The sequence below is a fragment of the Hippoglossus stenolepis genome, chromosome 17, assembly GCF_022539355.2.
Source record: "Hippoglossus stenolepis isolate QCI-W04-F060 chromosome 17, HSTE1.2, whole genome shotgun sequence".
NCBI classification, from domain to species: Eukaryota; Metazoa; Chordata; class Actinopteri; order Pleuronectiformes; family Pleuronectidae; genus Hippoglossus; species Hippoglossus stenolepis.
In genome coordinates, this window is record NC_061499.1 from 21,013,456 (window position 1) to 21,085,544 (window position 72,089).

The 72,089-nt window shown below is 40.7% G+C and overlaps 1 protein-coding gene across 1 annotated transcript; it reads left to right on the forward strand.

Moving 5' to 3' along the window:
• The first annotated feature begins 6,069 nt into the window (after window positions 1–6,069).
• On the forward strand, window positions 6,070–54,760 carry nxph1 (neurexophilin 1). The gene is made up of 2 exons (XM_035183090.2): window positions 6,070–6,577; window positions 52,824–54,760. Exons 1-2 carry the CDS (start codon window positions 6,524–6,526, stop codon window positions 53,559–53,561), a joined length of 792 nt encoding a protein of 263 aa, XP_035038981.1. The 5' UTR covers window positions 6,070–6,523; the 3' UTR covers window positions 53,562–54,760.
• The last annotated feature ends 17,329 nt before the right edge of the window (window positions 54,761–72,089 follow it).

The following is a 72,089-nucleotide window of genomic DNA, read 5'->3' on the forward strand; positions in this document are numbered from 1 at the left end:
TTGTCTAAAACCAGACATTCTTGCTGAACTGGTGCAGTCATGTGTCTTTGTGCTTTCAGCCCATCACAGTGTTCCCAGGTTATATGAGCGTCCTCTGTCTTCTTTAGAACTATAGCATGATTGTAAATATTCACACTCTACACATTGGGGGTTTAAAACATTATTTAATTATGTTTGATCCAATGCTGTTCAATGTTGCAAAGCTCATTGATTCCATTTAGCAAAAATAGCATGTTAATACCCAGATGATAATGAAATAGTCTCGTTCAATGAAGACCTTTGAATAATTGCTCAAGTTCCCAGTTTGGTCTATGATCACAATTTTGATGTTGTTTTGCTCCCTGACTTCTGTTTTCTGACCGAAAAACAAACAATCTGAGCTTCGTTGTCAAATGAAAACTTGTGATATCATCTTATTAGCGAGCTCTGTACCCAGTTACATCAGTGAAACACAGGAGGAGATGGACACAGCTGTAGAAGTGACTGGAAGCTGACAGACACAGATAACTGCACTTTCAAAATATTTCTTCAACTTTCATGAAGGACGTTAACTGCTCCCAGCAACTGCTCCTCACTTCCATGTTGACGGAAAATGAAATTACTGGGATGGACCCTACACATCAATCACTACAGATTGGATAGAACAAAACAAGGCAGAACTGTACCAGAGAGAAGTGGACTAAACACTGTCAGGCTGAGAAATGAAGGAAAAGGGTAAAGCATGAGTGAAAAAGTTCTGGTAAACTTAATACATTTCTGTCACCTCATCTGCTTCCTGCGTGAACCTCGCTGACTAATAAAATAAAAAATAAAAAAAGCTTTTAGCTATTTTGGTCATATTAATATTTTACATTGTTTTGATGCGAAAGCTTTTTAATTCTCTGTGGCTATTGGAGTTTGTTACTGCACATCATTGTTGGCCTCTGCCTGGGTAACCATAGGAGACACTTTGCTTTTAACATAGTGCTGGTTAAATAACAGTAAAAAGTATTAATATTAAATGGTGTGCCCTCCACTTCCATCAGTCCCATTCTGACCAGAAGTCAAGGATGAAGTATTCTTTGAGTAGTCTTTAAAGGTCCCATATTATTCTTAGGTTTTTCGTGATTTTGTTTTAGCACAGGAGATGAGATGTTGGATGTTGGACATACATTGTTTGCATGTGAATAAATTGAATAGAATATTTGTATTTTTAAAAAAAATTACAGGGCTGTATTTATATTGCACTTTTCTCATCTTGATGGCAACGTTTACATTACTTTTTTGCCATTCACCCATTCACTCATATTCATAGTGCATTTATGTGCAGCACATCTATTCTACTATACTTCTATTATCAAATACCATGGACAATTGGAATTTGGAAAGACAAATGGAATTGGAAAGACTGTGATCGAACTGCTGACCTCCTGTACCTCCTGAGCCACATAAACCAAACTGGTCATAAGTGACTGGATAATTGTTTTGAAAAGTCTTTCCTTGTAAAACATGTGGTCATAGTAACCGATGCCAGGCTTAGGTTAGGTTTCATGCTTGGTTCGGTGTAGTTATGGTACCAGGTTTAATGTGGCCACCATGTCAACAGATCAGCAAAGTTCCAGCTTACTCTCACTGACGATGGTCTGGTGAATGGTCTGTATTTTATATAACGCTTCTCTAGTCTTGATGACCACTCAAAGTGATTTACAGTGCAGATTTTTGCCATTCACCTTTTCACACACACATTCATACAGTGCATCTATAGGCAGCACTTCTTTTTTTTTCTTTGAAGCAATTTGGAGTCAAGTATCTTGCCCAGGCATGTGAAATGGGGAAGACTGGGATCGAACTGACAACCTTCTGGTTAGAGGACGACCTGCCACAGCCTACCCCTGAACTTTTGAACTTTTACATCTGATATCAATGTTTAATTCTGTGAAGGTTTAGCTGAATATCTTCAGCATGTGAAGACATGCAAAGATTGTGGCTACAGTCAAAAAGAAAGTAACCACTGACTAGAAGGTCTGTGACAAAACATGAACTTTGTCTCCTACATGAAAGTTCAATGTGCTTTACTCAAGTAATCACCCCAACCTTCCATACTCCTTCTCTACATAAAGGCATCTCTACTTCCTCCTCTGACACTGAACATCTGCACTGGACATAAATCAAGAGATATTAATTGTCAGACATAAACATAACCACTGTGAATACTGACCTGGGTCGCCCCAAGCACTGACCTTGCTGGTCTCTGCAGCACTTCCTGACTCCCAGTTCAACTTCTGCAAACTGGCCCTCCTGGAATCTCTAAAAAAAAAAAGGAAGAATGCTGAGCTAATCGTGAATTATTGGCCCTTTAGCTTACCGTAGAAGAGACTGTGTTTTATTGCAGCCACAATGCAAGCCGGCCGACCCCCTGTGATTTATCTCCACCTGCTCTGGTGCTGCATGCCATGCTGGGCCCGTGAAGGCTATCTGGGCCATTCAGAGCAGGATCCCATCAGCCCTGCTGGCTGAGTTATGGCGACAATGCCAGAACACTGCAATGTTGTAGCAATGAGACTGCTGGGGATTTATTAAAGCATGGCCCCTCTCGTCTTTTCTTTTCTGCTCACCTCCCTGCCCCTTCTGTTCCCTGACAAAAAGAGCCCTATCTATCTCCAGCCCAGAAACACGCACTCAGCATCTGAGCGGGCCTTGGTCACCCTATCCTACCTCTGCTGGCATGGAGAGCAGACACGCACACACACACACACACACACGCATATTTGTACTTCTATCTTAGTGAGTACACTCACTGACATAATACAACCCCTAGCCCCTTACTCTAACCTTAACCATCCAAACAAAAGGCCTAACCCTAACCCTAACCTAAACCTAATTCTAACTCTAAGCCTAAAACCAAGTCTTAACCCTCAAACAGCCCATTCAAAAAGTGAGGACCGGTCAAAATGTCCTCACTTTCCAAAAATGCCCACACTCGGTAGGATCCTCACAAAGATATAAGTACAGGACCACACACATACACACACACACACACACACACACACACACACACACACACACACACACACACACACACACACACACACACACATACACATACTTTTCTTAAGACCCTGGAGTTGGAATGTTACTCTGAGACACGTATCCCTCTTACGGTATGTCTCAACTCAAAGGTCCCCTCACTAGCATTTTCAGACTTTTGAACCAAAGCTTATAAGCTCAGGTTACATCACAACATCATATAAACTGATGAAGATATTTTTTATAACCATGTTTGTTGTTTTGAGTTTCAATCAATCAATCAAATTTACACATATTCACAAATACCATGGGCTAGAAACCTCAGAGAGAGCCACATGTGAGGTGTCCCTCTACCAGGACGGACAGAAGTGCAATAGATGTAGCAGAGCACATCATCGAAATTACAATATTTATACAACATTGATTATAATGTTGTATTAGAAGAAAAAAGTTTTGAGCATAATGGAAAAGTGTGTCAATGCTTATTTATACATTAGAAAATGTCTGATGGAGATGAAGGTAGCAGTGATGACAGTTGAAATAGGGGAGTTACTGCCAGTAATGGTAGAATATGTGAGTAGACATATTATATATCAAGCAGTGTTTGTCGTAATCATAATCCATGATCAGCCGCCAGTACGATCACAATCCACCATCACGATCACGATCCACAAGTTTATCAGGAACGGGACGACAGTTCAACACAGAGTATGAGAAGATATCCAGACCGTGGCCACCCGCTGGTCTGACAGCGGGTACAGCTGGACAGACTCGCTTTTGGGCCAGTTTATGTGTTCAAACTAAATACATGAATGTACAACAATATTAAAGGTGAGAAAATATTTGGCCAGGAGCCGGCTACTGGATGACACTCCAAAAACTGTATGTGAACAAGTCCCCATCGCCTGAATGGGACAAAGGGTAAAGCCGAGTCAGTGGGTACTTTTTTGAAATCAAGCAAGCATCACTAATCAAGCAAAGGGGGCAACTGTCCAGGGGCCCCAAACTCTCAGGGGACTGTGTTGCAATTACTTTGTGGTCATTTGATTAATTAAACAAATAAAGACCTTAAGGTGGCAAATCCATAATGCAGAGCCAATCATGAGGCCCTGTTTTATAAAGGTCACTATCAAGCTTTAAAACCTCAACATTATGCTGACACTGCACATGAAGGAGAAACAAATATTTAATTTAAAAATAACAAGAATAAATCATAATAAATGGATGGATCTAGATGCACTTGGTGGCCAACATCCACGGCCCCATCTGGTTCAGGTAACACATGCTGCTTGGTTAAGGTTTGGGAAACATGGTGGGGTAATATAAATAAACACAGAGTATCTTAAGTCATTGTGGACATTGTCTGCATTGAACCAGACCAGGATCGAACCAAGTGCTGTGAGCGTCTAAACTCAACCATAAAACACTTAAAATAATGCTGCAGTCACAACAATAATACTTATTTCTGTGTCATAATGCATTTGGACAATCCATTTTATGAGATTACAAGACAGACGTAATTCACATTTATGGGTAGACACACATAAAAGAGAAAAAAAGTCCAAATAAATCCAAATGAAGTCAGGCTATAGCATTCTGAAAATATTACACATCCATAAACTGACCTGATACAGTGCATTTTCTCACTTCTCCTGTCTAATGAATGTGTCTCATACGTAAACTGCCAACTAGTGGAGTCTGTGCTGCAAGATCAAACAACAAACACACCGACCAATACGATTTCACTGATGTAACTTGTCAAATACGTACATTAACAACACATTCTCATTACATTTGAGGGAAACGTAATGCAGTCGCACATGGGAAGAATCAGCAGGGGATTACTTTTGCCCCCGACATCCCTGAAAGGTTAAAACAGCCCTGTCCATCAAGCCCTCTGTCTGATTAGGTTCAGTCTGATTCTCTCAAAACACACGAATAATCGAGCAGTTCAGCTGCAAAGTAACACAATTGCAATCCTCGAGATTTCAGTTCTGGATGAGTTAACAGAACCAGTGGTCGTGCGTTCCAAGCTTCTCATGAAGAGTTCAGTTTGAAACGTGTCAAACTGTCAGAGATCCAGCCGAGGAAGATGAGCAACTTCTGTATCTGTTTATTCTGACTGATGAACTTCTGAAGTCTTCTGTCTAAACGGCTGTTACACCAAGAAACAGCATAAATCCACTGCTCTTCCAAATAACCTGATTACATGACACGGCCTGTAACTGTACTCGTACATGTTGGACTCTACATGCATGTGTCCAGTCATGTGAGCCCCGTTTGGGGAAGGGAGGACATTTGATAACTAAACATATATAACCGTTAGTATACTTTGAATGGATAAAGCGGCATGCAGCCACCAGCTGTAATAAACTGGGTTTGATACGATGCCCTTTTTATGGATTATGAGCTAAAGACCCTCAGTGCAAATAAATTTAGTTCAAGATTTGTTTTCTTTTAAATTTAAAATGTAAAATGTCAGTGCAGAAGTCTTTCTTGTTCGTTCTTGTATCATCCTACTGACAGTTTTACAAAATTCAGACAAACCTCATCTCTATTGACCAGGGTTTTACTATATGAATTGACTTTTCACTTGTTCCATGGAAATGGGGGGTTTGTCAATATAGAGAAGTGACTGGATAAGATGCGTGTGGTTTGCAGTGTTAGGCACACAGACGTACAGTGTTTGTATATATTCATGTGGCGCATTGTTGGATGCACAAGTTACGTGTGTTCTTAACATTATAGATCGTGACAGTGGTGACGAGTAGTCACATATTGGAATGGCCCCAGTGAACAGCAGCCGCTGTTTGTTCAGGTTTAGTTGGGGCTTGTTTGAATAGAGGAGCTCATTCATTCTCCACCAGCAGCCTCTTTTTTTTTTCTCCACCAGAAGAGAAAAGGGGGGGAGAAAGAGAGCGAGAGTGTGCGCGCTCTGCATCCTGCACCGATCTCCACGCGTTTTATTCGTCTTTTCCGAAACACCCCCCCTCCCCAGCCTCCCCTCTCATCCACCCCCTCCTCCCTGGAGCGACACTCTCCCAGGTTGTGTTGCAGGCGCTCGTTATAAAGAGGAAAGCTCCGCCGTTCCCTTCAGATCGGAGCGCTCAGACCGCTGCATGCGCCGGCCGCCAGACAATCAGGACTCGAACCCTGCGCACAGCGATGACCCCGCTGCTCCTGCTACCTGGATTAACTCCCAAGTAACCGCTGTTTGCTGCCCCCTCCCCCGAACCCTCTGACACCACCCCCACCCCTACATCCTCACCCGGAGCAGCAGAACCACCAGCAGCAGCAGCAGCATCAGCATCAACTGATCCTCCGTCCCCTGTGCGCCGCCCCCTCGTCTCCAACTCTCAGTCTGTGTTCCGCGGTCATGGGGTGCGCCGTGTTCTTCTCGCCTGGGCTGCTGAGGAGCTTGGCCGCGCTGTGAGACGGACACCGGGTGGATTTATGGTCGGCAAAGCTGCAACTACCAGCCGAGTGGGAAATTAGTGGAAGTTTGAGTGCCGGGAGGATGCGGGTGACGTGCTGGTGCGCCGTGTTCCTCCTGACGCCCGCGCTTTGCCTGGTGAGTTTGATTCTCCCGCTCAGTCTGTGTTTCTGCTTTTACTTCGCCTCACGCTCAAAGTCTGGAGGACACGACTGTGATTATTCACTCACAGTGGCGCACTTCACTCCGCTCACACGCACAACTGTCCGCGCCTGTTAACTGGCACTTTGGATGAACTGTCCAGCGTGTGTAGCAAGAATCCAAACTTTTAACTTTATTTAGACTTTTTTGTTTTTGTTGTTGTAACTACACTTCGACAAAAATGTAAAGTTTGACAGTGAAAGTTGCACCGCGTGTGCTTTGTCCGGTGTCTATGTGCAGGAATATGCAGCGACTTAATATTGCTGAGGATGTTCAGCTTTTACACAGAGAGGACGGGTCAAAATTAGTGATTTGACGGAGACAGTATGTCTTTTTATGGGATATTTGTGGTTTTTGTTTAGAAATAATTAGGAAATGAGGCGCCTAGAACAGACATCTTTAACCGGCACATGCAGCAAAATGGTCTCACGGGGGCGCCCTAACAAACCAAACCTCCACTGACTGCCTGGACTGTCAGAGTACACACTCTCCGAGCGGGTTAGGCAGGGACCCGGTGACTTGTCCGGCTGGTTATCTAACCGGGCGCGTCGTGGAAAACAAACTGACGCTGTGGGAAATGTACTTTTAACATTATAGTTAAGCTCGCTTCAAATTAATCAACAAGAAAAAACAACAAGGCAGCAATCGGTCATTGAGTTAACCTTTGATTCCTGGATGAACTTAATTTGTGTGGTTATAAACCTGAAACTATGTTCTAATGCATGATCCAGGTTTGTGAGTGTATAACAAATATATTCTTTTAAACTGAAGTAGATAATGGTTTTATTTTGACACAAGGAAAATGCAGCATTACTTCACGTTTTAAGTGTCCTAAATAAACAGGTAGAATCCCCCCAAAAATTGAAATAGATCCTCTTTAGCCTTTTCAATTTTCACACAATTTTTTTTAGATTTTCAGATCATGTGAGAAAAGAGAAAACAGAGAACTTCTAAATCCTAATTTCCTCTAATCAAACATACACCTCAAAGATCCATGAAGGAATTCTTTATTTTATCTAAATATATTTGTTCTAATAAGTTAAAGATGTGGGACCACTACCAACAGGTGTAATCACTGTGAATTCAATGAATTACATATAGAAATTAATATGAAAGTTGGTGGAGTATAAAGTGCATCAATTAGTCAAATGTATCACACACACACACACACACACACATTGTTTAATGTAATCCTGCAAACTGTAAATATGTGTGTTTTACTTTTGTTTGGCAGTATTGTAACTTGTATTTGCAGTTGTTCAAGCGTGTTCGTGCGTGTGTGTGATTTTTGCGTGTCCGTGCGTCTGTGTGCGTGTCCTCTTCATTTGTCTAAAAGCCACCACGTAGCGGGTGGACGTGGAGCTCTCCAAGGTGCTGAAAGCGTTTAAACACACTCCGCGCCTCACACTTTAAATATGTGGGTAACAGGGATTTAACCAGGCCAGACCATTAACATATATTTCATAATATATACATTTATTTACTAAACCTGAGAGTTTTTAAATTGAAAACTAATAATACTTTAGGTCGAAGTTGTATTGTCTTCGCTTTTTTTTTTTTACTTTTCCATTCTCTCAGTCTTTTTTATTGCCTTTACAAATTGTTCGGCCTCTTCTTCTTCTTCTTCTTCTTCTTCTTCTTCTTCTTCTTCTTCTTCTTCTTCTTGTAAAATATAACCCTCTTTTCTGAATTCTGAAACTAGATTTAATTTGTCGACATCAAATATCAGCATGACTTTATTGTAACAAAAAAATTATACTGTCGAGGAAAAGATGTGTGTATGTGTGTGTGTGTGTGTGTTTTAATACAGTGCAGCGGTGATTAAAAATACGTCTTTCCAACTAAATCCTGTTCGCCGTGTTGTCTGAGTTGAATTATAGCTGGTAAACACACACACACACACACACACACACACACACACACACACACACACACACACACACACACACACACACACACACACGTACACGCGCGCGCACACACTATTATCCCGGCTAGAGTAAACCGAGCTTATTGTGCAGCGCGTTAACCATCAGCCTTATCCGCGGCAGCGGAGGATTAGAGCTGAACTTTGATGGTTTTATTTCGTGTTTAAGGCTCCAGTCTCCGTTTAAGCCTCTTGTCTGCGAGCCGCGCCTTGACCCCGATAACAGCGCGGCAGGTAGACTGTTACCGTACAGAGGCAGAGCGGGACCACCACCTATGGCTCCACTTATTTAATTAACACACCTCTCATTATTCCCGGACAAAAGAATCCCATTTGGGATTATCATGATTTCTATTCATACATCATTTTAATGGGAATTCCGCACGTCTAAACCGCAGCAGTTTAAATGGATAAATGATAGTGGTGTTGTGTCTTCTTCGGCATCTATATAACACTCTAATCTGTTATCAAATTGTACTTAATGTTTAAGTTTTCTTTCCATTTTATAATACCCTGCAATTTGGCTGCTACAAATGATTTTCCTAATTCAACAATTTAAATAAGTTGATAGATATGAATGAGAGAATAATTGTGTTGACGTTAATAGCTGTCTGTCTATTTGAGAACAATATGGGTTCAGGAATCTCAGTGAAAGATATTTTGAAAACTGAGATTTCACCTCTTGAATTTCGTAGCTGCTCGATCTGGCCTTTGACTCAATATCTGACTCTTTTTATGGTTATCACTGTTGTTTAAAATTATGTTTTTCATATTTCATTCATATTTGAGCACTGTTGATTCTGCTTATGCTCTAACAACATTTTTCTAATATATCTCCATTGATTTATGATTATTCTTATTTTCAAAAGATTATTGCCAAAGGATTTTTCATTTTCTGGAGGAATCATTGGATTTCATGTCATCAGTTTGGCTTCTTCTCATATTCAGAGACATAAACTCATACTACTGGAGGGATTGTAGGATTTGAGCCATGTTGACATTGTTTTAATAAAAACTGGCAGACGTTCTTCTCGCCCAGGCCGTGGTGCAGCATGATGTGAGGTCTCTGTGGTTGCTGGCTCTCTCCTCCGCTGCTGCTGCTGCCACCCCCCACCCACCCAAACCGCCTCTCCCTCCTGTCTCCCCTGGGAATAACAGATGCAGCGGTCCCACTGGCAACAGCCACCACAGTCACATTAAAGTGTTATTATCAAACAGCGCAAATGGGGCCTGGAGTGTCAAGCAGTCTGCACGGTGGGGAGGGAAGGAAAGTCCCACTGAGATCACTACAGCACAGTTCACACAGTGTGAACACCCACCACCAGCAGCAGCAGCACCCTGCGACCCCCATCTCACCACACCCCCTCTTCAGTCCACAGGCTTGGAAATGAGCACATCATAATGAAAAAGCAATATGTTTTCAATGAGCTGTTTGAAGCTGAAATCAAGAGTGGGCCAGTATTAATTCAATTATATAGCAAAGGCATTTGTGCAAATGCCCACATGCTGTGCGACACACACACACACACACACACACACACACACACACACACACACACACACACACACACACACACACACACACACACACACACACACAGCCAACAAGTAAGAACAAGTGCATGGTGTGGCCATCAAGTGGGAGCAGTGGAGTGTGCAAATGGTAAATGGTCTGTATTTATATAGCGCTTCTAGTCTTGATGACGACTCAAAGCGCTTTACAGTTCAGTGCAGTGGTGTGTGTTTTTTTCTCTGCCCAGATGTCAACAAAGTGAACATTTCTCTCAGTTCCTTGTTCAACCTTTGTGCTACTTAGCTTTTAAAGCAGCATGGAGGTGTCACCTCAGAGCTATTCAAGCCCCGGCTGCTGAGAGAGCCGAGTACAAAGGGGCTGAGAGTTCAGTCTTGGAGAACAACATGGCAATTCCCCCCGCTGCCGTCTCCCTGGCCTCAGCTCAGCCCGGTTACCCGGCTCTGTTACATTCAGCAGCTTTCGCACACAACGCTTACGCAAACCGCCACTGCCTCTCAAGGCGTTGACAAGTGGGGTGGGAGGTCCTGAAGTGGAGATCTAGGGAGAGTTGAGGGCCTCCAGGGGGCCTCAGCGGGTCTTTAAACATCCCTGAGGTTCCAATGATGCTCGAAGGCATTTGTGTTGTTCTTAATGAGCGTGTTTGAGGAGGCTCCAGAGGTGTTTGCAGGTATCATGGGACGTAAGAAAGTGTTTTAGAGGTCATTCATGCAGGTGGTGCTGTGAGATCTAGAGGACTTTCTGAGAAGAAGTTTGGGGATTGTTGATTCCTTTGGTTGTTTTTTTGCCAGGTCAACTTCAGCAAAATAAAGATCAGACTAGTGATCTTTAGTAACAGAAATAATCAGTACAGACAGAGTCTGTCCACCAGAGAGCACTGACAAGTTTACCTTTACACTGTAAAATGTCCTATAGTCACTTTTTGTATTTTGGTTTACATTATTTTATAAACCAATTTATGTAGAAACATAAACACACACACACACACACACACACACACACACACACATATGTTTATATAATAATATTCAGATAAATTGTGGCCGAATTATAATCATGTGATTTTTTTACTCTCAAATGTAAATATTGGTATTGACCTCGTAATGTAACATCATGGTTGAATGTTTGGATTTAGATTTTGGAGTAATTCGATTTTGGAAGAAAAAAAGGTGAAACCTGAGCCAAGACTGAGGTTTTGGTCTGACCAAGGAGAATTTGAATTTTTTGCTTATAAAAAGACTGAAAGCTTCAATAGAATAAGAAAGTAGCTGCATTTTTTCAGCAGAAATATCTAATTGATTAATTAACATATTGTATCAGCTCTGAGTGAACAAATAGCTTAATTGTCCAAATGTTTGTATGTTTACTTGTGTTAAAACCTCTGGGACTAAATTTATGATAAGTTATTTTAAAGTCACTGAGAGGACATTTAAAAATTTTTAGAACATGACTCAAATGAAACTATAATTGAAAACGAGGTTGCTTCTGGGGAACTGACCTTTGACCTACAATCCCAGTGCATCTCGGCAGGCGGATTGAAAATGCACAGTTTTGGAAATGACATGTCAAGGTGACCTCGTCTTGTTGCAGCACATTACACTGTGTGAACTGGCACCTCTGTGAACCTGCCTGTGAGTCCTGGGCTCCTCTGATCTGAGCTCAGCCTCCCCAGGCGGCTGCAAACACACACACAAACAGCCAAAACAACACTTGACCTTGGTGTTTGGCCATAAAGTCAATGATAATAGCACACACTGTGGTGTCTGGAGTCCAGAGGGGGGCTGAATGAGGGGAATCAGCCCTGGATTTGGATCTTTGAAGGTGTTAAATTGGAGAGCAAGATCCCTTAAATATTCCCAGAATAACCAGCCAGTTTGACTCTGCAGCCTGTATTTCGCTTGTGTGTGTGTGTCTGCGTGTGTGTGTGTGTGCGCACGCGAGGTGGTAGGTGTGATTAATGACCACAGCCTCTTTTCTCTACGCAATGCACTGCTCCAGATTTTCAATCGCGTTCCACAGTTCAGAGGTCAAACCTGGAGCTGATCACTGAAGGGTGTTGTTCTCTGGGAATCGAGCGCCTGTTCACGACCCGGGTTTGATCCTGAGGGAAGCTTCACACCCCTCGATTCTCTCTCTCCTCGTAGTGCAATCCTTTTATGGCGAAGCAGCACCTCGATAGAGGCGCTTTGAAGTAGCCCGGGGAGAGGAATGTCTCTGAAGGTAGGGAGCGACTGGATAACCTGGTCCACCCTGCTTTGCATCTCCAGGTGCTCCTGTGGCTCCAGAGTCTGCGGTGTGCACGGTTCAGTCTCAGCTGAAAGCGACAGAGCAGACCTCTCCAAAACTCACATCTGCACATGAGAGGATTCAAAAGCCCTGTTTGAAGGCACTAGGCCATTCTGAAACATATTTTTCAGAACTTATCCTGTGCGGTGAGCAATTAGCATTTAAAATGAAGACAAAAAAAATCATAGAGTTGTATATGGGTGTCTGTGAGTGTAGTAGCTCCACTGCTGTTTAAAGCCGCACTTATTGTTTTGGTTTGATGGCCTGCAGCCTGACTGTCTGGTTCAGTCCCAGCACTCGAATTAATCTCATTTTCAGCCGCATCAGTGAAAACTCAAAAAAACTCAATGTTCACTTTCTGCCCAGCAGCAAACAGCATAGTTATCAACTGGCTGTGAAGCTAAAGAGAACAATGAGGAGAATGAATACGGTACCTTTGACTCCAAATGAGCGTTAATGTGACCTTGATTTTTATTTTTGTGTAACATTCAATTTTTGTGATTTTCCTTTGTGCGTTAACGCTGAACTGTTCAGTCCAAATGATCAGCAGTAGGTGCAATGTGCAGTGAGTGTGTATAATGACAACAGCTTCTCTGGTGACATATTTGGTGTGATCAGAATCTGGCTGGTCCATAAAATCTTTACCAGATTTACCAGAAGGCCAATTAACACCCGTGCTTCCCCTCTGATGCAAGGGATATGTATTATGTGGCCTTTTCTTTTGCCCTGAATCCGATCAAGGTGCTCAACCAGATGGAAGTGGAGGGTGGTGCAACTGAATGTTCATGGTCTTAAACAGGCCACCACAACATCTGACTTCCAGATAAGACTGAGGTTATGAGTCTTGCGCCCAATTCATGCCTCTGCATCAAATCTACGCCCTAGCTCTGGCATAGCCTACATGTAGACGTGTACCCTACGCCGTACCCTACCCTTTGCCCTACCCCATACCCTGATGTGCACCTTCCATAAAATGTAACTATGCATCGAGGCAACGCAGACTGCCAGAGCTGTGATTGGTCCGCTTGGTATCATCGCCTCACTCAGTTTAATGGTCGTACAGACCATCTCCTCCCACATCGTTCTTTTTTTCTTTGTAGTCTAAGAAAAGTAGTTCTTCAACATCTATCAGCTCCAACATGATAACACTCCCCATTGTGCTGGAGTAAACAGAGACTCCAGAGAATTTGTAAATAAGCGGACCGGAAACCGGAAGACACGTCTTTTAATTTAAAAAAAATATACCATATTAGCGGTTGTCAGTGTGTAGTTAGTAAAAGAGAAAACAAACAGTGGTTTGTGTGTTTGATGAGTCGGAGCTGCAGCTGGGGGCGAGTGGGTTGGTGGAGATAGAGGTGGAGCACATTTACAGATTCAAATGTGTGTGAATACGAAATGAAACAAAGGAAAGATGCATCCAAGACATTTTAAGAACACAATGGGATTTCTTTGGGGTTTGATCAATACCAGGAGAGGAATCCCCCCCCACTCAAACATAATCCTTTGCTCTCATCTCACCCACAAAAGCAAAATGGGTAATTTAAATTTTTTACAAAGTCACAAATCTGTTAATATTGTTGCTAAAAATAGTGTTGAAAAAAAATAATGGGGATGGAACCATTGTGAATTTAGGACGTGATACGTGACACCACTAGAACTTAGATTTAGAGAGTGAAGCGAGTGCTGTGCCCTGTGCAGTTGCTTTGTCATGTGGCCTTCCTACTTCAGCGGGAGAGCAGTTTTTGGCACTTCTTACACGATTTTTAAGTAAACCAAATAATTTCTCTTCAGAGTCTTTAGCCGATGATTTAAAACATTTCTTCTCATCCCCAGAGAGACTTTATCAAGAGCTTTCCCCACAGATCTGTCAACATTTTCTAAAAATACTCACACACTTGAGCTTTAATACAATTTGTTACTCATCACTTCATGTGAATGTGATTACAGTTCTCTAGTTGTGCAGATTATTAGCTGCCGTAATGGATACACTGAGAAAACACATCACATTAAATATGAAGTGCAGTTGATAGAATACCCTGATGGGGACTGTACATCTTAATTTCTGTATCTGTACATTCACCCCATCTGTTGTACACAGTAAACTGTGTGGCAGTGTCATGACTGATGTACAAATATAGATTGATCTTCTCCACAGAACACAGTTTGAAATATTATAGTGCAATACTGGAATCATTTAATTATGCTATATATTAAGCTATATGAAGCTGGTTAAAGTATTTATTGCCTTTTTAAATTTGAATTCCTTTATTACTTTTGGTTTGATTCATCATCAATTCTGCTAACAATGACACATTGATTTGTATAAAGTTTTATAAGAAGAAAAATCCTAAAATATGTCTTAAATATGTCCCTCACATGTGGCTCTCTCTGAGGTTTCTACGTTCTTTTGACCCTGTTAAAATGTTTTTTTTGTAGTTTTTCCTTCCTCTTGTTGAGGGTTAAGGGCAGAGGATGTCACACCCTGTTAAAGCCCTATGAGACAAATTGTGATTTGTAAATATGGGCTATACAAATAAAATTTGATTGATTGATTGATTGATTTAATTGTTTCTAGAGCATCTATTTATGTTATTTGGTTTTATTTCAAGATTCCATACAGTGAATTCTGGGAAATCTGACAAATCCTAATATTGAGGATATAAGTGATTTAGTTGAAATGGCTCAGGCTGAATTTAGTCATGAACCATGGTACACCACCATCTGTACTATGATACTGGATACAATACTGATGCAGGCACTGGATTTAGAGTTGTATAGTGATGGATTGCCTTGCTTTCTAACCTTATGATGGGCTTGACTGACTAGTGAAACAGAACAGGCTGAGAGCCTGCACTCCTCAAGGAGGCAGCAGGAGGAAGAGGAGGAGGTGAAAATAGTGGAAATGGAGAGGAAGAAGGGGTGGGGGGTGATGCTTCCCTCTGCCGCGTCGGCAGTGATGGATCTCCCATCGGAGCTTCACAGTCCAGCAGTCATGGCACTCAGTGACGGGAGTTACCAGCCATGTCCGTTATCTTCTCCTTTAGATCTTTCCATCCTGTTATGTTACAGTGACTGACCATGCGGACATTGTCGCCCTGCTCCAGAGACATGGATGACTTATAAAAAAATCAATGAGTGATGAATACTCATGTGAGCTCTCAAAACCAGACTTTAAGCCCACATATTGGTTGGAAAGATTGCACTATTTCTGAAGCAGAGAAATCAGTTCAATGCAATAAGAAAGGATTTTACTCAACAGTGTAAATCCTGCAATGAACCCAACTTCGCCCTGTACAAAGAACTGTTAAAGAATTCTCTTAGTCTCACTGGAGATTCACTGGAGACCATTAATGTTAAATGCTCTGAGCACTGAGTGCTTCTGTAGGTTTTCTGCCCAAGAACTGATCTAATTTCCAAGTAAAACTCTAATAACTTGTAACATTTTAAGCAGAAAAATACTGAATCTGCGACACAGGCTTTTTTTCCTTTCCTGGTAGTATAGGCTTCTCTCTGCACCATGATGACAGTCCGTCATTTCAGGTCTTACCTGTGTGATTAAGATTTATCTAGGTTCAGGCACAAAAATGACTTGGTCATGGTTAGGGAAAGATTGTGGTATAGGCACAGGATACAAGCAGTAGGCCAAGTCATTTCTTCAGTTTTTCCAAACCTCACATTCCCAGTGACCTTCTCCCTAACAGATTTATAAGGCTCCTTAACATCACACTCTTCCCACATTTGCTCCTGATAGAGGAATCAAAATCAGCATGGCCACTCAAGGTTCTAATCATAGGTAGTTTTATTTAATCAACTGACTGATTCTATTCCACATGCCATGTCAAACCATTTTATTGTGAATAAGTTAATCCAATAAAGGTTTTATACCAAATTCACCTCCTTAAACATATTTAAACATAACCTAGAGCAATAGACAAGGATGGTGAGTATTTTTATCGAAAAAAATGCTATTGATCACAAAATGTAATTCCATAAAATGTACACTCACTGGTAAAAGTTGTGTAAGTCAGGCATTGCTGGCATTACGTCTCAAAAGATAACACTGTTTCTGAATGTTGGTGTTCCACAGGGATCACTTCTAGGTCCAATATTGTTTACTTTATATTTAAAAGATCTCTGTAAAGTATCCAAATGATTATTCCATCTTTAAAATTTTTAAGAATTAAAATAGCTGTTTGAGAGAAGAGTGAACTTAAATTATTTTCTTAAATGCATGCAAAACAAGCTACAGATTTTTGGGAAACATGCCATACATACATAGGCTACATCAAGGATAATGATTGAAAAATTAATTGTAAGAAATAATTTTTTGGTGTATAAATCTTCATAATTCTGCATTTTAATAACACAAATCAATTGCACAAAAAGCCAATTATTGAAATTTACAGTTTTATTTGATTATAGATTTGAACAAATAATGTATGATATATAAAACAAATTGTTACCATACAGTGTTCTTAACATGTCTGAGATGACATGAAATAGATGTCTGAGAAGTTAGAGGCAAAATAAATGCATGTGAGTGACAGTTATTAAGAGTGTCAGATGGAAATCCAGTCACTTTGGTGCTGCTGATATGCAAGATGAAGATCTGCAATCTCAAGGAGCTGGTCACTGTGAAGTGGGTTGTTTGTTAAAGACAGGAGTTATGTGCTATATCCCTTCTCCTTCACTGTAGAGTGCAGCAAAGTCCTGACATTAATTCTCCAAAGCATCAACTCTCTGCTCCATTTTCTGACTTTTTACAGCAAAGCCAGAGGAAGTGAGAGAAACGTGAGATGTAGAACAGAGCGGGAAAGAGGGAAGGGAGGTGAGCGAGAGTGACTTTTATGCTCGGGCTGCTTTATGACTACAGTATTCCAATTTGTCGTCAACACCCACATGTCTGTCAGGCAGGGCTGTTTGTGCTGTCGCTGTCACTCCAAGCAAACAAGCTGATATATAACACAGGCGCGGAGAAGCAGGCTGCGAATTGTCAACACAGATGTTCTTTTTTTTGAAGAGGAACAAATGATAAAGTCAGTTAGGTTTAACAGCAAAATGACAACTGCAGTGGTATCTCTGCCTCATTCTCTCTCTCCCTGCTCATAGGACAGGTAGAGAGAGCAGTGAACTTCAGCAGCTGCCAGCATGAAGAAAACCGTTGCTGAGCAGGAATAAAGTTCTAATTCATTAGAAATTAATAAAGGATTCTTTAGTGGTGAAATAGACTGTATCTATATAGAGCTTCTCAAGTCTTATTGGCCACTTAGAGCACTTTTATGAAACAAGTCATACGTACCCATTCATGCACACATCTTATATGCAGTGTTTTTCAACAAACCATTCATTCACTGTTGGCGCAGCTGTCAGGGGCAATTTGGGGTTAGGTGTCTTGCCCAATGAGAATTTGGAATGCAGAGTGGAGGTGCCAGAGATCAAACCGCTGACCTTCTGGTTAGAGGACGTCCCTCTCCACTCCCTTAGCCACAGGCACCTATAGTGACTGTTCTCACTATAGGATAACAGCATTGGTTGGTCACATTTTCTGAAACGACCACCTTTTTCCAGACTAATTTCTTGGGGGATATAACTGGCAACTTAATTTCTCAGAAGGGAAGGCAGGAGTAAGTTCAACAAAGGATGTGACTGTGATAGGAAAGATCTCCTAATGTATAACTCTCAGCCTAACCATGGTCAAGCCTTCCCTAAACTTATACATCAAATGGATAATGATTGCAATGATCCTATGTGCTTTGGATGGGATTAACAAACAGTCAGACAAAACACCTATTTTATCATTTAGTTTGGTGTCATTGTTCTCAATTACTTCATTCATCCTGTAGAATAGCCATTACTTGCATTATAGAAAGTAAAAGTAAACAAAACGACAGTGGTAAAGGTCATGGTTGATTATCAAATCCACTTATCAGAATCATTTAAAATCTTTTAAAAAATAATTTACCAAAACTTACACATCGGTACAGTTCAAAGATTTAGTTTCGATTTGTTATATGTTGTTGGACAAGAAGCTTAGAATGTTGCAGTTTTTGTCCTGGTAGTTATTGAAATAAACACCAACATTAATTCATTTTCACAACCTGCAGCCATACCTGAAAATGAGATGAACAGCAGACCATATAAAATATGGAATGATTGATATTAAATGATATGCTGACTTTAACACCTTTTCATGACATGATCCAAATAACACTGGTCCTTATTCACAACTATGAGATTAATGAGCTACAATAACAGATCTGATATGACATAAACAGTTTATCTGGGGCTCTCTTGTATTTAACGTACAGCTGATGATTTCTCAGGAGTCACCACTTTTTTTCAAGTACAAAATCCCTGAACACTGCAGGTGCATAGTTTCTTTTCAATCACAATTTTGCAGAGTAAAGTCAGCAGGTTGGAGAAAGCACATTAACCGAGAGACTTAATTTTTAATCTCACACAATTAACATCAAGTAGCAAGAACCGATATAATCTACTGCCTGTGAAATCTAAATCAACCAAAGCAGTGGTTAGTAAGTGGTGGATCTAGAACATGGTATTAGCTAAGCTTGTAAAAATCTGGATGGGCTTGTGTTTTTTAAACTTAGATCCAGTTTTTTTCCCCGCTGGTAGTGAAGTTAGTATTCTCATTACTCACGTCTCAGTACAATGCAGGCATATTTCTGCTGTCACACTGCTTGGACTGTGCACAGCATCCAAAGGTAAACTGTAAATGAAATACCTTTCTGGAGCTGGACCTGGGCAGCTTCCATCATCAGTCAATGCTAGAGCCAAATGGCACTAATTTGATGCCTGAAAAACTCACATCGGTCACATGTTTTGCCATTGCTAGTTTAAGTGTTGATCAGCAGGCAACTAGTGTTTTAAGCAAATAATGTTAGGCAGCATTAACTCGCTCATTTGTGTGTGGACATAGCCTCTGTAAGCCCCAAGGCCAGCACAGGCGTTAAGTGAGAGGCCGGCTAACGTTACCAGCATGTTGAACTTTGCTCTTTGTATCTGTTGATCGTAGAAGTGAAGCCGGGTATCTAAACCCAAGAATTTCATCCAGACGTTTTTGCGTCTAACTGTCAAAGCTTGCTTCACTTTTACTAGTTTACCTATAATATTCAAAGACCACTGACCATACATCTCTGACCCATTTTCATGAGATGTATTGACCTGTTCCACCTGGTTAACATGTGGATGTCAGAATGACAATTTATATAGTGACAAGATATTTTTAGGATGTACTTGTTCTCAACCCACAACAACATTTGTTAAATAAGCTCTGCACTTGTGAGAATGATGCTCTGGTACGTATCGGTGTGATTGTGATGTAAATGGTTTTTGCGTATTTAACAGCAGAAAGCTTAATAATCGATCTGGGCCATGCAGGGAAGCAACATGAGAACACAATGTGAACATATTATCACCACATTAACTGTAATCTGGGATATGGCCATTAGACAGAGCAGAATTAGCATCAATTTAGAAATGTGGTGTCTTAAAGACTGCAAGCCCAATATATACCCTCTTTTATGCTCTGTTTTGTTCCCTATCAGCTTCTTTCAATAACCATTTGGCTTTAAAGGCACTTTATGGGCCACTATGTTTACAAGGTGTCATTACTAGCGTGGATAGGTGCTGGATAGGTAGACTACAGTGATAAAACCACTGTACTGAGCTTTTTCACTGAAAACAAAGTTGCAGGCTGCGTCTGAAAATTAAGCTGACGAGAGTGGAGTTAGCGAGCCAGAAATCCAATTAGCTCCAGGAAGCTAAGACCCTAAATGCAGAAGGGAGTTAGCTCATAAGGCTTCATCACTACAAGTAGTATATTATGCATAGTAACTTAATTAAAGAAGTAATATCCTTTCGTTTAGGTTTAAAATAATTTCCAACACCAGGAATGGTTAAATTGTATTTGTGCCTGAAGAAAATGGTTGGAGTTGATGTTAAAAATCACTGATAACAAAATTATGGAGTATAACTTGAATGATAAGAAATGTATTTGTGAAACTGAATTTGTTAATTTGACTGCAAACGCACTTTGATGTAGCTCATCCTATTCCACTAATCAATACATTACAACACAGACCTACAGCGCTTGTGAGCGATGAGGGAATAGATGATTCGCAGGCCTTATCAGTCCACCAGTTCGGTAGATGACAGGGCGTCATTGCTTACAGCAGCCCTGGAGATTGTGGCCGTAATGATTTTCAGAATTGCAATTCTATTTGGATTTGCAGTCACAGCAGAGGGCAGAGAAAAACGGCCACAAGGGAGCGTGGGTCTGGATCTGACAGTTGTCAATCAGCGGGATGAGAGCCACCCTTTGGACAGGTGGTGCAGTGGCGACGAGAAGGAGGAGACCTTCCACTCATCCCTTATCTCTCTTTTTTTTTCATTTACAGCCTCTCTCTTTCTCCTTGTCTGATTATCGCACTCTCACTGCCTTTCTATTCTCCACACTCCCTCCTCAGATTCACATGAATAACTTGTCTTATCTAAGCTGACCCTCGACTTCAAACGCTCCCTTCCTTCCTGGGAATCGGATGTAGCCCATTCTCATTGTTTGCCATTTGCTACATTTTTTTACCTCTTATCATTTCAATGGCATCAATTCCTGTTTTTCTCACTCAGTCATAGAAAACGAATTCCATGCAGGGCGTTGTTCAAATATACAGTGTAAACATGATCACATTCATTTCCCTGAATTCAGAGCTGTGCAATACACGAGCAATTTAAAGTGTCGGAGTGATACAGATGATGGAAACACCATAGAAGACCGTGAGGTGAAGGAGGTACTTTTCATAAATCATTTGATATCAAGGCAGTATCACCTTTAAACCAGCACACACTGGTGTTATGTGTCTGTTTGCCTGTTTGGTTTATTTATCAGTGCATCTCACTGCAATTGCCTTCGCTGGACAAAAATGCAGCTGATATTTACATGAAATCCCATTACAACCAGTAAAATAACCAATATTATACATTGTTTTATTCATTACATTCCTTCTAATGTGGGGGAATTGCTCTTCAGTTTGATCACAATCTTTTCCCAGCTCATAGTTTCCACTTGTCTCTGCTGATGAAGACCATGAGCTGTGGAGGAAAGCACCACAACATTGATAATAACTGACCTCCAGTTGGGTTTAATTGGCCAAAAACTATTTCCAAGACAAGAAGTTATTTTTGCACTGTGGAATTGTTGGAACATTTCGAGGCTCAGGTATTAGCATATTGTGGGGTGGAGTGGTGCCCATTTATTCAGGGGACTGAGTTCACAGCAAACAGGATGTGACTTTTATGAGAGGTCTTGAATCAGTCAGATTTTACAGCAGTAGGCAGTAGGAGACACTGGTGTGAGTTTGATTAACAGGGTAATTCTGTTTAACTGTGTTTTCTGCTTTCGTTTCATTAGAAATTATGATTATGCTAATTCAAGTGCTAATATGCTAATTCTCAGTGTGTGTGTGATTAGAGAGTGATCCAGTGACGGGAGGAAAGGAAGTCGGTTCCGTATTTTATGGGATCATCTCTTTTTCTGATTTCTAATCTAACACTCAATTCAATACAGTACAAAGTGCACAGACCTTACCTTACCTATCCATGTTCAGTTTGTGTTCGTTAAAACTGAAACCTGAAATACTGTATGTGTGTGTGTGTGTGTGTGTGTGTGTGTGTGTGTGTGTGTGTGTGTTAAAGTATACATGGTCATTTTTTTCAGAGTGCACCATAGTTGTTGTTATGGATCGTAATATGGAAAGCTGTTTGTGATACAGTTCTACAAACTACAGGGATAACATCATCAAGTATTTGAATTGTGTAAATACAAATAGGACACGTTTCCAGTATTACATGTACATACAGAGAATAGAAAAGACAGAAAATCACAGTCTGTTGGTCTTTTTTTCTTGACCCTGATTTAGTTGCTTTAAGTCACCCCCTCCTGTGAAAACCTGTTTTTGTCCTCCCATGTGAAGGATCCTAACAGAGCGTGGACCTTTCTCTCGCTCTGTGTGGCTCTCTGTCACACAGAGCTCCCCTCTCGAGCATTCATCAAATCAATTACTGCTGATGGGAGTTCCTCCTAACAGGTAGTGAGGTGTTGTGGCACTAATTCATCCTGTCGCTTTGATGGATTCGCTCGGCTCTCTTGAGCACCGGGCCCCGCATCTCGAGAAGATCCGTCAGGCCTCACAAGCCATTACTTAAAACATTAGCTGCTCAGGACGCAAAGAGTGCCACTGCCCCACGATGATGTGCAGCAGATTTCTGTGTAGCAGATTTCTGTGCGACTCCTCTGAGTGTTAGGAGGACAGAGGCTGGACAGTTACAGATGTAGCTGAGATATGTCTGCACTAACTCCCTGAAAGGTGACAGGGAAGATGGTTTCACTTGCAAAAATTAGAAACTACTGTTTTCACAATTAAGACAAAAGAGAAGGAGACTGGCCCTCAGTCCAGCGCATGCCTCCGCTAAGGCTCAACAGCCCACTTCAAAAATCAATCCAGCTGCAACAAATTCCACAGAGTCATCGATATCAGCACCATGAATATATGCACTCCACCAGGTTTTGTGGGAAAGCATTCAGTAGTTTTTGTGTAATCCTGCTGAAAAACAAATAAACAATAAAAAAACAGTCAACGATCAAGCACAAGGACGGGGACGGAAACAGAACGTCCTCGTCATGACATAAAGCTTATGAAACTAATGAGCTTCTCTTTCATTTAATGTATATATTGGCTGATTTACAAGGTAGTTAGAGAAAATGTTTGTCTTCAGAGCAACAAGTTTTACTTCGGACACGAGCAGATCATGTGTTTGTAACAAGCGGAGGGTATATACTCACCTATGTAGATGCATGGTACTTTCTTGATAAAGCTCCTTAAAGTCACAGTGAAAAAATCACTTACTTCACACAATTTTTCTTTTTTGGTTCAATCACTTTTTAATGCCTCATGGTAGTAATGTGCCAGGCTTTGCAGGTTAAACAAAATGGGAACAGGGAGATGATAACTGAAGCGAGTAACAGGAGACTAGAAGCTAACCTGCGATGTGCCAGGGGTGAGATAGGGCCAATAAGGATCAGCAGCATCAAAATACTATAATGACTGCAAAAAAAAAAAAAGGTGATTAAAAATAGTTCAGTGAACAAAGTTTATCTCTAAGCTGTGGGCCAGTAGACAATGTGTAAAACTGTTACTTTAAAAACAAAACAGCTCCGAGATTCTGCAGCCTGGACAAACAAATTCAAAGGAAGAAACTGATTCAACCTGATCTCCAATGATGTGAACAGATGCACTGCTCCTTACTGAGGTGTAACCATAAAGCAGTGTAATGAATTACTGCTCCCAGACTAATAAGTAGTAAAATCTTGAGTAATGAGGCCATCATTAAATAGAGCTGGGTGCAGTACTGCTGCTGTAGAATGTCTCCCGCTGTTACACATTCCCCAATAAAACCACAGTTTGTATCTTCGACTCAGCTAAAATTTAAAAACTATTTGGCTCTAAGTCTCAAGTTAATGGCTCAGGCAGTAAAGCTCAGGCAAAAAAAAAAAAAAAAAAGAGAAAGTTTGGTGGAGTTAATTGAATGCATTTGCTCTTGCAGATTTCTTACAGTCAGCGCAAATACAGACTTTAAGCTGCAGCAGAGCACGACCAGAGGATGGGACAGGAAATGTTGTACTGATAAGTGCTCGTCTGCTCCTTAGCCGCCAGATACCGAGCTCCCCATGTCAACTCGCCATGACTGACAGGCCAAAAGCATCTTTCACAACTCGTCAGAGGGAAGCGGCATCTCGCCGCCGTGCTCGATGCTTCTTACGAGCCCCTTGAGCTCGCCTGCCTGGTGTTACTCACCGACAATAAAAAAGTACACGTCAGTCATAAATCATGCCCTATCATTATGAAGACATTAGCATGGCCTCTTAAACTAATGTGTACCATGGCCCCTGTGGAACGTTTATGTATTTGGCTGAATACTTTACACAAGGAAGTATTTTTTTATCATTAGCCTGAGGGTTGTGTCTAATCACACAGTCTGTTATTGCACCATAAGCCATGCATGCTGCCCACTCTCTCACTGTTTGTTTAGCTTGCTACAACCATCAGCAAAGCATGTCGAACACACACACACACACACACACACACACACACACACACACACACACACACACACACACACACACACACACCAACTGAGCTCCAGCACTGGCTTGCAGTGGGGAATGCAGGGATGGAATTGGCTCTCTAACACCACTGCCCCCTATCATTTTTAAAACGTTGAAGGAAGTTGGACTAAATCCTCAATGGGTGCGAGCGGCTCTCTGTCACCAGGGGAAATAGCCCGTACAGCTAATACTGCAGCTGTTCAAATGACTGTGAAATGCTGTGGAGGATCTCACGGTTTAAACTCTGCAGCATCGCATCAGACGGCTTCCAGCCATATTCAAAATGGAGGAGAGTCAGTCGGACTGCGTGTGTTTGCCGTGGGACAGGATAAGCCGTGAATCAGGCAGGTGATGTGACGTGGTTAAGACCAACCCTGACAAACAGTAGTAGTTGCAAGTAGTTGCCAAATGAAGACAGATTTGGGAATTGCTGACTCATGGATCGAGAGAGCAGCTGTACGTGCATAGTAAAGTTTAGCTTTTCTAAGAAAGCCCATTTTTCTACCAACAAAAGAAACTTTGGATCATTTAATTCTTAAATGTTTGCACGGGCAGAAGAGTTTTTAATTTCAAACTAATTTATATTTTTTCTTCTTTTACTTTTTAATTATAATTTATCAAAAAATCTCTCTAATTTGCTGCTATTTCCGTCTTCCATTTTTTTTGTGTTGATAAATTTATTTCATCAATGCAACAGCATGTTATTATGTTTATCAATCTGTGTTTTTTTAATTGTTTCTACTTTGCTGTTTTTTAATCATTGTTAGGACACCATAAATAATACTGAATGCCTCTACACATGTTTCACACATAAGCATAATTCCTCAAAGGAGATAATTCCTCCAAGCCATTGGAATTCATTCGTGAATTAAAATACTTTTGCTGTTTAGCACTGATTGAATTTAAGTTTGCTTCATTAGATTGGATTTGGCAAGTCAAAGTCAGTCTCGTAATGTTTAACTAGTGTCATTTAAATTTTACGAATTAGTTTTCTTTACCCTTACTTTTTTACAGTCGTCCAAACACCTTTTGAGTTGTTATGACAACTGAAGGCTACCACAGGTTCTCTTTCATGTTTGGACGGGGAGGGTGAGGTGAGGGGTATTCAGCTGCAACATGCAACTTCACCACTAGATGTCACTAAATTCTACACAGTGAACCTTTAAGTTCAACACCAGTGCAGTGGTTCTAGCTTTCGGACAAGCGAGATCCCTTTCGTTTTCCCTTGATGTCACTTGCTGTAAATTTAATGGTAACTCAACAACCCCTAAAACAAATCTGTTGTTGCTTCTCACCTTGTTTCAGTGAAATACAAATGTACTGCAGGGTGTGTCAGTATGCTGTTACATCACTGTTGGGTGTGGTTATACGGGCAAATACGAAGCAATTCAGGTGCAGTCCTAAACTTGTAGTATTAAGCAATGGACATACGCTGGTTTAAGTTGTCATAATTAACATTCACATAACGTAAAAAAAAATAACAATACCACCATTAAGGTAAAGAGCTTGGGGCATACCCATAGAACACACAGTTCAGCAGTCCCACTAGGCTAAATAGAGTTGGTGTCTGTCAGTGCCGGACATGGTTTCTTTCACACTACAAGACAAGAGGTTATCACACTCTCTCTCAGCAGCACTGCTTCTTCAGGGCACTGGACGCTACAGTGACTCGCTTTCAGAAAGTGACAAGGCAGGCTGTTAGCATGCTAAGAGGTCACATTGACAGACATAGGAATTAAGGCCTTGTCTACTTCTTGAGCTTTATAAAAAAATGTCCATCCTCACGACTGTCATTTCACAAAATATCTCCATCCAGATGAGAACACAAAAAGAACTACAGACGCTGCGAGTGCCGGTAATGTGGTGCAGTAGTGTTACATTTAGCTGCAAACTTGTAATTAGACCCTGCTTACTTAATTAGCACTGCTGACCAAGCCTAGAGAAACTGGTATATTGCTGTTGTTGTGAATTCATTATTTCCCAAATGCTTTGTTTTTACATGTACACATGGATACACAGAAAGGTAGCCATTTGTAAAAAATTTCAGAGGAAAAGTCTGTTTTGCAAAATATCCACCTTAGTTCTGACAGGGTGTGTATTTGATGCTGAACGTTTCGACGTTTCATGCAGACTAATAAGTTAACAGCTCTTAATGCAAATGTTTACTTTATGGCAATAGCAAAACTTACATATTATCCCTTTATTACAAACCTCACATGGTTCTTCAGCGAGTATTTGTTTCTGTAAAGCTGAGGGAAATAATTCCACTGTTACTGTATAGAGATGAGCTGCTGTTTGTGGCGTATAAATTGTCTTACTTCTCCTCACAGTGAGAGGAAAAGCTGGATCGACTCAGAGATGTCTCACACACACACACACACACACACTCACACACACACACACACACACACCCGCACACACACACACACACACACACACACACACACACACACACACACACACACACACACACCAACTGAGCTCCAGCACTGGCTTGAACATAATCAAAACACTGAATCAGAGGGGGTTTTAAACAAATTATACTTGACAAGGGACTTTCGAGATAACCAACAAGAGGGAAATGTCTCTCAAATACACTTATATACACTAAATTTGGTTTGTGGGACTGCAGGAGTTATGACTCTAAGCTGAACTTTGGAGTGCATTTATACAAATAGCAAGGGCCATAATTTGGTCCAAGCAAGGTCCATTTAGATTCCTGTATATTATCAAATAAAAGCCAGTATTGAATCAAAATCTCTAATCTCTAATTGACGCACAGAAATACAAACAAACCGGTCACTAATAAGCACAGAGTGAAAAAAGCGAGCTTTGAGAGAATTACCCTCAGACTACACAAACTCACACGGTAGATTTACTGTAATGTTTCTGAGACTAATTCATCAGGACAAGAACAGAGTGGTGTCACAATCAGCGCTCTGCTGCTCAGAGTTTCTCTTTTAATACAATTACAGAGCATAAACATGAACAGTTCGATCATCTGACAGGTAGTAACCACAAATGATGCTCTATTTATTCAATAAACTATTTATTCAATAATAACAAAACTGGGTTTCTGATACCAAACGTGGTTAAGTGGAACAGATCTACAGTCACATACAGAAAATGGATACTTTAGTACACATACATTTAAACCACTTCTACTCATGTACACATGACGTCACCTTCGGGCCTTTTTGAAAAAGGTGAAGGATGTTAGGCGACCTTCTCAATATGGAACCGGCCGATACTGGTACTGGACCACTTGGGTGGATTAGTCCACATTTGGTGCTGTAGTATTTGGGACAGTAGGTTGATGTATGTGGGGCTGAGTCAAAATATACTACAATGTGTGTGTGTGTGTGTGTGTGTGTGTGTGTGTGTGTGTGTGTGTGTGTGTGTGTGTGTGTGTGTGTGTGTGTGTGTGTGTGTGTGTGTGTCTGTGTGTGCTCATGGTAATAGAGGAACATGTCGCTCAGTGTAGCAGTGTGTTTGGACAACAATAGAGCTCTATGGTTAAGAGGAACAAGATAAATCAGGCCTTATTATTTTCAGTTTGCCGTACACATGCTATGGCTCAACCCCTGGATGGTCAACGCTCTTCTTCTCTGGCCTGTACAATTAAACTCTGCCACTGCCGTCAACCCATCAGTCTGAGGCTGTCAGCCAGCTTCTGTCCTCTGTGATTAATGGTGCACAGCGTCAGGCTGAAAGGCACACTGCGAGGACAATAAGCATTTTAAATGGACATTATTCCTACAAAAGCCCCGTCGTGCTGCCGAACAATAGGAAGGGTCCTGACACAGTCAAGGTCAACCTATGCACCTTTTGTTCAAATATCAGTGCTTGTTTTTGGAGCGAGGGCTCTATAAATGGGGATGGAGGGTGCATTCATTTTATTGAATGACTGTTTCAAAATAGGTTTTATTCTGATCCTTGCTGTATATGCTAAGGTGCGCAATGGCAACCAACAACTTGGATGTAGCTGAGGGGATACATCGGTCGGCCTCTAACCAGAAGGTCGGCAGCTCAATCCCAGTCTTTCCTATCTGCATGTGTCCAAAGCGTCCTTGGGCAAGATACTGAACCCCACATTGCCCCTCTAGAAAAATAGATGCCCATAGATGCACTGTATGAATGTGTGTATGAATGGGTGAATGGTAAAAGAAACTGTACTTTAAAGCACTTTGAGTGGTCATCAAGACTAGAAAGGCGCTATATAAAATACAGGCCAATTAACTTGGAGGACGTTTGGATTTATTTTCAAAATATATGGAGGTAATGTACTTGGTCCATGATGAAGCCTCCTGAAAAATTATACCTGCAAATTTTGAGTGTATATTCATGGCCCCAAGTGGATGACCCAGATGAGATTGGTGTGCCACTGAGGGTCATTTCTAGGCCAAAAGAGATATATAAATCTAATGGGTAGAATAACATGGAATATAAAATAATGTTCCCTAGACGGTGAACCCTAATTGAATTCTTGACCTTTTCTCATTCTCCACCATTGGGGAAAAGAGTCAACTTTGTAAGTATCTTGCACCATGGAATTTGCTCAACATGTTAATGCACCCAAAGGACAAACCATTTTAAATACCACATGGTCTTGCGTCTGGTGCAACCCTCTTGACAAACTTCACATTAGCCCCATTAATGCTTATTAGAATACAAAGAAAAGCAATATCATCAGTTGTTTGTTGTTTTGTCCACTCAGCTTTTATCTGCTCATGTTTTGCCATCAAAGTTCTACATATTTGATTTGATGATGTCGTTCACTGGAGGGATGGGAGTGTCAATCTCAAAGATTAATAGGTTTGAAATGTCTCTTTACAATGCGTTTTACAAGCATGTCTACAGGAAGATGTGTTTATTATTTACTAATGTTCCAAATGGCCACTGTAGCCTCTCCCTGGCTGCAGTGTTGTGCATGAACGCGTAAAATCGTTCATTGGATGAACTGTACAAATCAATTTACAAATGATGAACGTGAGCGGCGTTCACCCCAGCGAGAGTGAATCATCATCGTATAGACGTCATCATGTGAAATAGCAGGAGCGAAGATGTGTGTGTGTGTGTGTGTGTGTGCGTGTGTGTGTGTGTGTGTGTGTGTGTGTGTGTGTGTGTGCGTGCGTGTGTGTTTCCCCGGGGCTCCGCCTCCACTCACTCGCTCAGAGCTACACACACACAGTGAGATCAGAGGAGCGTTAACGTGAGGTACAAGCTGGTAAGTGACTTTGTTGAAGAACAGTGGCAACAAACTGTGAAAATACAGAGTTTCTCTCTGGCCCACAGCTGCACAATGATCAGAAGGTTTGTTTGTACCGTGCTGGAGTTTTGTGTCCTCCCTCCACACACTGACCTGCTCTCAGTTTAACTAATAAACACTCATCAGTTATCAGGACCTGATCAGTATATGATCTTAACTTCGTGTTTGTGAGACTGCATTTAAACATCATGAAAAACGAGTATTAAACATTTCTTTGCTCATTACAACACTAGACTGGGTGATCACAGTCAGGACTGTGAGGAGTCAGGAGTGTTAAAGTGGCTGGAGGATATGATCTGCTATGATAGCATTTATAAATAACTAAATACATGATCGTAAATTTGTCATCTAAATCATAACCATCACAATAAAAAAACAGAACAAATAATCGTGAACAAGTTCATATTCATCTGTATGAACTGAACTTTGAACGAGTGCTTTTAAAGTGAGAACTGGCACAACACTGCCTGGCTGCATAGCGCTGCCACCCCAAGTTGACCCTTGTCTTGACAAGATGAATCATAGGAATAGAGATGACACTTTCAGAACATGTTCCCTTATAGGCGTTCATTGTGTTGCACTCCACTGAGCAACATATGTGAAAAGTGATGGAAGCAGTTCGGTAAATAAAAAGAAGTCCAACTTTCCCTATGCCACACACTTGGCCTAAAGCATGTAAAATGTGCTCATGATTGTTGGACTTTTCAGGGATTTTAGCCACAGACACCTCCCCTGAACTATACTGGGATTTTTACATTTAGATGTAGTCTGTTCTTTTGTAGATCTTACGCTCTAGTTCACTGTGTATGTGGTGTAAAATCTCTTACGTTCAAACTTACATTCATAACACAAGTATTAATCTGCTGTTAGATCGTTGAGGGGTTGTTACGGGGGAACAAAATGGATGAATGCCTCTAATAACCATAAGACACTCGCCCTCCAAATACTGTCACACCACATTAGACAACAGAGCTTGTATCTGGTTTTAAATGTCGCTCCTCCCTTAGATCTTTGGTCCGCAGATCATTCCAGTGCTTGCCTCTGTTAGACATCCTGTCACAGTAATAGCCTGTCTGCAATGATGTGACCAGTACATACCCCACTGCCCCGAGATCCTCGAGAACATGTGAACAGAATGGATGACTTTTTAACAGGTCTGCTACGTGCCGCACCTCGACAGAGCGCTTTGATAAAATGACACAGTGTGGCCACTCAGTCGGTTCAGAGCCAATGAAGTGAGCACGGATCTGATATGGAATTAAAGGGCCAATTAGTCCTCAGGTAACGGATAACAGCTCACGTCTCTCTGCTGCTCTGCTTTGATGGGACACAGAGAGGAAGACAGACACGGTATGAAATCCCGAGCATGACGTTCGCTTTGCGGCTCCTACCCTCTGGCTTCAGATGCAACGCAGGCCTTTGATTTTCCCATTAGCAGCTGGAATAGAGGACGTACTGCTTAAACCTACCTGGCTTATGATGTTCAAAAATGGGCGGCAGAGATAGCGTTAGCCTAACCGCACTCCCCCTCCTCCCCCTGCCCTCACACAGGGGCTTCAGTCAGGCTGATAAGGGATAATCTGTTCATTTACAGCCGAGCTTACCCAGATTCCACATTGATGTTGTGTGGCGGGTCTCATATCCACTCGCCCTGCCCTCTCAGGGGCTGCTGCAGCCCTGAGATGCAGGTGAGACTCGGTTGGCTTCACTGGAATGGAAATGAACCTCCGTCGCAGGTGTGTGTTTAAGACGTGCAGCAGGGCAACGTGCTTTGAATGGGGAGCAGCTGGTAAGAATTTAATTGGAATAGAGCGATGAGAGCGGCTATTAGTTGTCCCTTTGATTCTATTATAAAAAAAGGTGCTGGATATTTTTTCTGTTTATGACTTCAGAGAGTTTCCATCACACTCATTTTTTGCATTCATTGTGATACACTACTTTTTTATGCATTATGGCAGCAGTGAGTAGCATGGTGTTTAATTATTCTCAATAATATTCAAATATAGATTATTATTATTATTATTATTATTATTTTGCATATTATTATTATTATTATCTCCAATAGAACTCGAGACACTTATTTGGCCTTTTGGTATCAATAATATTAAAGTTTCTGAAACTGAAACAGCGAAATGTAATTCAGCCATCCTTCACTTTATTATTGCACCTGAGCTTGGACACAAAATTTAGAAGAAAGAAAGAAAAAAGTGCAAACGTTTTGTAATTTGTTTAAAAAAAGAAACTTGATTCTGAACTGGCTGTTTCAGACCATGAAACAGTTACTAGTTTCATAGTGAAATTCCAAACAGTTAGCATTACTTTTTCTATTTCTTTTTTATTCATTAATTAAAATTGTGTTAAAAATATAGATAGAAATAGAAATCCTGATTCAGTGAATGTACATTAATGCACAGCCTCCCCCTGCCCTCCCCTTCCTCCTCCTCTTTAATGTCCCCTCATGACCTGAAAATCAATGATGGACAGTAGCAAACTAAGGAGCATTTATAGAATGCAATTACAGGCAGCCAATACAACGAGCTGGAGTGAGCCTGTAACTCCATCTTTTTGTCTCAGCTGACTTCAGCTCTTATATCATATTGATTACAGCTTGTCATAGGTTTGAGATGAGGTCCTCCGGGGTCAGTGGAAGCAAAAATGGTAGTTTATTGGATTATGGCTTTAATTTAATTTCAGGCAACAACTCAGCATAGTAATGATCTCTGGCCGCTCTCCTATGGCTCTGTCTTTACCTGCCTGCTGTTTCTGCCCGTCCTAATACAGACCCAGGTCAGCACCAGCGCACTCCTAATTCATCTCCCTGCATCCCTGCTCTTGAGAGAAGAACAAATTCCATTGTGTGTGCGAGAGCAAATCAAATAAAGCAGCAGACCAGTCGCTGTCATGCGGCTAAAAAAATAAATATATATATAGATATAGATATATTTTATCCCACATGAGAGTCTAAAGGACGTCAGGGGTTTCACACAGAGGACTGTGGAATGCATAAACCATAAATCTTTCCCTGCCAACTTTTGGATTGTGAGGAATATACATTTTGACATATTACACTGTGCAGTTGAAGTACTATGTCAAAAAAAGTTTGAGGGACAAAAAAATGACATCAGTAGAAATAAATAAATGCAGCAATAAATAGTTAAATACCTAAATAAATGAAAAGTAAATACATTTTGGTAATGAAAAGGCTATTTATGTATTTTTACATGTATCTATTTATTTATTTAATATCTGTTTGAAGCGGGATTGGTCAGCTGGGGAAAACTAGACAAACCCGTGTACTAGTAAAGTCAAGTCAGTAGTGGTAGATCCAATCACACCGCTATAACCAATCCGGCTTTAGACTGAGGTGAACTGCCTACCTTATTAGCATACAGACATAGAAATACAGAAATAAAAATATTTAGTAATACAGAATCAAAAAAAGGTAGAAATGCATAAATAAATAAATCAATTCATAGAAAAATACATAGCATTTTTCATTACCAAAATGTTTTTATTTTTCATTTATTTATGTATTTAATGATTTATTCCTGCATTCATTTATTTATTTCTACTTGTTTAATTTGTTGTTAAAAAAATTTAACATTTTCTAAAACATAGGCCTACATTCTCCATGGTGTTCATTTTAAACAGCTTTAATTTGACTTCAATAATGTAAACTAGCCATACACTACATTGTTAAGGCTAATGTTTAAAGTATAGCCATTCAGACAAAAGAGAATATGTGAAAAATGTAACTTTTATCCTGTAGCAGTGCTTCATGTTATGATTTCCTGGTTTTTGTTGTCCACACCATGTCTGTCCTCAGTTAGATGAAAAAAGAGGCTTTAATCAGTGGTTGAATCTCTACAATTCCATGTTAGCAGATATAACAAAACATTGACTATAGCATAAATGATTAAATAGTGGCTTGACTTTTATTTGCCTCAGCTTCAGAGAGATCCAGGCAGTTTGAAGTCATTTAGCATGATATCATGCTTCCTGGTTTATGGTCAGTGTGGTACAGTGGTAATTATTGAAAACAAGGAAAATGCAAAACCCATGAAAATCAGGAGATATTCAAAACAAAGCGAAAATGAAATGTGTTGAGTTCTTCTTCCTGAGGTAGGGCTCCACTCACTTTACATATTGGGAGATTATCTTCATTTTATTATCTCCATCTTCTGTCAGGCATTCAGTCTTCCAGCAGCAAGGAAGGAGAAAAGGAGGGCTGTCTTCTTTAGATTGTGTAAGGCCAGGAGAGTTCTTCAGTTGGCAGTTTAATAAAGATCGAAAAAGCACTGGGGCGGGAACAATTTCAATGAGCTATTAGTACTCACCTTTTCTTTGAATCTTGAAGCTGACACAGCAGAGTGGCAGTTGTCATCAAAATCCATAGTAACTGTAGTAACAGTAACTTCAGAAATCATAATAAATGGAAGTAGAATGTATATTTGATGTGTCTGAGCTGTGACCTTTGACCCACTCAAACATGCTCCATGCTGTTCAGTCGCTCGCCCAGTCGGGGGAGCCGGTCCCAGGTGAGCAGAGCAGAGTAGCAGGTCAGGCCACTGCACGCCACCAGGGTCCCTCTGTGGGTCGGGCTTGGACAGCTGAGGCACCGGGGCCCCAGGCTGCTGTCTCGCCTTCAGCTTAACAGTCACTCAGGGCTTTTACAAGGAGAAACTGTTGTGTTGGCTAATGCAAAGAGCTAGATACAACTCAAGTTAAAATCATCATCTTGTTCTATAACATTCTCCTTTAGAATCCATCTTACTGCCAGTTCCTCCTACTCACATACATCAGAGTTGTTTAATTATCATAGGACCGATATCATGTCTATATGGTATTCTGGTTGCTGATGGGTTGAGGACATCCTCTATTCCACGAGTTTTGACCATTGACTGATTGGCTTGGAGATTAAATGGAAATAGGGGACCCCACCCAAAAGAAGATAACGGGGGTCCATCCTCTACTGCACCCCCACCACCTCACACAGACTTCCCTGCAGGTGTCGCTGTTGAAGCATTTTAATCAGAATATCACTAATATCTGTAAATGATACTGAGATGTTTATTTCAACCATTGACTTCAACCTCTTCATTATATTTTCCCTCTTCTCTGATGTCAGATTTCTATCGAAAAAGATCGAATTGACAGCGTAGTAAAATATACAGTTATCCAATTTGTGATGTGTGTTCAAACATAAAGTAAGGTTTAATGTAGATCTCACTGCAACTGTTCATTTTGGCAGAGCTGTTGCAAAACTGTCCAAATAAAACTTGTATTCAGCTTTTGGCAGCAGCAAATATGATATTTCAACTCCAACAGTTTTCTTCTATCAGGAATAATAAGACATTTCAGAACACAGCCAATTGAAGCGCTTGCCAAGATAAGAGACCGACCACCTGGACATCTCCCAACTTTACTGGTCTCACCCTGCAGACATGACCTGTTATATTAGTAGATTCCCATGTCGGGTGAAATTTCAAGCACTGGCTATATCACATATATGTGTGTGTGTGTGTGTGTGTGTGTGTGTGTGTGTATTACAGTTTTACCTGAAATAGAAAGAACATGAAGCCTGGAATGCACACAAAGTTACTTGTAACATTGCTGCTGATTCCCTATTTGTATGTGTGTTTAAAAATCAGAGCCGTTACATTTTGGAAACTGATTAAAACAAATGGGCGGATACCCTTTTTTTATTGTCCTTACAACAGCTCCCACAGAATTATGCAATCTATGCATGGCGGAAGCAGGGGTGCATGTTCACACGCACAGAGGTTGCTCTCACACACAACAGATTCCGGTATAGGTATAAGACTTGAGTGTGTGAGAGAGAAGTTTTTCCCTGACAGAGAGAATTGCATTGCATTCCACTTGTGAGTGAATGCACAACTGCATCTGAAACTATCAGGTCTGCCTGTTTGCGTGGAAAGCATACATTTTGCGGACAATAGCGTGAGCATGCTGCAAATAACGCTTCAAATAGCACTGCACACAGCAATGGAATGCAGCAATGGAGCAAGACACCAAGTTAGAGATCTCTTATGTTATTATGAGAGGTGTACAACATGTTTTTAGTTCATTGTTAAACTATGGCAGGATAATTTAGAATATGGTGGGTTGCCACAGTCAAGATAATTAATAGGAAACACTGGTTTGACATGGTGAGATGGCCCTTAGCCTTCGTAGAGGTGTGAGCTCTCAGAGGGACCTTCTAGTTTTGTGCTGTTAAGAAATATCTCTACATGCATCAGACAAATTTAATTTCATGAAAATGAAATTTATACCAGAAAGACAATGTAAATGTAATTCATTCCTTTTGTTGACTGTCCTGACAAATTTAATTGGCATCGACTTTGTTAATCATATATCTAGCTGAGAGTCGCATCAATGTGTGTATGTGGTTGGTGATGTGTAACTGGCAAGGACCTACAATATAAGGGCTTCTGGTTCATCCTAAGTGATAAATTGTGTCTCTATTCCAATGTCGTATTCAGTGCACAGCCTGCGCCGAGTGAGGAACAAGCACCACATCCCCGCTGTAATAAAGTGACTTGTGAATTAGCCTACTGCTAAATTAGTAATCAAAATAATTACACTAATCCCAGAGCAACATGTTCAAACAACATGGTGTGTTTGTGTGCGCAGGCAGCCGCAGACTAACAGGGAACAAACTCTGCATCCGGCACCTCAGACGTCAGGGGAATTCAATGAAAACACTACTAACAGCTTCCTGAAGCACACATTAGTTTAACTGCGCTCAAGTCTGAACCTGCATTGTTGGAAATGTTCTTCAGATTCAGGCTCATTTGTATTGGTTGAGAGATTCAAACTAAAGTTAATCTTTCAGTCAAGTGCAATATGATAGAATTTACATGAAACATTGAAAAAGCTTCAGAGAATGATATGTTCTGTGTTATTATGTGATGTAGGAGATTCTAAGGTTATCTTAAGACAGTCCATGCTGTAGGATTTATTGATGTACTTTATACTGAAGGAGCAGCTCACAAATGTTCTGGAAAAAACATCTGGAAAAACATCAAGCGTCCTCCTCCTGTTTAAATAGTGCAGCTGTACATGCTGCTATCAGGCTGACCCAGCGACTGTTTATAAAGATGGTTGACGCGTCTCCACTTCCTTCCATTTACGAAAACGAAGCTCACATATAGAGGGCCTGACCAATCAGGAGTCAGTCCCAACAGCCCATCATGATGTCTCACCTCATTGTGACGCCATCCATCTTTATATGCAGCAATGCGACTGATGGCAATGAATTAGTATTTCACATTTAAAAAAAAAGAATTCTTCACTGGTCTATCTGTCTGTGCTGTACTAACACTATCGCACTCTGGGCCATCCGAGCCTAAAAACAACTTAAATTGTGTGTCTTTACTTTCATCAATCCTTTGCTTCATTCTCACATAGAAATTAAAAACAATCATAAATTCTAGCCATAGCCTACGTTTTATGAAATATATATTTTTTAATAATTTTATAATAAAACCATACAAATTTTAAAAAGCTGCAGCATCAGTTGCAGCAGGTCAGTTTACAGCAGGACAGGAAACATTGGTCTAAAATGTGTGAGAACACTTGAATTAAAGGATCAACTCACAATTTCCAAGTCTGCTCAAAGTCTGTGTGAAACAGGTGTAACTATTCCTCCTGTTAAATGACTTGAAGCAGTGAGAGTGTCACACATTAGGTGAGCATCTTCCAAACTTCTGCTCCTATCCCTCCACTGCAGCGCAGCATGGAAACACTCTCCATGGAGGAGACCCATTTGATCCATTCAGACATCTCTCACACAGAATGAGGCCAGTGGTTTCTGCCTCCCGTCACACACTGTTCATTCAAAGTGCCTTAAGAAGGGATTTCTTAATGGCTGAAATGAACAAGGGGAATTATTTCAGCAGGCAGAGACTGTCTTGATATCCAAACGGCTCCCGGCTATTGTTTCAAGGCTGTTCAAAAATGATTTTTTTTCTCTAAGTTGTAGGAAAAAAACTTATTTTTGTTTGTTGTAACTGCAAATAATTATACTAGTCTATACCAATTGTATTAGCTGTTACAAAATATGAATGATGAGCAGTATAATGATACCCTTTTACAAGTTTATTTTAATTTTTTTGCCTAAGTTTAGCATCTCCAGAATAAAGTTAAAATGTTGAGAATAACCTTGAAATTTCAACATTAGCAAATAAGATTGCCTCTACAGAATGCCTTGTATCAATACATTGGTGAAAGTGTTATTTAGTTTTAGTCACAAGTTAAAGCATTATTTTAAGGATTCACTTCAAAGGCACAAGGTGTGAGAGTCAAAAATGGCAAAAGCCCGACAAACGTCTGACTAACCAGAGATTAAAAATAAAATACATATGGAGACGGAGTACTGCAGTCGTGCATTTAAGTATGTGAGGTTAATGAACACACTCTGATGACAGCAAGCAGGGAACAGCAGGATCTAGTAAAAGATAACAGCTTCAATGTGCTGCTCTTTATGAGATCCTCTCAGTAGCCTGACACATCACATTTAACTTCGCACTCATCAAAACACTAATCACATGAAATAAAACAGCCTCTGCAGAGGGCAAAAAGAATGAACAGATATTCTATTTAACTACACTAATGTCGACATGCATGTTTGTGCAATTTTCATGATGATTTATGACTCATTGTTTGTTATTCCCCGGGACTGGAGAAGTGCAAAAAAGTGCTAATTATGAATAATAACGCCACACATTACATGCCTACTGTACTTTCAGCTGTGTGTTTGCAGGCTGAATAATTTAATGTGATTTGTATAAGTAATAATCCTTCATAATGCATCGTTCACTGAGGGGAGGAACAGACAGAAGGTGCAGAAGCGGTTGCTTAAAAGCATTTGGAGGCGATGGTGGGAACGGCAATGGCGGCGTGTGCTGGGGGAGTTATTGCTCCACTTACTTTACAAACTGAAAATCTCATTAAGTGTGACACTGAAGATTAGTTGAGAGGGACCAAAGTGGAGAGAGAATGAACTCACAAAAGGGGCCGTGAGGAGGCTTTGGCTTTGTTTGCCATCATTAATTCAGCGCTGAAACAACTCGGAGGGGAGGGGTGGATGGGGGGCTCCGAGCCGCTGATCAGAGGAGCTGCAGATATGACAGGCGAACAGGTGCCCTTTTTCCTCTCCAAACACTTTTCCCTTTTAGCTCCCCTCCTCGCTTCTTAATTGAGGTGAGTTGTGTATTTGGGCCATCTGCGTGCTGACAAAATAAAGCCGGCTTTGATTTATGGTACCTCGGGACATATTAGCCTCTGAATTCCACCAGCACGAATCCCGGCTCTGCTCGTGAACCCCGACACAATGAGAGTGGGAACGGTTTTCACTGCATGTTTTTACTCGAATTCACAGCATTTATCTGATGCAAAACAAGTAGGGCTCTCATGGTGCTTGTTCGCTAAATGTGACACCGTTCTATCGCTTGTGGAAAGTTTAAGGATGGAATTTCTTACACAAAAATAGAACAACAATTATCATGTACCTATCATCTATCCTTTGAGGGTCACTGGGGGCTGGAGGTGATCAGAGCTGACCATGTACTTTCACTTTCGAACCTGCACACAATTTAGATTCTCCAACAAACCTGCATGTCTCTGAATTGTGGGAGGAAGAAGGGGTGCCCTGAGAAAACCCAGAGACACAAAGAGAACTAACTAACTCCATACAGAAACACTGTTTTATCAACAAGTTACAATCAATCTACTGTTGGCATGACGACTCGAACAAAACAATAAAGTTGCTTCTTACAAGATGAAGGTTTAAAAATATCAAAAAACAGTGGGGCTGACGTCCGGCCGGCCGGCCGTACCATTTACTGCATTTCATTCACATCCTCTCTCACCCTGTTCCCTTTCACTCCTTTACTGTCTCTAGTTTTTTTGACCGCATTTCCTTTATTTGTTAAATTAAACTAAATAAAAAATAGAAAACAATCCTGTGAAAAGAGAAGAGAATGAACTGAAGCCAGTTCTTTTCTTGATTTGTGGGAATTTCTGTATAAAAGTAATGTCATAAATATTCTTTTTGATTTATTAGTTGACTTCAGATAAAATGCAAGAAAGAAAAAACCTGAATCAGATCATTGAAAAGGAGACATATCATGCACATTTTCAGGGTTTGTGATTTATTATTCGACAAAGGTTAAATGTTCAGTAAAAACACTTTACTTCCCTGTTACTGTCTATTGCTGCAGCTCCTCTTTTCAGCCTCAGTCTGAAACACTTGGTTTGAGCTCCTGTCCCTTTAAGGGGCACTGCACCACTCTGTTGTGATTGTTTAGCCACTTCCACCACATGCAGAAAAAACTAATTGTTTGCCTCTGAACTTGCTTTACCTGGCTGTGTTGTGGGGCATGCTAGACTTCCTGCTCAGCGTGTACTGAGCAAATGTGAACATCCCACTGGTGACAAGGTGTTACAGCAGATTCAGGAGCAGGAGAGGAGCTAACTACCAACCTCTGTCTTTTGAACGTTGCAAACCTTTAACACAATAGAGAAAAGAAAGACTGAAATAGTATAATGTGATCTATATCTTGACATAGAAAGGTTGTAAATGACATTAAATAAAATGACCACTTATATACAGTATATATATATATATATATATATATATATATGTATATATATATACATATATATACACACACTATAGATTCATCTTTACACAAATTGCAACAATATCAGTCATACACTCAAACATAAATATACACTGCAATTAGGGCCCACCTGTATATTAAGTGGTGCTCCACACACAGAGGTACTCAGTCAATCAGAGATAGACAGACGACTGGGTACTTATCTGCACAACTCAGGCGCTTCATCAGACATCAGTCAGGATATGTTTTTGGTTTTTTTTCCTGATAAAAGACTTGATTATATAAAAGCGTCCTGCCTTTTTCTTTGAGGATGAATGCAAATAATTTATGAAATAGGCTTGCAATAGTATCAGGCCAAAATGTACTCTTTTAAATCTCTCGGGCAGAATGAGATGGAGCACATTCATGGTGTCCAGAGGATCCCATGGTCCGTACCACCCACAGGGAAAACTAAACACTTAGAGTGCAGATATTTACCACGCTCTTAGAGAATCATCAGTGTGTGTCGTTTGTTCAGTCCAGCACTGTTGAAAGACTTGATCAACACTACATCTTTCAGAGGAATTCCACAACTTCAGAAATACTAAAAATGGTATGAGTTGATTTCGAGGTCAGCTTTCTTATTAGCGAAATCATTGCAACTGCTTAAATCTGTGGCGACGTTTAAATGTAGACATGCTCAAATGCACCAAGACAGAGATATAAGGGCAAGACCTTACAAGGCTGGAACACACACACACACACACAGACACACACTCTGTCTGAATTTGCACTCCTACAGAGCAGAAGAAAGTCTGCTCTAATGATGTGTCTAACAGTCTGCTTACATGACCATCAGCAGCTCCAGTACACGGGCAAACTGTGACGTTCAAGCACCACTTAGCAGCCGCCTGGTGCCAGCCACTAATAGTTTAACTCATATTGTGTGGTGTGGGTGTAGATAACTTTTAGCGACTGCGTTTCATCACTTATTCTCTCCAAGGAACACTTCAGGGGATGTGGGCACTGGGACTGAGAGCATCCTTGGAATGCTTTGGCCACGTGTGGATGTGCTGCTCAATGTCGCAGAGCAGAAAGCACATCAGAGGAGAGATGGTAATCTGTATTAACCATAAAAGTCTCTCCCACATGGTCAGCTCACGGAAAAAGACCTTTTTATTTTTGCTGTTATCATTTCCAGTGCTGTTTGCAGCCACACATCAAACAGATTACACGGCCACGGTCTCGACACCTGGAAATGGCTGCAATCGCACTTACATTTAATTTACTTTACAGTGGTCAATAGTACTTTACTGAGCCACACTGAAGGACAGGTCTTGCTGTGCACCACTACACACAATATACCATAGTGATATGTTGTTCAAAAATGATCAGCAGCTCTCTGGTAAGTCTAAGGGAACCGTGTCATAGGTTACTTACTAACAACCAAATTATGTTGCTCCAAAGCCACACTTTTCATTTTATGTGAACAGTGAGAACAAGGGGTAGGGGGACTTGTCCAGCAATACAAGTAATTGAGGGCTGTTAAACCAAGTTCACACATGCAAAAGTTGCTGGTAGGGTATCAAAGTTAGATTCTGATTCAAATCTGATCTAATCCTTATCCTGGTGATTGTTGCAAACCTAAAACTAACGACCCCCACACCCTTAAAAAGGAACGATGAGGAATAGAACAATGAGATGGGGCTCTGTTCAAAGAGACAACATTCCCATTACTAATTTATAAGAGTACATGTACTGATAAGCACTAGAAAACCAATAAAAGAGTCAGGGGCTTACAGTGCTGGAACAAATTTGGTTTAAAACTTGACACACATGAAAAAAACGATTAAAACGTTTAAAAAAATCATAATAATTTGAAGTTGACTATTATAAAAATGGTGATGGCCCCACCAACCCCAGTAGTAAATTATAGGACTCTATAAAATGTTTGAAATGTGATAAATAGTTGACAGTTTTCATTGTATCAGTAGTTGTTTGCCCTTTCCACTGCAAAGCTGCATCTGCTGACGTCTCTCCTAGCTTCGGGACAGGACTCTGTTTCAATGTCGGTCCGATTAAAAGACGCAGTGCAAGGTAAATGTGAACTGTTAGACGGCCAGTGCCCACAAGAACATTTGTAGATGCAAAACACACGGAGGACACAAGCACAGCACAGTTCTGTTTTAACACTTTCAACTTGTTATGCTTCCCCCCAATTTTTGCTCAAGCATATTTTCCAATTCAGGCCTGAAAAACCTGCGCGGTGTTGAAAATTTGAAAATGTTTGGAAATTAGCTCCAAAAGTTTTTTCGTTTGCGAGAGTGAAGAAGATGAATGCGACTAAGTGCAATGGAGACTGATTATGCTACATAGCCAAGATGGCGACCGTGAAGGGTTGATTGTTTCCATAGTTTGACACTCAAGTATTCGATCCTTTTCGAGCAGTACACTGTCAGGTATACCGTGCATGTGAATAACGCACTCACAATAGCGGGTATGGAAGCAGGCAGATTAAGACACAGCAATGGTTTCCCTTTGTGAGTTTGGATTGGTGCTCTGTTAATTACATCACCTCTTTGAACCTAGCGCCACCTACTGTGATTTAGATGGAAACCAGACCAAAGTTCCATCGCTCCCTTGTGACGATATTCACACTTAGCATAATTAACACATGATCCAAGATAAATATGAATAATTATACATACTGACGAGTATTTGACGCCAGTTGATCAGTCTGCAACACGGTATCATTGACAGATGTCACAGCACCTTAATTCAAATGAACCGAACAATCATTAGAACCCCACCACACATCCAGGTGTTGACCTACACTGAGGTTTTCTCCATGTATCTAAGGTCGTAGCCTATGGATTTTTATTTTGAAGACCTGGTTGTTGTAATTATTTTAAGCTTGGAGACTGCATGTGTGCATAGCATCACACCAAAGACAATTCCGTCTATTCTTTATAAAAACTACAAATAGGCAGACAACCACTCGGGGCCATTGAAAAGTCCTTAATTCGCTCTTGGGTGTTGCTTACCTTGAAATCTTATTGCCCCCAGTTAAAATGTATGAATGAACTGTTGCACAGTGTAATTCCCTGTGTTATTCCCTCAGTAGGGAATTCTGATACCTTAGAAAAGATATTAGTTGCTTGTGTCCGTGTCTCAACCTGTAAAATGAACACCCTTGCAGGCCTTTCAAGTATATTCATCTATCAGTGTACAGCTGTACACTCTGCTGAACTGAAGGTTAATAGTCCATATGTTCAGGGTCAATACTTTTCAGTCCTCCTCATCCTATATTGTAACACTCTTTTTTTCTTTCTCATCGTTGTTTTCATTCTCTGGAGCTTTCATGGGGCTTCTTTCATGCACCACGTTGTGCTCAGGACGTGATCCTTCGCCCAGCATTTCATTCCGGCGTTGCTTCGCAGCTCCCTCTGCTTCACTACCATGATTGGGAATTTTCTAAAGAGCAGAAGATTTTGGAGCTCATCTCATCTATGATCGTTTTTTTTTTCTTCTTTTGTCTTATTGGACTGTAAAAACAGAGCAAATGGGATGGTGCCAATGCTGCTCCTTCTTTAAAAAGGGAAAGTCTGGGACTGGATATTGTTTGACTTTTATGCTCGTCATTAAACTGACATTAACAGTATTTGCTTCGCAGGGTATATGTTCCATAGGTATCTGTTGTTGCTAACCACTACAACATGTACAGTATGAATTCATACAGTCTGAGCTCGCGGGCCATTTCCCTTTCAAGTCACCGAGGAGCAAATTACCATAGTGCTCACAATACAACATGGATCCCAATGCAAGTGTAGTCATTTGATTTATTGTCCCTTTCTCCAGCTGTTGGCAGTAACATGGCCACATCAATAATACCTGTGTGTTCAGCAAAAAAGCGACAAGTTAATTACAAGAACAAATGAAAGAACTCCCTGGATTTCTCCCAAAAAGAGCTCAGTTTAGGGCACTGCAGTAAATCTGTACGCATGATTTTTATTATCAGGGTATTTTCCTGAATCCAAGTGTCAAGTGTTGGCCCAAAATCTACAAACTAATGTCTTCTACTGATACATTTTTGGTGCTGTGGCTCAGGAGAGGGTCATCCACTATCATGAAGGTCAGAGGGTCAGTCGCTCCTCGAGTCCTTGTGCGGAAGTGTCCACAGGCAACATACTGAACTCAAATTGTATGTGAGAATGTGGTGTGCAGTTGTAAAAGACATTGATTGGTTTATAAAGTTCTAAATAAATTTAGTACAATCAGTTTGTCACAGAACTGTGTATACTGGTATGAATTGCCTCCAAAAAGTAGACGTATGCGCTCTGTCCCACTCACTCCGTTTTTTAAATGTTACCAACTGACTTCCAGCTGCAGAATGGAAATATGTAACCTCAAATCAGGTTCAAATCTCACATGACATCTTTGTGATAACGTAACCTAAAGCAGTGACGTTTTCCTGCACTGCTGTAAATGTTCCCCATAAACCAGTAGATCGTTGGCTTTCTCTATATTATAGTAAGGTCACAGTCTTACTGTGTTAAGTGCCTTGAGACGAGAAGTGTTTTGTGATTAAGTGCTATGCAAATAAATTTGAAACGTGACTGCTGCTGATAACAGCTCTCCTACATGCTCTGCGCCTGCAACTCAGCCAAACCGCAGCCAAAAGAATGTGGAAGAGGCCATTTGGGAGCTTTGGTGTGCGTCAGACCGGCTCATGTACCAGACAGCGGGCAGACTCAGAATTTGTTCACCTGTGAGGATGTAAGCTTGTTCCTGCAACCTTACGACTGTCGGCTACAGACATGATAGACGTAGATATAGTTGTTGTTTTTTTATTGTGAAAACCAGGTGTGATTGATTTAAACATTCATCATAAAGGGGCTAATATTTCTGCCTTTTTGCAGTTTGAGGTTTTGTAAATCTTTTTTGGCCCCATGGCAGGAATGTTCATGTTCAATTCCTCACTTTATTTTGATTTTATAGCTGTAGTAGTTACAACTGTTGTGTTGTTCAGTTGCTCTGTCTTAGCTCACACTGCTCCACCCTGTGATTGGTTGTTCAATTCCACAATTACATTTACACCAATCTGCCAGTTTAAAAACCGAGTCATGGTTGCTCCACACAATGTGTTCTATTGTTCTGTTGTGTCGGAACCAGAGAGCCCCTTCTTCAATCATTAATCAGTCAGTCCTGATCAAATCCAGGTCAGTGCTACACTTGGGTTGTTTTATGACAATATGAACTTCCATTCAAATTTTTTTCCAAATACATACAATACAAAATCCACAATTCACAGGATCCATATTTGACAGAGGTCCCACAACTCCAATCTTATAGACCACATGCTCAGTACTTCCTGTGAGAATACACAGGAAATCAGGCAGATTTCATGCTGCACATGTTGCCACTGCATGTTCAGTGATCGGCACATTTGTCAGATTTAATGGTTTCCCGATGAAGCTGCTCCACAGTTTTACACGCTTTCCAGGTCAAAACATGTAAAACAATATCAGAGCAGACATGCAAACAATATCTTTCTATCTAGCAAACACTTCTCATTCGGGAACTATTGTTTATAGCGTTGTTTATGCTCAGTAACCACTGGGAGAAACAATATCGTCTTGTTGACAGTGAGTGAAAGGACACTGCCAGAGGTTAATAACAGGAACGTGTTTGACAAGACGATGGATCAACAAGCAGTTTAGGATTCAAAACTAGTGAAATGCTGAAGCCCATGCTATTTGTTCTCCTACATCCCTTGCCACAGCATTGAGACAAAATCCACTCTGATTTAATTTTCTTTTTTTTAAGCAAAGGAAATCCTTTGAACGAGATTTATGTTCTAATTAAAATCAAATAATGCACATATATACACCTGACTTACACACGCCGATGGGATCTCCTTCTCCATCTTATACATGGTGTATAGCAAATTCAACTACCTACTTGTATTCAAGAACACACATACACGCACAGATTACAAGAGGTTTATTTAAACATGAACATATGAACACATATCAAGTTACATATTAAGCAAATTGCTCATCAAGTGCACAACCAGGTAACAAACCTCTGCAGACAAATTATAGCCTGATAATTGATATTTAGTGTGAACGTGGGCAATTTAAAATAAGTTCAAGCAGGCAACAGCAAACAATTGCAAACTTCAGTTTTTCTGACTATAACGCAGCACAAACATTCACATTCACACAAACAATGCACATTTTAATGAATCAATTACAATGAATACGTTCACACACACTGTAAGCACTGAGAAAGAGGAGGGGTTGGAGTGTTCTATAATAAACATTACTCACTGGACTTCACGTCCTTCACTACACCACTTCCTCCTGTTCCCGGGTGGCCGTTCTCTTTCTCCTCCTCGGCTCAGGTCCCTAGTTGGCTTTTCAACAGACTATTTCCTCAATCATTTTTCACCTCAATTCCAGAAAACCTCAGTTGAAATAGTCAGAAATGCAAAGTGGATTTCATTAATCAATGCCGAAACATATGTTTCCACAGTGGCAGGAGGGTATCATGAACCCCAGTTCCCTACTCAAGGGATTATGAACTTTACCTGACTAGTCTTCTGCTAACTCCATATACAGCAGCATAACACCACAGCACCTCACTAATGTACATTGCAATCCAGAGGGGAGCTGTGGAATCTTCCCATTCCTCCAGCCAGAGCATCAGGATTACCAGTCCACCCCTGTGCTGAATATTAAACTGACTGTGAGAGCAGCCATGCTGAAGTGATGTCATGCTGTGAACTCTGATTTAAAAACTGTTTTACTTCTTGAAAATTGTTCCTACAAGTGGGACATCTTAAAGTTCCTGTATAGTTGTGCTGTAACATTTTGGGCAGCATTAAGTGCATCTGAGAAGCAAAATACAGGGTTATAATCACCCCACATGTCTGACATTGTACACATGTTATAACATTGTTGTCATGATAATGTAATCATCATGAATGTGTCTCAAAGCAACCATACGTCAGCTGTTCACTACAACATTATGCAAATGTTTTAACTGACAACAAGCTGTTAATCAATCTCTCATGGAGATGAACATGTTTATATAAGCTAGAACAATAAGGACGTGTATGAACGTTAGCAATTAGCGGCATGAGCATTCTCGTGAGCTCTGCAGCCCACACATGAAATACAATCACAAGCAGTATGTGTTTTGTCAGTGTGGCCATGTTGTATCCAGCCTCTTTACACGATGTCCCCACAGCATGTATCAGGGATTGTATCAGCACACACGGACACGCATTCTTGTACTTCTAGCTTAGTGAGGACACTCATTTGCATAATGCATTTGCCAGTCCCTTACCCTAACATTAACCATCACAACTAAGTGACTAAATGAAAAGACTTAATGCCGCACCCCAACCCCTTATCATATCCACTTGTTGTGTTGTGTGTGGCAGGTGATCTGGTGTGTGCAAAATGTTGGACTTACTTTCAATGTGTTTAAATACATGTGTTATAAACTCTTGAGTAAATCAAACACAAAGTAAACGTCACACATGCACACGCCTGTATGTGGGACACGGATGCTCACTGCGGTTGATGCTGGATGGTTTTTACCATGAACTTCACACGTGGTAAGGAATTTCACACACGTGGTTAATCGTGAAACTGTCAACCATTTCACCCCTACTATCTATTTAGCTATCTATCTATCGATCTATCTAGCAAGAAAAATGTATGGCTTATTTCTTAGCCTAATAGCTCATTCTCACCATAATTATTAAATTATTGTCAAAGACAAAGACTTCAGTAAAGAAGTCATGTCTGATGATGAGTACAGACAGAGAGTGTGCTGCCTGCTCTTGCCCAGCAGTCTTCCTTGCCTGGGGGCAACCAACTGGCTGTCTGGCTGCTGGTCAGGAATCTGCAAGGCGTGTGCTGGCCGCAGTGTCGGCCATGTTTACCAGATGCACCGTTCCCTCCGGTGAGCGTACTACAGCTGGCAGCTTCAGGATCCAGCAGACCTGCTGGCCCTGGGCCCAGAACAAGCTGCAGGATGATGTCTGGGCCCGAGAACTGATTGACCAATCAGAGCTTTGTGGATAAGATTAAGAAAGGGCTCACTATCCTCCCACATACTGAGACAGAAAAACAGGCACGTGAATGGTGACAATTGTGGATTCGATTGACGCAGATAGATAGATTGATAGATTGACAAATATTAAACTTTAAAAAAAAATTCTAGATCTTTGTGGAAACATAAAATGAACTCTGTGCAGCTGCCATTGCGGCTTCTGTATAGACTGAAAGGAGACATTTAATACTTAATTGTTAGGGCAACGCAGAACAAAGTAAAAGTCCCACACACACCACACATCGGCTAACACAGTGTTAGACTGAACGTATGCAGTTAAACAGAACAGCCATTCAGTTTATATGTCAGCCTAACTAACATTGTTCAGCTAATGCTTTAATGCACAAAGTATTAATCTCTTGTTTAAAGGCTTCACAACAAATGCACTTGTTTACTGGTCTTTGAGAAGCAGCTGTGTAGAAAATAATGTTAAGGGAATCAGGAATCCCAGCCCCGAAGGCCCTCAGTTGTCTGTGAGGCAATTATTTTGTGGCAATCAGATTAATTGCAAATTTGTATAGTAGCATGCATCACTAAAGCCCAATTAAAAATGAAATGGTAAGAGGTCTGTGGTGGCTGCTGCCTTTTCACCCAATCGAGTTCATTTGCCAGAGTGACTTAATCTGGCCCTGTTGTAACTAAGTAAGATGTTCAACCAAGTAGTTACTTTAACATAGAGTAGTTACTTGGCAAGGTTGTATAGTATATGATACATCTTAGACAGTTTGTTATATTAATTAGCAGTATATAAAATTATCCCCACCTCCACCAGCTACATCATAAAAATGCTACATACATATTAGTGCATTGATAATAATAGCTATGTAAGATTGAATGTATGGTATTTACACTGATCATTTAACTTGTATAATATGGTATTGATACTTCATTTGTAACCAACTACTGGTTAAAATGTAATGAAATATGTTTTCACTTGTATCCCGGTTGTGTGTGTCTGTCTACAGATGACAACACAAACTCATTCTAAAAGGATGAAAGACATGACAAGTGCTTTGTCTTTTATTTATATTCTTTATGGTCATTTTTTTCCCTAAGCGGTCACATTATCGTGACTCCACCACACTGTAATCCCCACCCACCACCACACTGTGATACTGTTCAGTATGAGGACCTGACCTTTTTGAACAGGAAATGATTGCTGAGTGTGTCTGCCTCACGCAGCCGAGTGCTGTCTGAGTTTAAGGTGTAAACCTTCTGGCTAAAGATAGATCCCCTGAGATCCTCCTCACCTCCACTGAGTGGGCCAGTCACTCAGCTGCTGTCTTTTTCCTCGCCTTTTGATTTGCTTCATGTCTAATGTAGAACATATTCTCAAAGTGTGACTGGTATATAACTCAACACTGTGCGATTAATGTTGCATTAACTCAGGATTTCCAGTTATCCGTTGGTTCCAAAGTGTGGCTAATGATTACTGTTTGTTTTAAAACTTCAATTTAGTCTGGTTGTAGTCAAGAGGCAGACTCTACTCTGTAAATCCAGTCGTCATTCCCAAGCTGACGGTTTGAACAGAGCCATTGCCTCACTGCTGGCACTGTTGCAGCCGCCACTGCAACATTCATAAGCTGCATTGACTCACTATAGGTTGTCAGTACCACACAGTTTGCCTTTAGTTCAACATAATGTTATCCCCAGGGCCAGAAACACCAATAATAGTACATATACTTATACTTTCTACTTTAAATCACTTAATGTACAATACCGAGAAAAGCCATGGCTGTGTCCGGAATCACCCACTCATTCACTATTCTCTACTTCACTATATAATGATAATTATATAGAGAAATCATTGGGAAAAGACACTATTCAGCACACTTTCTCTGCGCTGGTAATGACGTTATTGACGCAGGATTATTACGAGCTACAACAGCAACAACAACAACAACAACATCAACCCAGTACATTTTGAATGTTTATTTTACACTTGTTGAATGATCATCTTTAAGATGTAGAAATAAACTTGTCTCCTGCACTTTGTGCTGTGATGTGCTGCCCTGCTTCTATTTGCATTCATAAGACAGGTCAGACAGTTCCTGCTGCCCTTAGTGACCATCGGCTGTACAATACTTTCCATGACGCATTATGGGAAACAGGTGTGCTTTATAGGGTATACAAAATATCACTAAACATTCAGAAACCACTTCAGTTTTTAGTTTATAATATAACACAGGTGACTTACACAATGTCCAGAAATTGCAAATCAAGGTATTAACAGACATGTACAACTTATAATGACCGACCAACTGCAGTTCTTTTCTTCTCTTTTTAATTTACTGGTATGTGACCGACTAGCCATTAATGAATGCTCTGCTTCAATTATTCAACAATATGTTCCTTTTTAATAATGTTTCAGCCTGTGATGACATTACCAAGAAAACGCTTTTGCTTTTTAAGTTTAGTTGTGTAGACTAAACGTAATTTGTGGGGAACACAGGTGCTGTGACATAATTCACCGTACAGGTATATTCTCCTTGTAACAGTATGTGTAAAGGAGACTGTGTGTCCCCATGGTCCTGAGACACACACACTGTGAGGCAATTCAATTCAGAGGGCCAACTGATTGGTCGCGAAACCGTATTTTCCAAGTATCGATCCTCAAGGCAGCCAGCAAAATGCAAAAACCTCAGCAAGACGTATCTGCTGTCACGTCTTACAGTAGAAATCAGGCAATCAATGTCGCATAGCTCCAGTGGGGCCTGCATGAACCTAATTCCACTCATTGGCACTAAATAGTGAAAACCCATGGGTTCATCAATCATCAATTCAAGGGGCACTCTTTAGTTAATAGTCTGGTCTTTACCCGCTGAACGGCCACAGCCTTTATCTGTGTGAGCCAGTAGATACTCCTTCTATTTGACAGAGGGAGGAGATGGGAGCAATATGTTTTACTTTGATTGCTGTATTCTCTTCCTCGCTCAGCTTGTTGCACTATAATTCTCAATTTGGAGCTGTCCACTGTCATGATTTGAAATTGAAGCTTGCAGCAAGGATTGATTATCTCTTACGCCCTATGGAATATATGTGATTGGTCAATTTTATAGAAAATGGCATGCTTTAAAGTGAAACTCAATATTTCCTGAAAGATATAGATGATAAAGATAAGTAATTTATCATGGCACATCACTTCACCAAGTGCAGAGGTATGTTCTTGTATTGGCAGAACAAGCCAAAGCCCTTCTAGGGCTCTAAACTGAGACCACCATTAGAGTCACCTCCTTGGAATTCCACAAGATTCTTTAATAGTATATAACAGAAATACTCAAAGTTAAATCTGCTGACACTGAAAGTTACTGTAAATACTGAACAGGAACAGAGAACTAGCTGGCTAACTACCTACACAGTACTACACAATACATGTGTAGTGTTGACTTCCTTGATATCAGTATTGAGCCAGTATTGTATACTGTTCCACTGATGCACAGTTGGTGATGGGATGTTGCCAAAAAATGTTAATGTTCCAGTAAAAACCATAAAAAAACACAGTGATCCCTTAAGTGACAAAGCCTTAGTTACAAAGGTATTTGCTAATAATTAAGGGATTTAATTATAGGGGGAGAAGAGAACAGTTACACAAAAGCTCAAGAACATTATCAGGAAACCTTCTTGAAATGGGGTGCAGCACATTCACCGGGCCAACAGGGTGGCTAGCAGTTGGTCACTATGGTTAGCATCATTACCAGTGCCATTCTGTGTGTAGTCCATATACAGTCTAGTTTTTTTTCTACTTTTACAGCACTGTGGCGGTCAGGTGACAGCTGTGTTGATAGTGCGTGTGCTCGGACAGATGTCACAGTGCACCAAAGGGGCAAAGTGTATCCCCTTGGGTGTCTTCCATCAGTGCCGACTGGGGCTGGAGCTGTTAAATACTTGTGACTACTGCAGAGACATTTGACCCTGGAAATTTACTCCGTGTCAGCCGGAGTTTGTGGGGATTATTTGTCCAGTTTAAAGGGTTTTTTAAACACCTTGCAGACCCATGTTACCGTAGACGATTGGCTGGTTAACAAAGATATAGACAATGCAAGTTTCTAATTGGTTGGCTTCACACACAATGGAAGCAAAGTAGAAACATTAAATGCAAAACTCTTCTCTTAAAGTGGTGTCACCAAAAAGTAAATGATCTAAAGGTAGAGGTAAAAGTTATAGTAGCCTAAAACAAAATTGATATTGATATATATAACATATCAGCTCATGGATGCTTTTTTTGTCCCCTTCCCAGGTTACAAGTGCCCATGTCAAGTCGGGAAGCCCCAAATCAACGCTAAAGCATATATGGACAGAGAGCAGTAAGGATATGTCAATCAGTCGGCTGCTGACACAGACACTGCATGGCAAAGAAAACAGCACAGCTTTGGACCTTCACTATGACACTCCAGAGCCCTACTCGGAGCAGGACCTGTGGGACTGGCTGAGGAACTCCACAGACCTGCAGGACTCGCGGCCACGGGCCAAGCGGCGGCCCATGGTAAAGACAGGTAAATTCAAGAAGATGTTCGGCTGGGGGGACTTCCACTCCAACATCAAGACGGTCAAACTCAACCTGCTGATCACCGGTAAGATTGTGGATCATGGTAACGGCACCTTCAGTGTCTACTTCCGCCACAACTCCACAGGTCAGGGCAACGTGTCGGTCAGCTTGGTCCCCCCAACAAAGATAGTGGAGTTTGATGTGGCTTCGCAGCAGTCCGTCATCGACGCCAAGGATTCAAAGTCCTTCAACTGCCGTATCGAGTACGAGAAGGTGGAGAAAGGGGCCAAGAACACGCTCTGCAACTTCGACCCATCCAAGACCTGCTACCAGGAGCAGACCCAGAGCCATGTTTCCTGGCTCTGCTCCAAACCTTTCAAAGTCATCTGCATCTTCATTTCCTTCTACAGTACCGACTACAAACTGGTGCAGAAAGTGTGCCCAGATTACAACTACCATAGTGACACACCCTACTTTCCCTCTGGCTGACAGTTGCATACACTCAGTCACACCATGGACAAAAGGAGCACAGAATGGGGCTTCTACCCATTCCAGAGAAATGTGTTTGTTAGCCTTACTGTCCCTAAATATGTCTACACCAGAGTGTCAGTCATCCCCAATGATTTTCCACTTCAGCATTCTGAATTTTGAGGGAACAGTTACTTTTAACAGTTTACTGTTGTTGAAAAAAGGTGGTATATAAGACTCCAATTAGCTTACACTGACCTGAAAAGCTGATTGCTGTAGGTAAAGTTAGTTTGTCCCTAAATTATGTTTTATCCCTATTAAACCATGTGTAGATAACAGAGGCTTATTGGTCCTCTTGGTTGTTTTTTCTTTTGAGTTCCTCCCATCTGTTTTGCTTTATGTCTAGTTCACAAAATAAATGTAATAACTTTGTTTATCTCTCTTAGCATATGTCATATATGATACATTAACTCTCTGGACACCAACATATCGACTGTTTGCCCCTGCTGTGCTATTTACGCTCTGCAGTTCATCCTAGAAAACAAAAATTAACTCCTCATTGAAAAAGAATTAAAAAAAATATAAAACAAAATAGCTAGCTTGGGTGCCTGCGAGGCATCTGAAGAGGAGAGTGAAGACTAAATGTGAGTTTGATGCTTTTAGAAATGTGAGGTGGTCTTATCTATCTAGGGGTGAGCTCGGACTGAGCAGACTTCTCCCTCAGGGGGGAGTCTCATTCGGGAGAGAAACTGTTGGTAACATGCTCAGATACTGTAACACTTTCAATCCTCGGGTGGGTTCCTGCCAGCGCAGGCAGACGCTGATTTGCGTTGGGTGATTGCTTCACTCTCGGCTGATTGAATGTCGGATCACCTGACCGATCGATCAGTGACTTGTTCGGGAAGATGGGGCTTGCTCATTGTCACTTAATATATCAACTGTAATGTATTGAATTCTATATCTTAGAGCCTAATTTGTATGAATGGTTTGTATTGTACATAGTTTATCCCAATTGCGCTGCTTCTATACATGCCCCCAAGAGCTGTGTTCCCCCCCCGCGCTAAGTCCTCTTGTTCACTCCATCTATGCTCGTTTTTGGTTTCTCTTGCAAAGAAAATGATGTTGCTGCCCTAGATGTGAATTTCATGAAAACAGCAATCCTGTAAAAAAGCTGTAAAACTGACTAAATATATTAAAAGTATTGATTGAATTTTCTTTACTCGGGGGTGGGGGGGTGGGATGGGGGTTGAACATGTACATATGAATTAAAGAATACAGTAAATTTTATCAAGTGAATGCTGGTACATGTGAGTTATTCCTGTGAGTCTTGTTGGCAGTAATAATCTGTTGAAGTCTGGTTACACCATACCTGTGGAAAGAGATAGGTCTAAACCACCAGTCACCACTGGTGAGTAATACACTGAACCACAACAAAGTAGTTGCTGGCCTTCTGCGATGCATGCAAATGAATGCATTGTATTGAGATATGGCCTCATAATGCATATTTATATATAAAATTGAATGGAATGTATTGTTTGATATTTAATATATGTAACCAAATGGGGGAAAGTTCATGGTGATATCTATTAGTTATTTATATGTAGTGACTCACTGTACGCACTTAAAACCATTTGGATCTGAACAGGTGCATGTTGGCCTCAAAGCTCTGATCATGGTTGTTTGATTTTTCATTCACAAAACAAACAAAAAAAAAAAATGTTTCACAACACTTGCACATAGCAGATACAGTGCAATTAAGATTAGGGGTAAATCAGGGGTTCAGGAACGGTTTTGTGTGTTGTTCCCCTCGTTTGAGGAGGTGGTTGGGAGGGGCCTTGACCACAAACTAAAACCTCCTTTCCACATGTATGACCAACACGTTCAATCTTCGTGTGCTGACTCATGAAGCTGAAAGACACATGCAGGTGAGACAGAACTGTGCTGTTCTACAAACCAATGAACAGTATGTGTCGCTGTCAGGTCCGCACACAGAAACAGTATCTGTGTGTCTGGGTGAATTCCAGCTGTACTGCAGCTGCAGCTCTGACCAATACACAGTCCTCCAACCCCCGCTCATGGCACCTGGACAAGAGGACAGTGCACAGTAAGAGCTGCTACCCTCATCACAGCCTTTGGAAGTAAGATGGAGAGGTATGTGAGACCATTGTGAATAAGCCACATAATTAAAGTTACCTGATACTATACTCTTGCACTTATATAGTGCACTTATGTATGGCACTTACATGTAGCACTTGTAGTTTTTGCATTTTTGAAGCTAATTGTACTTACGTGATTCTTGCTGTTCTGGGTTTGTACCCTTAATGGTTGAATGCAATTATTGTAAGTCGCTGTTTTGTAATGTAATTTATCTGCTTTATTATATAATTCAAAGTAAATTGTTTTTTAATCATTATATACATTTTTGCAAAGTTTTGAATTGACAGCCTCATGTCCATGTTGACTTATGGTGTTTTCCAGTGTGTTTAGTGGTTTAGCGATTGTTTGCTTAGGAGAGTCAGGGGTCCCTCCAAAGAAATACGATATTTCAATAAAAACTATGCATTTTCACACCAATTTAGACCATTATTGTAACAAAATAAAAAAATACACAACACATGTTTTATATATCTCCCAGTACAATGAACACAAGTGGAACAACTAAAGTATGTATAAGGTGCACGTGCTATGTTCTCAAGTCCACATTGTGTTAATGTGTGCCACACAGAACAACATTGGTTTAAAGCTATTCACCAAACATTCAGACGTCTGTATTGAGGTCTCTTCTTCAGTTGGTGTAGCCACTTACCAGCTGACTGAGTTGATTTCTCTCTCTGAATCATTTCCTCTGAAAATTAACAGCATTTTTCAGACTCCAATCACCTTGAGCTTATCATAGGTGACAGTTCTAACTCTTGGCTGTTTTTGAATTTCTCCATTTCATTTCTACAGTAAAGATGTTGACAGATGGTAAGAACTTGTCTTCAGTAGTCATGAATTTCCTGAATTTCCTCCCCAACATGCACTACACCAGGCGGCAGGTTAAACTGGACTGTCCAAACACTCACTATAGACAAACTTGGAAACTCTTGAAAACCTTGTCTCATTGAGTAGAGCTCTGCACCAGGTCAGGTACCCTTGGGTACACATAAAGACCAAAATAGCCAGTGTAGACAATTCCACCATCACAATGGTACTCCCTCACCCCCGGTTTTTCAGACTTTACTAAAAACACATATATTTCTCTCTTGTATAGGGAAAACCCTGGCTGCAATAGGATTTCAGCATCACAAGGCTAAATAATAATGTATTAGTGTTAATGTATCGACTCAGTTTATTGACCTAACCCTACCACTACCTCTGCTATAGTCTTTAAACATAAATGTGTTTTTCTATACATTAGTATTTCCGGCTCCACTGGATTTACTGTTCTTTATTTAACTGTTACCGTATTGACATGTAGTATCGCAGCTCCCTTGATTATGAATTTATTTTAATGACCATGCACTTACTTTACTCAGAGTGAACTAACTCCGGTCAGGAGTTTTTAATCTCAGGGTTCCTTAGAATCCATGTTTAACATCAGAGCTGCAGAAAATAGACCATGGTGAAAGTCCTTGTGGTGAGGGTAACCTGCCAGAGCTGACTTTTAAATCAAATGTGGAGAATGGTTTAAAAAAAGCCCACAGTGCGCCTGGACCACAACCATCCACAGTTATGTTTCTGAAGCAGAAAGACTTGGGTTTGACTGTTTGAATGGTTTGATAGTCAAGCAGAAGAGGCAGAGAAAATATATTTCATATGTAAATGTATGTCAGAGATGCAACAGTTAATACTGACCAGGTAAATAAGACCTTTATGTTGGGTTATCACCATGAATGTAACTGAGGCCACAGCATTGTTTTACGTAAACTAAAAATACAATTAGATGCTACAACGATGACCAACAGGAAACAGAAAACCAACAGATGCTATAAAGATAATACAGATGAAAATAATAATAATCTGGACCGAGATTTATGAGCACAATTTCTGGCCTGCTTGTTCATAACCTAAATAAGGTATGTTTTATTATCCTGTGCTGAAACAGTAATAAAGTCTGGTGTGGACAATCAGTTTCAGAGTTCATGTTGTGTGTGATAGAAGGGGAACCGTCCTCAGATTTCACTGCTGTAAAGATGTTGTATTTGCCCTCGTTGAACAAACATATCTAGATATGCCCTCAGTCCAGGTTGTCTGATGAGAGTAAATACCAACACATTAACATTTAAACACATGCCTGTCAGAGCAGAGCAGGGGCAGAGCTGTGGTGTCTCTCTGATGTGGAGACAAGCAGGCAGTGGAACATGGAAGAGGTAAATAATAATGGTCCAAAGTCACTTTGCTATTCAGTATTTTTTGCCTCTTAGATTTATGGTCAATGGCGTTTTTAATGGATTTTGACTTTACAGTGAAAGCTAATGGTACCAATCTCTACAATGCATTACATATTTCATAAGGCCATTTAACTTTAGTCTAAAGCATTTATGAGTTCTGTTATTGTGCTGACGTTCATCTGTCCATTTAGTCTCACTGGCTTGTTTTTCCAATTCTTTTAGAAATCAAGCAATACGTTTCCATGTGTCCACATGAGGCCCAAGACCCACTGTTGTGCTCCTTCACGCTTTAACTGTATCTCAAAACTAAATACATGAATACATATCTGAGCACAGTGAAGCCTGGTGCAGTGTGGGACTTCAGTTTGGTCTTATCGATAATTAGTGTGCTTTCTTATGAGGCATAATATGACAATGTTTTACGAATGTGTTTCACTTGTCTAACTAACTGGATAAAATTATATCTCTTCACAAATGTAATTTATTTCCCCACTGTTTTTTCTTGAGTCAGAGGAAATTACTAATTGACAAATTAATTTCTTAGTATGTGTCATGATGAGTTATGCAAGCTCCATATTTCTCATGTACACAGTGTACAAACACTGTGTATGTAAACAGTCTGTGAAAAGCGTTGCGTCGCCTCCACAGTAAGAGCGACCCGGGAACACAAAAGCTCCGTGCCTGACTTTAATTACTTCTTGGAGCTTCCTCTGATCTTGCACCATGTGTGATCGAGCAGATTTCCTAATAACCAAGCGTGCCAGAAAGTTGGACATGTGGAGGCGAACTTGTATTTCAGTCCCTGGGAGATGTGGAGATTGGGATGCGAGACTGATAGCGTCTGTTCTGGGACTTCACAGTGGCACCTGCCATCGAATCCTCCAACTCGGCAGTTAGGATCAGCAGTCGGCTTTAAACAGATTAGAGCCCCTGGGGGAGGGAAATCCGCTGCCTTTAGCTTGCTCACAACTTATCAGTAATTAAAGTGGATGCCAGGTTTGTGTGTTCATTGGCGGTCTGTAGGGTGCTTTTATAGCTGTCCTCATTAAGGAGCTGCCTCCAACAGTTTGCCCTCCATGCTCACTTTTAACAAGCCAGCAGGGATTTCTTGAACATGTGATAGTATATGGTTAAACACCATTAGTGTAGAAGCAGACACGTAACACAAACACTCATGTTGATTCTAAATGTGATGGATACAGGGTCAGTATTTCTTTCAACCTAAGCAATGACGTAGAGGACCCGTAGGGGATTGTAACATTTCATATGGACATTGATAGATTATACACAAACAAATGAAGGGGTAGAACAACTGAAGGAAAGAAACCATTGAGATCTATGCTGACATGTGAGATAATGTATCATCTGGCAGGTACAAATGAGAGAATAGAAACAACTAGAAAAAATACATTACCAAGTAACTAGTAGCAAGTCATGCAAAGCCTTTTGGACCATGTTCCTTTCAAGGTTATGTATGCTCAACCCAATGTATTACCAGACTGAGTGCAGCATGGTATTTGCCCAAATCCTGAATTAAGGGCCTTGAATAATCTGCAACGTTCAAGTACCAAAGGTTTACAAATTGTGTTCAGACACAGTGTTTTTTTAATCATATATTCAAAACTACAATCATTCCCCAGCCTTTACCCAAAGTGGTTTTGTTTGCCAAAACCCAGCCGAGAGTGCAATTGTTCTGCGGTTCCTTTCTCCGTCAGCCACCCCAACCACTTCTTTGTGACTCAACTTCGTCAATGCAGTGTACTTTACACCCCGTCCAATTAGGAAAACAATTCAGTAATGTCAATATAGAAGACAGAGTGGACCTTAGAGAAAAACGAGAAAAGGACACAGTCTGTCAACCCCTGTTAATGGAACACACAGTACATTATCCACACAGTCTATTCACAGCTGTTTTTACAAGCTATGACTGCATGAGCATTATGGTGAACCATCCAGCACTCGCTCCGCTTGTTTAATAACAGTGATATGATGTCAGAAAAACAACATTTGTGCACATGGGTTTTGAATACAATGAATCCCATTCGTCTCTTCATGAGGTGATGTGTTGAAGTGGTATTACCGGCCTTTGTGCTGTATTTACTTCCAAACTGTCCCTAAGTAACCCATTCATAACAACAGAGAAACAAACGTTGTCAATCTGAGTTTCAGCTTATCTTTGCCAGAAGGACACATCAGCAGTCCAACAAAAGCCGTCCAGTTGAGTGTACTGCTGCATAATGACTCGGTTTTCACTTGGCATTGAGGTGCAACTGGAGCACAATGCGGTACAATGTTGTACTGGATTGGCGATGCTGCAGTAAGGCAGGTTGCCAAAGAGCCAGCGGGCCTGGATACTTGCTGGGCAGCAGCCTGAGCTTCTTCTTTTGCATTTTTCTTTCTTACAGAAATCGTATTCGTGTGTAGATTCTGGAGACCGCTGACACAGTCATCTTCTTGCAGGACTAACGTGTCTTTAGTTGTGTTGGCATCGCTACAAGGCTCCACAAAATACATTCATGTTTTGTAATTATTCAAACAAAAATAGATTTTGGATACATACACTTATGGAAGGATGCTGGAAAGAATGTTGCTGCAGGAGTAAGATTCTAGGTCACCACTGGAATCCATCAGAATTGTTCTGAATCCAAGCTGACGTCAGCTGCCCTGAACAAACGTCTAAGAAGCTCCATAACCCTAGTTAACCTACTAGAGAAAAACCCAAACATAACCTTGTATTTTGCACACACAAAAATGTCAATTTGTAATGAGTGACCTTTTGTTCCCAAGATGATGGACCCTCATCATAGCTCATCAAAGCTCATCTGATGACCTCCATGGATGATAATGTGCTATAAAGATACATTTCAATCACCTTGCTTAAAACCTTATGGATATAATATTGATTTCTCTCTTGATTGTTCTATTATTGTTTCTTATAGATTTCTTACATATTATTCATAGAATTGATCATCTCCATGCATCAAATACAGTTCTTAAAGTGAAAAACATCACATCTTTTTAATGGTGAATGTGGAATTTGTGTCCCGGGTCATCATCAACTGCCTTTTTCTCCACAACCTCTGCATCAGCAACAGGGACATGATGGAGCCTGATGAAGGTGATGAAGGTGATGAAGGTGATGGTAGTTATGACTGTCACATTGAGCCTCTCCAGCAGCCAGGGGACACCCTCAGATTCAGGCTCCTAGCTGCATTGTAGGGTTCTGTTATTTTGCAGCAATTGCCTGTTGTAATTGTTTATTGCTATATATTATCAGTTCAAAACCAATTAAAACTTATTAAAACTATTACTATCAATAAACCTGCTTATGTTTCTTTGGCTCTTTCCTCCATTTGTATGACCCTTTTAAATCTCTCTCTCTATATATATATATATATTAAATGATACCTCAGTTGTATTACTTTGATTTGTACAGAGGGGTCTGTAGCATTCAGCCACCTTCAGATATTATCATTGTTACATTCCTTTTGATCTCAACATTCAGACTGTAACACCTTCAATAATTCAACTCACCTCGTATTTATGTTTCAGCTCCTTCAACTTCTGTTTCACCCACCCAGCTCCCACCTTTCTTTCCAGCCCATGCTGCTTGATTAACATGGTGAATTTAGCGTGAGCTTTTGACAAGGGATAATCACAACTGTGACAGATACTCCTCAATATCAAAACTAGCTGGTCAACGATTTACAATTATGCATCTTAGCAGAGCAGAGCAGTAGCCCTCCTTTATCTCTGCTCTGGTTTTCTCATATGCATCATTCAGCTGTAGAAGAACAACAGCACACAAAGGGAGCAGTGGTCATGAACATTACAACACAAAAGCTCTTTTCTTACACAAAACCTCATCATGTTAAACATCATCTATATTTACAACTCTGCTTGCCGATGTTGTTATTAGCCAACTTGTTAACATTTAGACTAAAAGGCTAGCAGACATATTACATTTCAACAACAATAGAGATACATTCATTATGAATATACTGTAAAAACTGTAAAAAAAAGTATTAAACCACGTGTATTGTGGTTTGATTTACTTACATGTATATGCAAGCTGTGTCTGGCTGCTGCTGGTGACGTCTAACTGCATATTCCTCCATACAGTCAGAAGGAACAGAATGCATTTTGGGCCGGCTGAGTGTGTCCAGTAAGATCACGGGTCACACTGGGAAAATCTTCCAAATGTAGTATACATTGGAGAACTTCTCACGTACACAAAATCTGTATAGTAGGCAGTTGAAATGCACTACATACTCATTCTGACATCATACGTAGTTGGAATAGTGTATCAGTATAGTTCCGAACACGGCAGTTCACAAACCAATGGGTGACGTCACAGAGGGTTGCCAAACAACACGGGCGTCACATGACCAAAGTGGCACAACTTGGCTAAATGTTGGTTCGACTTGAGACAGAAGCGATTGCTTATCTTTGGTATCCAGCATATTGAACCTGAATTATTTTTTTTTTATTCAAAATTTAGTATCTGAATTTCAGCAACTTGAATATATATGACTTGACATTTTTGAAGCATGACATTTTCATTCTGAATTGTGAACATTGAAAGTTTAACAGTGAAATTAGTTATTGAATTCAGTGGAATTCAGAGTAAAAACAAATCTGATGCATCATTTCAATACAAAAAAAAAATCCACAGGCTTTAAAATTTTGAAATCTATAGAGACAGATAAGCCTCCATAATAATCTCCCAAGAAATAACCAGTCTCATTTTATGTAACTGCCCTTTCTGTATATACATTTTGTGCTGGCTCAAGTCTTTTCGTTGACATCACTTCATTCAGAGAAATTAGAATGAATAATATTAATAGTTACATCAAAAGACACAGATTATATTTACTATTGCCTGCTGTCTCTCCATTCAGCAGCATATCAGAATTTGCAGCAGAGGTTGTGTCCCTCTCAGCTGTGTGATGAATGCCTGTAATAAGTGGCCATCAGATATGCAGCCCGGTGTCCTCTTGTTCATGATAAGCATTCTAGCCATGAGGAGACATATCTGCAAAATCGGGGCATCAGAACAATGGCTTTGGGATCCTGCCCACATTAAGCCATCTTTGCCAATCCAATCCTGACCTAAACTGTGGTTTTCCCCGAACAGAATTTCTGCTTTAATCAAAAGTGGAATGGAAAAAGGACCCTGCGTGCCTCTGGGATATTTTTCCATTAACCATTTTGACACATGACTGACTGTGGGGGATTATTGGTTTTTGAAGAACTATTAACAGCTGTACATTTGCATTTTAATACACTTCTCCTCAACTTACTAATGCAATTTGCTTCTCAGCTTTGTTGCCCCTCATTCCTGCAGCAATTCAGACTAACAGCACAAAGCCCCCCAGCTTTAATCATTTTAATTTTCATGAAATATTAGTTTTCATTAATATCTTCTGAATCTTCACAGTTAAAGACCGGCCATTGCAACTCCACTCCAAACTGTTGCTTGTTCCTTCTGGTTGGTTTTGCACCAGGTCGGTCGAGACAGAGAGCACATGGAATTCTAAGTAACAGAGGGGGAGCTCATCTCAGGCCGGACAAATATTTTCTTCATTAATAGGTTTGCTCTCCAATTTCTCATTTTGTTGTTTTTTAAAGAAATTGCTGAAGTAAATTTAAAAGGTTACATTCATTGCAGGAACCTGTCTGAGAAGCTATTTAAATTTAGCTGTGCTGAAATTAGAAATAATATTATTAAGAATATTAGGAAATATTAATATGACAAACAGAGCAAATTCCAATTTCAGTTTAGCATCCCTGGCTGTGAGAATGACGCATTAGCATTTGCATCAAATTGTCAAGAGACAAAAGTCAACGGAAAATGTCCTTTTTTATTTTTACATTCTGGCATTTTGAGAATAGAGACATTTGTACCAACAAGTAATTTCATATAAAAAAGTCTGCAGGAAACATTTCATGGCGATGTCTTTAAATGGCAGTGGTAGATCAATTGCTGGAACAACTGAGACTGTGTCATCTTCCAGAAAGTCTCCCTCTGCACCAAAGATTGTATAGAAACAAACTGGTGTAGTGTTGTGGGTCACTTGTGCATCACCCGGCTGCACACATAGCTGTTCAGTTAAAAAGAACCAATTCTGACATCCAAAGACTCAGCGGTGTGGGATCACTAGTAAGGTATGGTCAAACTACAACACACTGAAATCTCTACCTGGTTTCAGCTGACCTGCAGGTCAAAAGTCACCGTCCAGCTTTGACCGTGCATGCTTTGTTACTATCACACTGCAGCATGACGTCCACAGATCATTCACAGCTGATAACTCTGCTTAGTCTTCATCTATTACCAATTCATGAATTATGATGTCACATCCTGTTTAGGGGATGTGAATTAGGCTGATTCTCTGGATGGAGGGTTATGTGACCATGCTTTAGAGCCATGACAGTGGACAGAGATGTGAAAGAGAGGATGACGGTATACTGAGGTGGAGAAAAGGAGAAGAACTGTATGAGGTCTGAGTCGCCAGCCATCAGAGAGGAATGAAAGCCTTCTGTAAGAATGAGAGGCTGGTGTTTGAAGCAGTGCAGCATAGTGACTGTTGCTCTGCTTTGTCTTCAGGTGCACCTGGTGGCTGTGGTTTTCATTTTTAAACGTCCCTTTTATAGACTTTTATAGATCGCCTCCTAGTCTCATTACATGCAGCCCTTTGAGTTGTGAACACATTTAAGACGCAGCTTCAGTCTATTTCGACTTCCTCATTCAATGACAATATCTCTTACAAAAGAGAAAAACCTTGTATTTTTCACATGCAGGTAAAGCTGAGGGTTGAGAACTTTAATCTTTGTCGTGATGGAAAAAATGTCAATCCTGTTGGCTAAACTCGGACATGCGTAGGGCTTTTACTGGCTACTGTACATTCTGTTTCTGGTCAAACTCTGGATTTCATTGAATTACTACGAGTGCGTAGCCAGTCTGTAACATCGTAGACTCTTAACCTCCAAAACTCAGAGAGAAATTCTTTAATCTTGACCAAAGTGGAATGGGTTTATAGAGAGAGAAGAAATAATTGCGGGATCATTTGGTCTGATTACACAAGAGGATCATTAGTTACTGCCTGTGTATAGGACACCTTTAAGTATATATTATGTTTTGACATAATCATTATTAAACATATGATGTCCATCATAGGGACACATGAGTGTGAATTACTTAACCTAATAAATCTTTACAAACTATATCAAATTCATAACCTCTCCCCCTCCCATTTACATTCCCCATATTCCATTAGACCCACATCAGTGAGTCTGAAATGACACGGAGATAAAGGTTGTCCTCATATTTAATGATGTACATTTCCCAGGGGAGAGTTTTTAGACGGTTCTTAAGGGGCCACTCAGTAGGTGTTTGTTATCCTTATTAAAACTTCAATAACTCCATGGAAAACAATTTAATTAATATTCTGTCATAAAGAGCGCTGCCTCCGGGCCTTGGAACATGTTTGATGAAACAAGTAGCATTTTAATCCAGGCAAATTAATTACCTGCTACAAGTACACACCCCTTTTTGCCACACTCCCCCCAGGTCTTATCTATTTGACCTTTTCCTTCCTTATTTTATTTACGCACAGTTAATGCCACGACAACTGTAAGCGACTCCTCCATACAAACTTTCTGACTGTGAGTTCAGTGCTCGCTGAAGTATTGCTCTACTGGCTGGGGTTTAATAGAGTCCAACGCAGGGCAGGTCACTTTCTCCACGCATATGAACCCAGGTCAGGTTTAAATGTTTGTATATACTAATTCAATGGGAGGTTATTCATATGTACTATAGATACTATTTTTATCCCACACTGGTAGTTAAACACTTTATAGTTAAAACTCTCTGCTAAGCCCATAAAAGGATAAATGATGCTGTACTCTCTGCTTAAACTATAAAATAATCTGCCTGCAGCCATAGTGAAGCAGAAGTGAAATAAAAAAAGGAAATGTACCACTAACTTGAGAGGGAAATACATGAAGCTGGTAGTTCAAATATTCTAGTTGGTCCGTATCAAGCATCAATGGATCACTATCAAATTAATTGTAACACCTTAGTAAACTTCACTTGGGACCAAACCCATTTCACCCCTTGGCCCTTCCCCTTCGTTTTGCGTGTTCATGTTTAGGCGTAGGCTGTCCCAAAACCGGTTGGGGCTGAGCGGTAGGGCTCTATACCCCTCCGAACGGAGATTTTTCAGACCCTCACTTCAAACGGAGGGGTACCCAGAATGCCTTGCAAATCACTGGCAAGCTGGGAGAGAGACCCACAAATGTAGCATTTTCTCCATTAATAAGGATTTAAAAATTTCGATAATGATTGTAATATCTTAGTTTAATATCATTTCAATGTAATATGGTCACTTTTTTCAAAACAACATAAAAAAAACGCGCTAGCATTAGCATACTAGCGTTAGTATGTTAGCGATCTTTTTTTACATTATAATCCCGTATTTTTGCATTGACTGCTGATGACGTGTCCTGTGTTCGCGACGACTACTGATGCCGTAACGGCTTCTTGAAGGGCTGTCTCAATTCGTAGGGCAAGATTTCAACCACTACCCCTTGTGACTCCGTTTTAAGGGGCAAGATAGCCCTCGAAAACAAGGGGTAGGGGTAGGGGTAGATCCAAGGGGTGAAATGGGATTGGGCCTTAGACTATTGTTCCCCTTTATGTTAAGTGAAATCATCAGCTGAGTTTGAGCTGGCAGATCAGTGCCTCTCCTCTGGTGTGTTGTCTCCATGAGACGTTCCACAAATGAGTCCCCACTCAATTCCCTAAGCTGCACCCACACAACTCCCAACACACCATTGTGTAGCACTTGTTGTCATGATCCACTGCTTTGACTTGCCGATTGAAAAGGCTACCTTCAACACCTGTGCATGACAGCTACTGTATGGTAGGGTTAGGTTCACGTCGTTTTCTGGCAGAGAGTCAGTTGAGAAGATTGACGCCAGCTTCATATTTTCAAGAGCTGCAGGCTTGCTTGTGTTTCTTGAAGACGTTTCACCCCAACCACACAGCAAACCTGTACATTTCAACACCCTGAGAATAGAAGCTTGTCCAACCCAAGGACAAAAGACCCAGACACAAACAAAATGTGTGTGTGTGTATCCAGTCCAATCCAACAAGGATTGCTCAGACCTATACACTGGGGAAACATAAAAACCAATACAGCATAGGAGAGCCAGTTTCTCAGGCCAGGAAATGTCCACTCCCACCTCAAGGACAAGGGATACTCTTCTGAGAATTGTAATGTAGGTATTTTGGCCAAAGAAGACAGATGGTTTGAAAGAGGAATGAAAAAAGCCATCCCTGTCAACCTGGAAAAAACATCACTCAAATGAGGAGGTGGTCTAAAGCTTAGTTTATGCTCGCCATTTCTGGTGGCGTGCCCCAGGAATTACATAATTTCCACTGGAAAGTGGGCACAGCTAGCACATACACAAACATGGATCAGCTAGGGACGAGAGACTGATAACAGGTACGTCTCTGCAGACATCTGTATGCCACTCTCATCAATGATGGAGCCAAGAGAATCCCAAATGGCTACTGAAGGGAGATTGTAGACTGTTGGTCATGAATGCTGTAAGCTATGGAAAATCCTCCACAAAGGGTTTGTCAGGGCAAAGAAACATGCACAAGCCCGAAGCAGTGCTCATGGAGGAGACAAGTTGGTGGCAAAACTTTTCTGTTTGTGTTTCCTCTTCTTTGCCTTTTCCTGGCAGTGTGGTTGTATTTCTTTCAGCTGCGATAGCTATCGTTTCGGAAAAGGCTCAAGCACAAAAGGTAAAGGAGTTGTGTTGACGTCACTGTATGAGGTCTGAGTCACCAGCCAGTAGAGAGGAATCAAAGCCTTCTGTAAGAATGAGAAGTTGCTGTTTGAAGGAGAGAACCATACTGGCTGTTGCTCTGCTTTGTGTTCACGTAGACCTGGCGGCTGCGTGTGAAGGCGAGAAGAATGTTACATTACATGACCCACAGAACTGGTACCACATGTAACTCTCATGTTTTGGTTTGGATTTTTACACATCCCTTTTATAGACTTTTAGATCCCCTAGACTTTTAGACCCTGTATTGAATTAACACTGCTACCTCTGTGAAGCTTTCAGCTGCTTCCGTCTGCAAACATACACTGTCTTGCTAACCCTAACCATAACCCTAACCCTTGCTGACTAAACAAGTTCAATGAATTAACTTGTTTGCTAACTTTAGTTTGCATTAGCATTAAAACAGCTACCGTTAGTAATAAAGCACTCCCATAATGCGGGAACAATTGTTATACATTTAAGCTATCACCTCCAGTTTACAGACTATATAATTAATTACAATTTGTGAATATATCGATCTAATGACACCTCATCACTTGAGAGATGACTGTTTGATACAGTCGTCGACATTTTGACGCAGGAAAGCCACCAAAGTTCTCCTACATGCCTAGAAAGAGAGGGGGCGAAGTGGATGGCTGCAATATAAACTTCACCACTAGATGCTACACAATGCTCCTTTAAGTGTTATGATTTACACTCTGCTGTATATATCACTCCATGAAAAGGAAAGATTTGTGGACAGATACAATGCAGAGAATGAAGCCCCCGTTGTCTTATCTTCCTTTTGTTTCATTTTGATGGGGTTATCAATTACAGACAATAACAGGGGACCTAGTGGGTGGGGAGTGTGGGTGACAAGGGTAAAAGAGCTATTTGGATTTCTAGAGCTACACTCCAGGCTTTCAATAACAGGATTAATGTAGCCCCCAGTGCTGCTGTTCCGGTTGGAAAAGGATCAATCGGAAAAAAGGCAAAAGCGTATTAAAAGGATTATAGATTAGCAATTAGATGTCTTCTGACTGGGGGTTAGAAAGCACTCTCACACAGTATTTGGAGTCTTAAGGTGAGTTGTGTGATGGCGGGCACTGTGGTCCACTTTCTCCCTCACACTATATCTACTCTGAGAACCCAGAGGTTCATCTGAGTCGAATGACTGTCTGCTTCCCAGGTACTGATTATCTTGTTTCTGCAGACCTGACAGCTTTTTATTACCCATTAGAAGTTATTCAGCTCAGAAGTATACCATCACATTTCTTTTTCCTCATTTGTTTTATTTGGGTTCACGTTACATTTGGGATTTGAACAATAAAACTTAGTATGCAGAGATTTATGGAGCGCTCTGCCAGTAGAAATGAGAGAGAACCTCCATGCTGTTGAAAATTGCTCTATACAATGTGTCCAGATCAAATGAATGAAAGAGAATGTGACAGGGACATCGCCACTCCAAATAAAACCCCACACACTTTTGCCTCTGTGTCATTCAGTGTCGAGGAAAACAGAAGCCATAGCATTGGGGGGGGAAGTACAGGGACTCCCTCTTAAATCCCGGCGAAATTAATAGAATTCCTACAGATGACATATAAAGAATAAGGTTCTACATTTGTCCCTGCTGAGATGTTGATGTTATTATGAAATTAATTTCTGACGACTTGCAGGCTGACAAGTAGAACATCTGTTTGTTTGCTTGCTGTTTGCCCCAATAACAAGCTCTGAGAGGGTTCTTCATGTCAGTACATGTCATAGGCCTAATTGACTCAAGATACATGCTGTGCTGTACACGCCTGCAGCCAGAGTAAACCAATACTGTTGTCCTTGATGTTGCACACTCCCAGGCTGTCCAAAACAAACTTGTGTTAAAAGATTTTGAGTGAAGATCATATTTATGTCTACTAATCTGTTTGGGGAAAAAAACAAGTTGTGGTAGAATCAGCTTGATTGGCTGTCTGTAAATACAAGGAATTTCAGTTTCTAGTAGCTCACAATGTACTTACACAGTACCAATAACAATGTTCCAATGTATATACACTTCATCGTATATATTGTGTTTAATTCAACATGAGATGTGTCATTAAATCAATGAAAGGGCTCCATCCACAGTAGGAGGTGGACAGAGTAGAGCAAAGAGACATCAAAAGTGCAACAGCAGACCAGGTGCCACCACATCCAGCTCCCCGAGGCTCTTGAGATGGTTGTGTCCTCCAGGATAGCAGCCAGTCACACTTTTTCCTCTAGTTTGTAACGTCAGACCAGCAGGCTGCTTGATTCTCTTACATTTTCTATATAAACATTATAGAATTTTATTTTATATTAAACTATAAAAGCCCAAAAATTTACACAACTGGTGATATTTTATTAACATCCGCTTGTGGACGCTGTTGATCCCAGATGGGGCAACTTAACATTAAACAATGTGTAGACTAGTGTAAAACCTTGAAACGTACAATAGATATTCACCATCTTGTCCTATATATGAGGGAAATTATATTTAAGACAAAGTGGATTATATTGATGTAGCATTGTTGTCAAACAAGCCATAGCATTTGTTTCCTTTAAGGGTAACTGCATCTGGGTTCCGTATCAGGCCCGAGCAGAGACAAAGTTTAGTTTCAATAACTTACCCAAGAGGCAGGGGAACAAAAGTTGAAATATACTTTGTGATGTAACTGCCGAAGGCCATGGCCCCAGCACGGCCATCCCAGAACCCCTGTCCAACCTTGTAGGAATTGATTTCTCTGAGTGTTAACCCGAAATCTCCTATTCTCTAACGATCATTTCAGCTTTTAACCTTTTTAACACTATTCTTCTATGGATGCTCGATGAGTTTTAATGGTCTCAAACTCTACGGCCATGCATGCATCCCTGGTCTCGACAAACACTGTAGTAGACTACAATATTTTATCAGTGGGTAGCCTTGCAGTCTACAACTCCAAAAATCCCCTTTCTTAATGATTTCCTCTAAATATTGTATTACCACTTTGTATCTTAAGTGCTCCTGTATCAGTGTGTTTGTAAGAAGGTAAATACTTATATATAAATGTATAGAAGACACTGTTGATGCATATCCTATGAGTAAATATAAATTGTGCAATGTAAAAGTCACTCTTCTGCCATATAAAGCCATAGACACTGTTCATTTAGCACTTGCTGTGGATGATCACTCATATTTGTAAGGTCATTGTGGGATAACTAAACCATGCAATTCTTGCATCATTGGGTTTCTTCTTCAGCTACAGATCCATGTGTTCCTCGTTCAGAAAAAAATATTCTTCAACCTGTGACAGATTTCACATGGCATCAGCTGTGTCTGTGCTGTCACTTTGAGCTGTCTGCATTATTTGTTATGTCCAAGGTGACTCCACATGGTCAACACTGGCAGATCTGTCTCCTGGAGAATTAGGAATACTTCTACAGCTTCACTGACATCAAATACAATTCATAAGACTACACATCATCTGTCATGTTATTAAATAACAGTTTGCAAAATAAAAGTCACCAAGGTCAGTCCAACTTTGATTTTAAAGTGTAGCTGCTATTTGACCATACAGAGGGGAATTGCTACTTGTTTTGGATTGACTTCTTTATGCTAATTATTCTTAAAATATACATTCATTGGTTGACTGAATGGCCACTAAGCACTGTTTTCATTCCATTCCATACCAGGCCAGAATTAGTTTTTGTAAGACTTCCATTTATCTGCCTGTGAGAGTCTGTCATTCTTTTCAAATGTTGATGTAGCATAACTTATATGTTTCAGGAGAACTAACATTTGATAATGAGAAAACATTGGGTGTGGGTCATTGCATTAGATTTTGTTACAATTGGTGTAGGAGTGAGACCCAAATGTACGACTCAGAACGACAAATGAGTTCACAGTTTAATGATGAGTTCAAAGTCTTAGTAATATGAACGGTTCAGATCCAGAAAGGTCTCTGGCGTGGTCGTCGTGTCTGGGCTTGACAGCTGGGAAAGTCCGGTGGTTTCAGCAGCTAGAACGCAGGCGAAACAGACAGGCTGGCAGGTAAATTCCGTAGAGACAGGCAGAGATACTGAGGTTCAACAGATCTGAAAATAGATTGATCGGAAATGGTACAGCGCCAATACAGACGCTGATGAAGACCAGGGTTCTTATACTGCAGAAGGTGATTAGTGTTGATCGGCTGCTGGTGTGCCAGGGCCCTGCAGAGGTAAACCACAACCACAACAAGCTCATTCAAAACATTCACACTCACACACACAGGAGGGAGGGAGGGGGGGCGGCCAACATGCAGACCATGTCAAGATTGTAATTCATGTCAAAAGTATCTTGAGGGGTCCAGGTAAA

Bases quoted from the DNA above. Each gene is read 5' to 3' on its own strand.
- nxph1 (XM_035183090.2), top strand. From the start codon at position 6,524: ATGCGGGTGACGTGCTGGTGCGCCGTGTTCCTCCTGACGCCCGCGCTT. The intron at 6,578-52,823 runs GTGAGTTTGATT...TCCCCTTCCCAG, and splicing joins TGACGCCCGCGCTTTGCCTG to GTTACAAGTGCCCATGTCAA.